Raw genomic sequence first — 72,089 nt, 5'->3', positions numbered from 1 at the left:
CTCTATGGTCAACTATGTTAGAGCTATATTAGGGTTCTCCAGAGAAACAGATCCAGTAGGACACACACACACACACACACACACACACACAGATAATCTATCTATCTATACACTAAATATATATATTTATTATGAAGAAGTGGCTCACGTGATTATGGAGCTGAGATATCTCATGATCTGCCATCGGCAGGCTAAAGACCCAGGAAAGGTGAGGATGCAATACTAGTCTGAGTCCAAAGGCCTGAGAACCAGGAGACCCAATTGTGTTAATTGCAGTCAAGGGCAGGAGAAAACTGATGTTCTAGCTCAAGAAGGCAGGCAGGAAGCAAAGAGGGGCAAATTCCTTGTTCTTCCACCTTTTGTTCTGTTAAGGCACTGGATGTTCTGGATCATGCCCACCCACATTAGGAAGAGAAATCGACTTTACTGAAATCTGCTTTAAAGAAATCTTGTTTACTGAGTCTATGGATCCAAATGTTAAACCCATTGGAAACATTCTTGCCAACACAGCCAGAAATAATGTTTAATCTGGGCACCCCTTCTCCCAGTCAAACTGACATATAGAATTAACCATCACAACAGCCATAAGATTACCAAAGCTAAAGTATTAACTTCTATCTGGAGATTACCTAAAAGATGCCAAGGCTATTCTAATTTTTTTTTTCTCTCTCTCTCTTTCTACCTGCCCTTATCATCTCCTTTAAGTCCAGAATTGGTAACACTTCTCCAGTTTGATCTGCAGTATTTCTTAATATGGGAGCACCTTTCTTCCTCTGGAATCCCCAAAGTTTGCCAGAGTTGCCAGTGCTCCTGGCCCACCTGGAAGTAATATCCTTGACTACTTGTAAACTCCTAAGTCTAGAACAGATTCCAGACTAGTTCTCAGTGAGAGATATAAAGTGGATTCTTTGTTCTTTAATAGTGGCCTTGTGCCAAATTTAATATTTGGTAGTCAGATTTTTGTTTCCCCATTGAAAATGACATAGACATGCTCAATGATCAGAATCTAAAAATAGTTTTATTGAGACATAATTCACATATCATAGAAAATACCTAAAATGTGTATACCAAAAGCAATTCAATGACTTTTAGCATATTCACATAATTATGCAGCCATCATCATAGTCAATTTTATTTTATTTTTTTAAATTTTGTTTTATTTTTTTTTTTTGAGACTGGAGTCTCGCTCTGTCACCCAGGTTGGGGTACAGTGGTGCGACCTCTGCTCACTGCAAGCTCTGCCTCCCGGGCTCAAGCGATTTTCCTGCCTCAGCCTCCCAAGTAGCTGGGACTACAGGCACCCACCACAACGCCCGGCTAATTTTTTGTATTTTTAGTAGAGACGGGGTTTCGCCGTGTTAGCCAGGATGGTCTCGATCTCCTGACCTCATGATCTGCCCGCCTCAGTCTCCCAAAGTGCTGGGATTACAGGCGTGAGCCACTGTGCCCGGCCAATTTTATTTTATTTTATTTTCAGATCTTCCAGAAAAGAGGATTTTTTTTTCTTTTTTTTTTTTTTTAAAGACAGGCTGGAATACAATGATGTGATCACAGCTCACTGCAGCTTCAACCTCCCTGGCTCAAGGGATCCTCCCACCTAAGTTTCCCAACTAACTGGGACTGTAGGAACATGCCACCATGCCCAGCTAATTTTTCATAGAGATGAAATGTCGCTGTGTTGCTCAGTCTGGTCTCAAACTCCTGAGCTCAAGTGATCCTCCCTCCTTGGCCTACGAAGTGCTGGCTTTACAGGCGTGTACCATGGTGCCTGACCTCACAGTCAATTTTAGAACATTTTCATTATCCCAAAAAGAAATTCCCTACTTTTAGCAGTCACCCCTGTTTTCCTTCTGCCCCCAGCCCTAGTCAAACACGAATCTACTTTCTATCTTTATAGATTTCCCTATTCTGTACATTGTAATATATATATAGAAAATCACTTAGGTCCATATAAATCACTTAAGACCATGTAAGTGGTCTTAGTGACTGGTTTCTTTCCCTGCTTTCAAGGTTCATTCATGTTGCAACATGTATCAGTCCTTCATTCCTTTTTTTTTTTTTTTTTTGAGATGGAGTCTCACTCTATCACCCAGGCTGGAGTGCAGTGGTGTGATCTTGGCTCACTGCAACCTCTGCCTCCTGGGTTCAAGCAATTCTCCTGCCTCAGCTTCCCGAGTAGCTGGGATTACAGGCACCTGCCACCATACCTGGCTAATTTTTGTATTTTTAGTAGAGACAGGGTTTCACCATGTTGGCCAGACTGGTCTTGAACTCCTGACCCGAGGTAATCCACCTGCCTTGGCCTCCCAAAGTGCTGGGATTACAGGCGTGAGCCACTGCGCTGAGCCTATACTTCATTCCTTTTTATTGCTAAATAATATTCCATTGTGTGGCTATACCACCTATTATTTATCCATTCATCAGTTGGTGGCTTGTTTTTATTTCTTGGCTATTGTGAATATTGCTGCTATGAACATTCATTTTCAAGTTTTTGTGTAGACACATGTTCTCATGACTCTTGGGTGCGAATTTGCTGGGTTTTATGCTGCTGTTGTTTGGATAGGGTTTGTTTGTTCCTACCAAAGCTCATGTTGAAATTGATCTCCAATATGGCAGTGTCGGGAGGTGGAACCTAGTGGGAGGTGTTTGGCTTATGGAGTGTATTCCTTGTGAATAGATTCATGTCTTCTAATGCCTCCCACTGGGGTGAACAAGTTCCTATAAGAGTGGATTATTTCCCAAGAGAACTGTGTGTTCAATGGAATCTGGCCTTCTCAGTTTCACTCTCTTGCCTCTTCTCCCACCATGTGGTCTCTTTGCACATGCCTGCTCCCCTTCTGCTGTCTGACAGGAGTTAAAACAACCTGAGACCCTCACCAAATGCAGCCACCTAATCTTGGACTTTCCAACCACCAGAATTGTGAGCCAAATACACCTCTTTTTAAAATAAATTACCCAGTCTGAGGTATTCTGTTACACGAAACAGACTAATGTATATGATAACTCTATGTTTTACATTTTGAGGAACTGCCAGACTGTATTCCAAAACAGCATACCATTTTATATTTACATAATCAATGTATGATATTCTAATTTTTCCACATCCTTGTCAACACTTGTTATTGTGTATCTTTTTGACCATAACAACCCTAGTGGGTCATGAAGTAGTAGCTCATTATAGTTTTGACTTGCATTTCCTTGATGGTTAATGATTTTGAGCATCTGCTTATGTGTTTATTGTCCATTTATATGTCTTCTTTGAAAATATTTGTATTCATATCATTTTTCCATTTTAAATTGTTTTATATGTCTTTTTATTGTTGAGTTGTAATGGTTCCACATATGTGTTAGGTAAAAGTCCTTTATCAGATATGTAATTTGCAAATCTTTTCACTTTTTTGATGGTGTCCTTTGATGCACAAATATTGTTAATTTTGATGAAGTCAAATTTATCTATTTTCTCTTCTCTTGGTTGACTTTTGGTATCATATCTAATAAGGGTTTGCCTACCTAAAATGTCACAAAAAATTTACTCCTATGTTTTCTTCTCAGTTTTATAATCTTAGCTATTACATTTAGGTCTGTGATCATTTGAAATTCATTTTTGTGTATGGTATAGAGAAGAAGTCCAAATTTATTCTTATTCACATGCATATTCAGTTGTCTCAGCTCCATTTATAGAAGAGACTATTCTTTCATTCATTAAATTGTCTTGGCACTGTTGTCAAAATTCAATTGACCATAATGTGGAGGTGTATTTCTGGACTCTCAATTCTGTACCACTCATCTATGTATTTGTCTTTATACCAATGCCACACTCTTTTGATTACTATAGCTTTGTAGTAAGATTCAAAATTGGTAATGTAGAGCTGGGTGTGGTGGATCATGCCTGTAATTCCAGCAACTTGAAAGGCTGAGGCGGGAGGATTGAGTGAGTCCAGGAGTTTGAGATCAGCCTGTGCAACATAGTGAAACGCCATTTATAAAAAACATTTAGAAATTAGCTCGGCATAGTGGCATGTACCTATAGACTCAGCTACTTGGGAGGCTGAGATGGGAAGATGGCTTGAGCCCAGGACTTTGAGGCTGCAGTGAGCTATGATTACACGACTATACTCCAGTCTAGGTGACAGAGTGAGACCCTGTCTCTAAACAAAATTAAAATAAAACAAAACAAAATTGGGAATGTGAGTTCCTCATTGATCAAACTTTGAAGCTATTGCCTTCAAACTTTGTCCATTGACTGTTTCATTTAACTTTGAGTAAGTTGCTGGATTTTTCAGTTCATCAATGTTCTTATCAATAAATAGACATTAAAATTTCAGAAAAATAGCTTGCCATTTGTATTAGTCTGTTCTCACACTGCTACAAAGAACTGCCCAAGGCTGGGTAATTTATAAAGAAAAGAGGCTTAATTGACTCATAGTTCTCCATGGCTGGGGAGGCCTCAGGAAACCAACGATTATGGTGGAAGGTGAAGGGGAAGCAAGCACCTTCTTCACAGGCAGCAGGAGAGAGAAAAGCCAGCCAGCAAGGAAGTGCCACACCTTTAAAACCATCAGATCTCATGAGACTTCCCTCACTATCACAAGCACAGCATGGGGGATACTGCCTCCATGATCCCATCACCTCTCACCAGGTCTCTCCCTCAATACCTGGAGATTACAATTTAATATGAGATTTGGGCGGGGACACAAAGCCTAACCATATCATTCTGGCCCTGGCCTCTCCCAAATCTCATGTCCCTTTCACATTTAGAAACCAATCATGCCTGCCCAAGAGGCTCCCAAAGTCTTAATTCATTCCAGCATTAACCCAAAAGTCCAAGTCCAATGTCTCATCTGAGACAAGGCAAGTCTCTTCCACCTATAAGCCTGTAAAATAAAAAACAAGTTAGTTACTGCAAATTACAATGAGGGTACAGGCATTGAGTAAATGCTCTCATTCCAAAAGGGAGAAATTGGCCAAAACAAAGGGGCCACACGTTCCATGCAAGCCCAAAATCCAACAGGGCGGTCATTCAATCTTAAAGCTCCAAAATAGTCTCCTTTGACTCCAAGTCTCACATCCAGGTCAGAATGATGCAAAGGGTGGGCTCACATGGTCTTGGGCAGCTCCACCCCTGTGGCCTTGCAGGGTACAGCCCCCTCCCAGCTGCTTTCATGGGCTGGTGCTGAGTGTTTGTTGCTTTTCCAGGCACACAGTGCAAGCTGTTGGTGGACCTACCATTCTGGGGTCTGGAGGACAGTGGTCCTCATCTCACATCTCCACTAGGCAGTGTCCCAGTGGGGACTCTGTGTGGCGGCTCCCACCCCACATTTCCCTTCTTCACTGCCATAGCAGAGGTCCTCCATGACGGCTCCACCCCTGCAGCAAACGTCTGCCTGGACATCCAGGCATTTCCATATATCCTCTGAAATCTAGGCAGAGGTTCCCAAACTTCAATTCTTGACTTCCATGCACCCGCAGGCTCAACATCACGTGGAAGCTGCCAAGGCTTGGGGCTTGCATCCTTTAATGCAATGTCCTGAGCTGTACATTGGCCACTTTAGCCACAGCTGGGATGCAGGGCACCAAGTTCTGAGACTGCACAAAGCAGCAAGGCCCTGGGCCTCATCCGCAAAACCATGTTTTTCCTCCTAGGCCTCTGGGCCTGTGATGAGAGGGGTTGCCATGAAGACCTCTGACATGCCCTGTAGACTTTTTTCCCCATTGTCTTGGCAATTAACATTCGGCTCCTCATTACTTATGCAAATTTTTGTAGCTGGCTTGAATTTCTCCCCAGAAGATGATATTTTCTTTTCTATTGCATCATCAGGCTACAAATTTTCCAAACTTTTATGCTCTGCTTCCCTTTTAAACATAAGTTCCAATTTCAGATCATTTCAATTTCAAAGTTTCACAGATCTCTAGGGCAGGGGCAAAATGCCACCAGTCTGTTTGCTAAAGCATAGCAAGAGTGACCTTTGCTCCAGCTCCCAATTAGTTCCCCATCTCCATCTGAGACCTCAGCCTAGACTTCATTGTCCATATCACTATCAGCATTTTGGTCAAAACCATTCAACAAGTCTCTAGGAAGTTCCAAGCTTTCCCACATCTTCCTGTCTTCTTCCAAGCCCTCCAAATTATTTCAACCTCTACCTGTTACCCAGTTCCAAAGTTGCTTCTGCATTTTCAGGTATCTTTATAGCAGTACTCTACTCTCTGTTGTACCAATTTACTGTATTAGTCTGTTCTCAAACTGCCGTAAATAATTGCCCAAGACTGGATAATTTATAAAGGATAGAGGTTTAATTGACTCACGGTTCTGCAAGGCTGGGGAGGCCTCAGGAAATCTACAATTATGGCAGAAGGCAAAGGGGAAGCAAGGCACCTTCTTCACAGGCAGCTGGAGACAGAAAAGCCAGTGAGCGAGGAAGTGCCACACTTTTAAAACCATCAGATCTCATGAGAACTCCCTCACTATCAGGAGAACAGCATGAGGGAAACTGCCCCCATGATCCAATCACCTCTCACCAGGTCTCTCCCTCAATACCTGGGGATTATAATTCAAGATGAGATTTGGGTGGGAACACAAAGCCTAAGTATATCACCATTCAAATAATTCGTTATGAGTACTATTTATGTTTGGGTTATAGACTGGACAATAAAACCACATTTATTGAAAATTGAGAAGGGGAGGCAAGTTGAATTTTAGTTCTCTGGGTGTGAATTATGAACATACTACAGAAAAGGGTTGAAGTCTATAAATGATGCATTCTTTTGAATAAAATTAATATTCAATTATGTAAGAAACTTGGACTTCCTCTGGGCATTTGCTCCAGGGTAATAGCAATTTTATCACTTGTTTAAACATTATTTGTGTACTTAAAAAAAAATAGTTAATAACCTCAGAGTACCCTCCAGATTAACACTGGATTGAGGCCAAATTATACTCACTCATCACTTAATAATAGAGATACATTCTGAGAAACGTGTTATTAGGCGATTCCATTGTTGTGTTAACATCATAGATTGTACTCATTCAGACCTAGAAGGTATAGCCTATTACACACTTAGGCTATATTGTATAGCCTATTGCTCCTAGGCTATTAACCTGGATAGCCTGTTACTGTCCTGAATGCTATAGGCAATTGTAACACTGTGGTAAGAATTTACATATCTAAACATAGAAAAAGTACAGTAAAAATACAGTATAAAAGATAAAAAATGGTACACTTGTATAGGACACTCACTATGAATGGGGCTTGCAGGACTGGAAGTTGCTTTGGGTGAGTCAGTGAGTGAGTAGTGAGTGAATGTGAAGGCCTGGGACATTTCTACACACTACTGTAGACTTTATAAATATACACTTTAGCTACACTATATTTATTCAAACATTTTTTCTTCAAAAATAAATTAATCTTAGCTTACTGTAACTTTTTTACTTTGTAAACTTAAAATTTTTTTTAAAGTTTTGACTCTTTTGTAATAACATTTAGCTTAAAATACAAAAACACAAAACATTGTACAGCTATACAAAAATATTTCTTTTTATTCTTAGTCAATATGCGTTTTTTTTTCTCTTTTTTTTTTTTTTTTTTGAGATAGAGTCTTGCTCTGTTGCCAAGGCTGGAGTGCAATGGGGCAATCATGGCTCACTGCAGCCTTGACCTCCCAGGCTCAAGTGATCTTCCTACTTCAGCCTCCTGAGTAGCTGGGACCACAAGTGTGGCCACCATGCCCAGCTAATTTTTAATTTTTTTGTAGAGATGAGGTCTTGCCCTGTTGCCCAGGCTGGTCTCAAACTCCTGGGCTCAAGTGATCCTCCTGTCCCTGTCTCCCAAAATCCTGCGATTATAGGCATGAACCACTGCACCAGGTTTTTTTTTTAATATACTTTTTTTTCTTTAAAAAATTTTTGTTAAAAACTAAGACACAAACACACACATTAGCCTAGGCCTACACAGAGTCAGAATCATCAATATCACTGCCTTCTACCTCCACATCTTGTCCAATAGAAGGTCTTCAGGGGCAATAACATGTACAGAGCTGTCATCTCCTATGATAACACTACCTTCTTCTAGAATACATCCTGAAGGACCTGCCTGAGGCTTTTACAGTTAATTATTTTTATAAGTAGAAGGAGTACACTCTAAAATAACAATAAAACATATAGTATAGTAAATATATAAACTAGTAATACAGTCATTTGTTATCATTATCAAGTCTTACGTGCTGTACATAATCTTACGTGCTACACTTTTATACACTGGCAGCACAGCAGGTTTGTTTCCATCAGCATCACCACAAACATGTGAGTAACACGTAGTAGCTATGTAGACAGCTGTGATGTCATGAGGTGAAAGGAATATTTCAGCCCCATTAAACTCTTCTGGGATCACTATTGTATATTCGGTCTGTCATTAACTGAATTATACAGTGCGTAACTGTATCTGCATACTTTCTTTCCTTAAAACAGTTATAGAAAAATATTTTTTGGAGCTGGGTGGAAGTGGCTCACACCTATAATCCCAGTGCTTTGGGAGGCTGAGGTGGGAGGGTCACTTGAGCACAGGAGTTCAAGTTTGAGGATGCAGTGAACTATGTTCACACCACTGAACTCCAGCCTGGGTGACAGAGGGAGAGCAAAACCCCGTCTGTAAAAAATATAAAATAGGATAAAATTTTTTTTTTTTAAACTATGGAACATATGGTAAATGTAGAGACATAAAAATAGGGGAAAATTTTCATTGCACCCGTTAATCACTGTTAATTTAATATACATTAGTTTCCTTTCAATCTTTTTCCATGTACTTAAAAAAGATATTGTATAGGGTTTGTATCCAATTTCATATTATGAGTAACATAAACATTTGGCATTAAAAAACATATAAGTGTAGTTAGTCTAATAGTATTTTTGAGTGTACATATCATTATTTACTTAATAATTCCCTTATTATTTGATATTTTGATGGTTCAAACTATTGCTAGAGATATTTTTGTATGCTATTTTTTAATATATAAAAATATCTATTTTCTATGCTTAGAATTATTTTGAAGATGCTTATTATACTGAACTAGACTCTCAGCTACTAGAGACAAGGGAGGCTTGCCAACATTAAATACTTTCATTTATTTAAAGTATTGCCTAATTAAATTGATCCAAATGGCTGTCTTTCATTTTCAACTTGCTTTTCTTTGATTACTAGAGGAGTGTTGACCATTTTTTTCACTTTTTTTTTAACGTTTTTTAATCAATTACAACGTAAATAGTGTGATCCTGTCCTTTGTCCATTCATAAACTGGGGTTTAGTGGAACTGATTTTAGTGAGCTTTCAATGTACTTAACGCTTTGTCTTTTTTTGCTGGTAATATTTCTGTTTCCCTCTTTTTTTTTTTTTTTTTTTTTTTGAGACGGAGTCTTGCTGTGTCGCCACACTGGAGTGCAGCGGCACAATCTCTGCTCACTGCAACCTCTGCCTCTCGGGTTCAAGCGATTCTCTTGCCTCAGCCTCCCGAGTAGCTGGGACTACAGGCGTGTGTCACCACGTCTGGCTAATTTTTGTATTTTTAGTAGAGATGGGGTTTCACCATGTTGGTCAGGCTTGTCTCAAACTCCTGACCTCAAGTGATCCGCCCACCTCGGCCTCCCAAAGTACTGGGATTACAGACATGAGCCACCATGCCTGGCCTCTGTTTCCTTTTTTGTTTTGGTGTTTTATGTTTATAATTTTTATGCATAGTTGAATCTGTTTGTTGGGTATCTGTTATTTTTAATTTTTGGGAGGAGGGTGTAATTTACCAATTTTTAGTTCAGAAAGTATGCCCATGCTCAGAACTCTTCTGTGTTCTGTCATTTTCTGACTAGCCTTGGATTTACCTAAGTTTATGCTATCACTAGAGAATTTACATTAATAATGTACCTCCACAAAGGTCTAACACTATTACAAATATTTTTCTCAATAATTTGGGGTGACTCCTTTAAAAAGTATACAATTCTTACATGGAATGGGGTCTTTTCTGGAATAGTTATCTTAGTATGTGGATAACGTTGTAGATTCTTGTACCTCATCTATACTTATAATGATTACAACTTTATAGAATGTGTTTCAAATCTGGTAAGGCTAGTTTCTTTTCACCTTTCCTTATTTTTAAATATTTGTTTGGTATTTTCATGTATGTATTCCTAAGGTGATCTTTAGAATAATTTTGTTCCAAATCTCTTACGGATTTTGATTACAACCATGGTAATACAGATTAATTTGAAAGAAAAATGACATCTTTATAAACTTCCACCATGGAAAATCTTTTATTTAGGCCTTTTGTTTTTCTCAATGAGGTAGTAAAATGTTTTTCACATTGATAGCACACACTCCTGTTGAAGCTTCTGGCTATTCATTTTAATCAAGCTCTTAAGATTGCCAGGAATAAAGATTCACTTGGGCAACTTTTAGTCCTGGGATTAACTATGAGATTACTCATCATAGTAAAGAGACTGAACCTAGGGGTGGCTGTACAGCCAAGCCTCATAGGAATTTGAATGTGGGGGCGGGTGCGGTAGCTCATGTCTGTAATCCCAGCACTTTGTGAGGCCAAGGAGGGTGGATCACCTGAGGTCAGGAGTTCAAGACTAGCGTGCCCAACATGGCGAAACCCTGTCTCTACTAAAAATACAAAAAATTAGCTGGGCGTGGTGGCAGGCGCCTATAATCCCAGCTACTCGGGAGGCCTGGGTGACAAGAGTGAAACTCCATCTCAAAAAAAAAAAAAAAAAAAAAGAAAGAAAGAAATGAAAAAAAATTCGAATGTGGCCTGGGAACTGGAAGCATGCAGCTCTAGTTGCAGACTCAGTTTTCTCATTTTCACTTCAGATGCAGAAGTTTGTTGATCATTTGTTATTAGAGTAATAAATCATTTCCCTGTCTAGTTCCACTATTCCTGCAGACAAATCACCTCACCCTCTACTTTGTTTAATAGTTTCTTCATCTCATTGCTTTGGCTTACTCAAAACCAACCTGCTTTCCCTTCACTCACAGTCCATTTTAGTCCTCCTGCCTCGTTGCCTCTCTTGGAATATAAATTCTCTTTAATACTTTTAGGCCTGGGTGGTAATGGCTTCTAGCTATTGGGGCCACAGTGTACCGCCCCTTATTAGTTTCCTCCTACCTTTCTCACACCCTTGCAAACGGTTCAGTGCATTGCAATGTGGTGCATGACTGGGCTGGCACCTGCCTCAGGCCTATCCTGCCTAGGATGCAGCCGGTCTTCCATAGGTAAGACTCCTTACAATGCTGGAAGTGAGAGGTGCAATCTCATCACTGTTCTTCTGGCCTGTGGGCCTGCCTCTCTGAGAAACAGAAATGGAATTAGTCTAATTGAATCAGAGGAAAACGGTTCTTCTTTTAAAATTATAACATCGTTACTTAAAAAAGTTACAAATGTTCCTAATAATAGAAGTATATAAAACTTTAATGGCCAGGCACAGTGGCTTACACATGTAATCCCAGCACTTTGGGAGGCTGAGGCAGGAGGACTGCTTGAGCCCAGGAGTTTGAGACCTGGATAACATAGCAAGACCCCATATTTACAGAACATTAAAAAATTAGCTGGGTGTGGTGGCGTGTGCCTGTAGTCCCAGCTACTTGGGAGGCTGAGGTGGGAGGATCACTTGAGCCTGAGAGATGGAGGCTGCAGTGAGCCATGATTGCACCACTGCACTCCAGCCTGGGTGACAGAGTGAGACTCAGTTTCAGAAAAAAAAAAAAAAAATTAAAAGTTTACAATTTAAAGATTAATCACAAAAGAGTGTAAAATTTAAAGATTAATGGCTGGGCACAGTGGCTCATGCCTGTAATCCCAGCACTTTGGGAGGCCGAGGCGGATGGATCATGAGGTCATGTGTTTGAGACCAGTCTGACCAACATAGTGAAACCCCGTCTCTACTAAAAATACAAAAAATCAGCCGGGTGTAGTGGCGAGTGCCTGTAGTCCCAGTTACTCAGGAGGCTGAGGCAGAAGAATCGCTTGAACTGAGGAGGTGGAGGTTGCAGTGAGCCAAGATGGCAGCACTGCAGTCCAGCCCAGGTGACAGTGCGAGACTCCGTCTCAAAAAAAAAAATTTTTTTTAAAGATTAACAAAGATAAAATATACACCCATGCATCATTATCCAACCTAATTACCACACATAGAAGCACTGAGAAGGGTTCTCAGTACCAACTGAATGGCACCTCCATGCACTAGGACATACTGTTTTACATACGCAGAGGTTTGCTCTTTTTTTTGTTTTCTGAGCCAGTTGAGGTACTAGACTCCCAAAGTCAAATTCTATGATGCTTCAGGGTCTAAAGAGGTTGGCCTAAATTGACATGAACAGAAGATGTAAGTGGCAACCAGACAGTGACATCAAACATATTTGCAAGAGTCTGAATGTTTATGTCCCCGCTCAAATTCTTATGTTGAAATCCTAAGCCCCTAAAGTGGTGGTATTAGGAGGTGGGGCCTTTGGGAAGTGATTAGGTGGTGAAGGTGGTACCCTTGTGACTGTGGTTAGTGTCCTTATGAAATAGGTTCAAGGGAGTTCATTGGCCCCTTCTACCACGTGAGGACACAGCTAGAAGGCTTTATTTATAAATAAGAAATTGGGCTCTCACCAGATACTGAATCTGCCAGCTCCCTGATCTTGGACTTCCCAGATTCCAGAACTATGAGATAACAGACTAAGGCAAGATTGAACCTTTGACTATATTGATTCCGAATAGCTTCCCACTTTTTTTTTTTTTTTTTAAAGACCGGTCTCACTCTATCACCCAGGGTGGAGTGCAGTGGCACAATCTTGGCTCACTGCAAGTTCAACCTCTTGGGCTCAAGTGATCCTCCCACTTCAGCCTCCTGACTAGCTGGGACTACAGGCGTGCATGCACCACTATGCCTGGCTAATTTTTGTATTTTTAGTAGAGACAGGGTTTTCACCCCATGTTGCCCAGGCTGGTTTGAACTCCTGGGCTCAAGTGATCCGCCTGCCTTGGCCTTCCAAAGTGCAGGGACTACAGGTGTGAGACACTATGGCCACATTCTTTTTAGGAAGGCAAGCAAGCGCCTCTTGGGGAAATGGGCTGCTTCTGCTTAAATATGGTTTTGATCTACTTATAACTTCTATTATTTAGAGTTTCAGCTTAGTCTGGGATTACGCATACTCCCGGGCTCTGTGAACGAACTGCTTTCTCTTTGAGTATCTCTCCACCTGTGGCCTTGCTCACAGTTACTGAGTGTCCTTGTATGTCTCACGTTCAAACTCCCCAAGAGACAAAGGATCTGTGTGTTCTGCTCAGGGGTGTCGTATGGCAGATGCATCTGCTGAGGCAGAGCATCACGGAGGTGGCCTCCACCACTGCTGCTGTGTCCTTTCTCCTGGGGAGCTGGTGGCTTGATTGGCAGGCCCAGACGCAGCCTGGGTCCAATCAGCTGTCACAGGATGGTGGCATGGTCGGTTTTCCTCAGAAGACACTATGAGTTTGGCAAGCCTTCATAACCTAATGAACTTCTCTTCAAGTTAGTGAATGTCTGAACATGACCTTGGATTTCTTTCTGGGTGTGGATAAATGTCTTTCTTCTAAATATACATTTGTTTCACTTAGGCTCTGAATCTCACCTCCTCCTTTTTTATCTTTGCTTTTGCATTGACGTTTTCTTTCGTCAAACATACTGAGTCTGTTTTCTTCTTAGCAGGGATTACTGACACTTTTATTTATCTGAGCTGAACACCTTTATACCTCATTGTATCCTTAAAACAACTTTATGATGTATGTGTTATTATCTTCCACATTTTTCAGAAAATGAAACCGACTTTGAGAGTCAGAGTTACTTCCCCAAGGTCACTCTAGAGTTATGAGTAGAGCAGTGATTTTTGACTCCAGTGGTGACCTTTTAACCTTCGGCAATGCTTCCCCACAGCTGGTTTCAATGTTGATGTCTGGTTCTTCCTTAATAACGAACTGGTGGTGATGACTCAACCCATGTGGCTAGGGAAACAGTTTAGGTGGTAGCTTGATTTTTCTATTTGCAGCTACTGGGGATTTTCTAGAAGGTCCTACATTGTAGTCTCATTTCCCACTTACAAGGCTGGCATTCAGAAGCTTTTATTATTCATAGAGTTTTTAGGTTTTTGATTATGTATGTGTTCAACGTTAAAATTCAGAGTCTTTATGGATCAATGTTTCTGGAAAGCTTGGCATCCATCTTAGGTGCTCTGCAAGCTGCTGGCTGCCAGCTTAACTTAAGCCCACGCTATGGTTTGAATGTGTCCCCTCCAAAATTCATGTTGAAACTTAATCCCCATTGTGGTTGTATTAGGAGCTGGGGCCTTTTGGAAAGTGATTAAGTTATAAGGGCTCTGCCTTTACTAATGGATTCATGTTTTATGAAAGGGCTGGAGGGAACTAGCTTGGGCTCTTTTTGCCCTTCTTTCTTTCCATCAGGTGAGGACACAGTGTTTCTCCCCTTCAGGGGATGCAGCAATAAGGCGCCGTCTTGGAAGGAGACAGCAGCCCTCACCAGACACCAATCCTGCTGGTGCCTGAATCTTAGACTTATCAGCTTCGAGAATTGTGAGAAATAAATTTCCGTTGTTTATAAATTATTCAGTGTAGCAGCACAAATGGACTAAGACAGCCCAGAAATTGCTGCATGATGCTGTGACGTCGAGTTTGCTAAGGTGGGTCTAGGTTCCTATGTGGGTTCAACACTCTCTGAGTCTATGGCCCCTGAAAGCTGCCCCTGGGTCTGAGATAATGTTGTTACCATAAGGATGTGCCACTGGAATGAGGGACAACACACGCTAGTCACTCGGAGGCTCTCAGGTTCTGGGTCACTGGCATTCCAGAGTCTTTTAAAAGGCTATTTGCAAAGGCTGCAATCCCTTCCTAGCTCCTCTACTTCTGAATGTGTCCTTATGGTCTATCTCTGTAGAATGATAAAACCTGGGCATGACTCTTTTCCCTGCAACCCCAATGAGCCTGACTAACCCACTCACACATCAAATGGTAAAATCTTCAATAAAGGAAATTAGAGAGCAATATGTCCCATAGAACCATTCAGTTTCTTTCAAAGATTTCAAAACTTCTTTCATTCAACAAAGAGGACATTCAGTTTACAACTTCAGGAAATCAAATGTGCAAAACTACCAAAAATAAGATTGAGTACTCCCTGGTACTTAAAAGGTGGCTAAATCATTTCTTGATCTAATTATTGGTGTTTTTCCCTTGTGTTCCTCTCTCCCTCCACACTTTGACAGTGATGAATCCCTTTAGGCTTCCTTGCCTTGAGAATTTTTGCAGGAAGGACAGATACAGGTAGCCATCTGATCAACAGCTCTTCTTGCCTCTTGTGAAAGCCCTCATTGCACTGAAGAGAATTTCCTAGGTGTCCCAGAGCAGGAGGATGGTGAGTGAAGGCTTTTGGGGGTCCTGGAGAGAGGAGAGAGCAGCTAATTTCCTAAACTGGGAAGGGATCAGAGAGAGATCTGTGAGTCCTGCAGGCAGTAAGGACCCATGCCCTGTTCTGTAGGCTGTGGGGAGGCAGTGGCATCATAAGAGAGGACAAACCAGAGTTCCCAACCTTGGCAAAGATTCTAATATTTGCCTGTTCTGCTACAATGATCACATATATTTCCAGGATACTAGTATGACTCTCAGAAGGGAGGCCACCAATAATGCCTGAGACAGAATTTTTCACTAATCCACTGGAAAGGGAATTGGAGTTGGAATAAAGCTACTTAAACATAATAAAGAATATAGCACCTTTGCCATAACCTAGCAGTTTCACTCCTATGTATCTGCCCAAGAGAAAAGTAAATACATATTCAGAAAAAAGACATGTACAAGAATGTATGTTACAGATTTGTCCATAATAGCTCTAGATTAAAAATAGCCCAGATGTCCATAAATAGGAGAACAGATAAACAAATTGTGATATATTCATACAGTGGAATGTTACAGAGCAATGAAAAAAACCCTGTGAAAACAACAAGATGGGTGAATCTCAGAAATATGCTGAATGAAAGAAGCCAGACAAGAGTACATACTATATAATTTCAGTGATATGATGGTCTAGAAAAGACCAATCTAATCTATAATGCCAGAAAGCAGATGAGTGGTTGCCTTGGGCTCTGGGTTAGGAAGCACCATGGTGGAAATTTTTTTGGGTATTGTAAATGTTGAACATTTTGATTGTTGGTGGGTGAGTGTATAATTTTCCATACACTCATTGACTGTGCCCTTAAAATGGGTAAATTTTATTTTCTGTAAATTATATCTTAATAAAGTTGATTTTTAAAAAGTGAATGAACTGCTGATACATGCAGCAATATGGATGAATACTGAAGAGAAAAACCCCAAAAGATTATGCTGAGCCAAAACAAGGCAGACACCAAGAATACATATCATATGATGCCATTTAGTGAAGCTGAAGGACCCATAAAACTCATGCATGGTGCTAGAAGGCAGAACAGTTGTTGCCTAGGGGGTAGGTCATGAGGGAACTTTGTGGGGTGATGGAAATGTTCTCTATCTTTGGGAGGGAGGTTACATGGGTGTATATGTGTATTGAAACTCCTTGAATTGTACACTTAAGATCTGTGCATTTCACCATCTTTAAACTATGCGGCTTATGAAGGACACATAAAAATTAAGAACAATAGCCCTGGCGTGGTGGCTCACGCCTGTAATCCCAGCACTTCGGGAGGCTGAGGCAGGTGGATGACCTGAGGTCAGGAGTTCGAGACCAGCCTGGCTAACATGGTGAAACCCTGTCTCTACTAAAAATACAACAAAATTAGCCAGGCCTGATGCCATGCGCCTGTAATCCCAGCTACTCGGGAGGCCGAGGCAGGAGAATTGCTTGAACCTGGGAGGCGGAGGTTGCAGTGAGCCAAGATCATGCCACCGTACTGCCTGGAGGACAGAGTGAGACTCTGTCTCAATAAATAAATAAATTAGCCAGGCACAGTGGCGGGCGCCTGAAATCCTAGCTACTCGGGAGGCTGAGGCAGGAGAATTGCTTGAACCTGGGAGGCAGAGGTTGCAGTGAGCCGAGATCGTGCCACTGCACTCCAGCCTGGAGAATAGAGCAAGACTGTCTCCAAAAACAAAAATAAAACAAAACAATAAAGTGACTTTTTTTGCACATATGAAATTGTTGACTAAGTCATTTCTGTACATTAACTTCCTTCATCATGGTTGTGTAACAGGCACTCCCAGTGCAAAGGGCAGAGTGGATGACACAGCCACCAATATTGAGAAACCACATCCTGCTGGATAGCCTGAAGCTCTCTACTTGCACGCTGCCGTAACCCAAGGTTTTGGAAATGTACATAGTGAGCAGAAAAAAACATGAACACATTGTCAGCTCTGCCACGTACAGAAAATAACTGAGAATCACACATTGTTCTGGAGGGGCAGAGCTACCTTTTCTCAAAAAAAAAAAAAAAAAAAAAAAAAAAGAGAGAAGCCTGGGAAAGGCTTCTCTTCTGAGCATGTGGCATAGGGGGCATGAAGCCTTGAACAAACTCTGAGCTCTGCCAACAAGAAAGAAGTGGGGGTGGGTTTGGGGGCAACCAATACTTTCGGTTACGCATCCCATTTTCCCCAGCTTCGTAACTATTCTTTCCAAGTCTTATGTTTGAGTCACATGTCTAGATCCATAGCCCACCCACAACTACCACTAATTACCAGGTGAAATCGCTTCTTCCCCAAATACACAAACATCTTCTGGAAGACTGGGGACTGATGACCTACAGTCTTCTGTGCCCAAGGTTCTTTCCTCTTGGAAGTGCCTCATTATTCAAGGCAAGGGCCCAGATCCTCTGAAAGCACAGTGGATTGCATATGGCATTTGTAACTGGGATGAGATGTTCTCCTATTATTCTCCCTTTGTGGGAGTCCTCACTAGTTAGTTGGTTGAGGATAAATTTACAACAATGCAGAGCTTTCCCTTTTATGTTACCACCATGTCTCTGAGCATCCTACGCCCCCACCTGCCCTGCCCTTAGCGCTGGAGGAGTGCTGGGCAGAGTGCCAAGCCTCACTCCCACCTGGATGATCAGCGGTGAAGTATGGCCTGCTGTCAATTGGCAGAAACCCTGAGCTGAGCTGCCAAGCAACGCCCTGGAGTTTGGCAAGGTGGTGCTTGTTTCCTTAGAGCTTTGCAAGTTTCTTGAGGTCACGTTCCCCTAACTGCTCAGCGCCTCCCCCTTCCCCTCCTCAATACCAGCTTTATCTAGTTGGGGGTTAGCGGGGGGGGGGGGCTGGAAAATTTCTCAGGTGTGTATCTGAACTTTTTCTGTGTATCTGAAGTTTTTCTTAGACTAGATGCTTTGTATTTGTGGGCTTTGTTTTCCAGGGCTCCAAGCAGCCGACTTGTGCCTAGCTGTCCAGATTGGGAACACGGCTAGTGGGGGCAGTGATGGTAAATTGATGGAAAGAATTTGAACAAAGGAATTTGAGGGAAGGAGGAGGGGAGAGAAGGAGGGAGAGAGAGAGAGAACAAGCATATAAATTAATCCTTCTTTGAAATATTATCCAGCCCCATTCATACACACAAGTCAAAGCAGGAACTTAATTCAGTATTTACTGCAAAAGTACTCCCATGGGCTAAAAGAATTAATGCAAATTCCAAAGAACACTAGGAGTTGTTTGAACACAGAGAGTATAGATTTCTCACTGTCTATAATGGTCCACCAAAATGTCAAGTAAACTCATTATTTTCCTCACTACCTTGTCTATGTTTGGTTGATCCAATTGGCTCTTTATCCTCTTTCAAAAGGGTGTATTCTCTAACAGATTATGGCTGCTTAATAGTGTCTAAAGTACTGCTCCCCAGTAGAACTTTCTATGTTGGAGGTATCCTATATCTATGCTGTCTAATATAGTAGCCACATGAGGCTATTGAATACTGGAAATATGAGCACTGGAAATATGGCTAGTGTAGCTGAGGAACTGAATTTTAAATTTTATTTAATTTGTTTTTATTTTTTAATTAAAAAATTTTTTTGGAGACAGGGTTTCACTCTGTCACCCAGGCTGGGGTGCAGTGGCGCAACCATGGCTCACTGCAGCCTCCAACCCCATGGCCTCAAGCAATCCTTGTGCCTCAGGTTCCTAAAGTGTTGGAATTGCAGGTGTGTTCTACCTTGCCCAGCTTAAATTAATTTAAATGTAAATAGTCACATGATTAGTGGCTCCTGTATTAGACAGCACAAGTCTAAAGTTTACCTGTGTGCTCTGGTAATATGTGAAGGGGGCTTCATCCCACTGCAGCTTATATGACTTTGTGAATCAGTCAGCACTCCACCTGGCATAGAACAGGTGCTCAATAAACCTTTGTTGAAATACCTAAAATGCTATCCTTGAAGAAAGTTGATGGGGGAACCTCGGTTTTATGTAACCGCAGTAGTAGGGGTTGAGGCAGGCAAAATTTCTCTTACAAATTTCCTCTTCCTCCTCAGGTGAAATAGGGGTAGTCCCTTCTAATTAAGGGTGGGTGCCTGGGATACAGTTTCATTCTATGAGATAAGGTGCTAGCCTAGTCAGCAGACAAGGAAAATATGCATTTCAAGTGAAGCCGGAGAAAAGCTTGCTGCCAAAAGGTAGGATTTCTTGGTATCTGGTGATGAAACATCATTTCCCAAGTTGTAGATGGGATTAATCTGGAAAAAGGGGGTTAGATCTCATGGTTTGGCTTGAGTAGTTCCCTGCAAACTCTCTTTCCTCTGAGCCCAGGAAGCTGCATCTGCCTTTTGTTAGATTGTGAGTTCTCTTGCAAAAATATTGCCTGATGTTGTGTTCTGCCGTGCCCCTGTGGCCTGAAGTACTGAATTAAATCATATTTGCCTCCTTCCTCTCTTTCACCAGGGCATCCAGTTAATCAAGTTCAGCTGAGCTTGTCTCCCAACTGTTATCAAACATGTTTACCCCTTTCCTTCCCAGCTTCCACTGCTCTAGTTCAGATCCATAGCAACTTTTGCTTGGACCATTGCTGTGGGCCCCCATTTCCAATCTAACACTCCTCTAATCAGGGTCATTGTGCACAGTTGGGCAGTTTGTGTACTGTACATAGGTGCCTGGCCAAGGAGGTTGGTGGGGCTGAAGTATAGCCTGTATTCCTACATTCTGGTGTGGGCCTCTGTCCATCTGGAGAAAGTAACTTTACAAAAAATTTTATTGATTTTATTGATTTTATTTTATTTTATTTTTTTAAAAAAGAAATAGAGGTCCCTCCCTCTCCCTCTCCCTCTCCCTCTCCCTTCTCCTTCCCCTTTCTTCGGTCTCCCTCTCCTTCTTTTTTCGGTCTCCCGCTGTTATCGAAGCTGGACTGTACTGCCACGATCTCGGCTCGCTGCAACCTCCCTGCCTCGGGCTCCTGTGACTCTCCTGCCTCGGCCTGCCGAGTGCCTGGGATTGCAGGCATGCGCCGCCATGCCTGAATGGTTTTTGTATTTTTGGTGGAGACGGGGTTTCACCGTGTTGACCGGGCTGGTCTCCAGCTCCTGGCCTCGAGTGATCTGCCTGCCTCGGCCTCCCGAGGTGCTGGGATTGCAGACGGAGTCTCGCTAACTCAATGCTCAATGGTGCTCAGGCTGGAGTGCAGTGGTGTGATCTCGGCTCGCTGCAACCTCCACCTACCAGCCTCCTGCCTTGGCCTCTTAAAGTGCTAAGATTACAGCCTCTGCCCCGCCGCCACCCCGTCTAGGAAGTGAGGAGCATCTCTGCCTGGCCGCCCATCGTCTGGGATGTAAGGAGCCCCTCTGCCCGGCCACCCTATCTGGGAAGTGAGGAGCGCCTCTGCCCGGCCGCCCATCGTCTGGGATGTGAGGAGCGCCTCTGCCCGGCTGCCACCCCGTCTGGGAGGAAGTGAGGAGCGCCTCTGCCCGGCTGCCCCGTCTGGGAGATGAGGAGCACCTCTGCCCGGCCGCCCCGTCTGGGAGGTGAGGAGCGCCTCTGCCTGGCCGCCACCCTGTCTGGGAGGAAGTGAGGAGCGCCTCTGCCCGGTTGCCCCATCTGGGAAGTGAGGAGCGCCTCTGCCTGGCCGCCACCCCATCTGGGAAGTGAGGAGCGCCTCTGCCCGGCTGCCACCCCATATGGGAAGTGAGGAGCGCCTCTGCCCAGCCGCCCCTTCTGGGAGGTGAGGAGTGCCTCTGCCCGGCCGCCCCGTCTGGGAGGTGAGGAGCGCCTCTGCCTGGCCGCCACCCCGTCTGGGAGGAAGTGGGGAGCACCTCTGCCCAGCTGCCCCATCTGGGAAGTGAGGAGCGCCTCTACCCGGCTGCCACCCCCTATGGGAAGTGAGGAGCGCCTCTGCCCGGCCGCCCACTCTGGGAAGTGAGGAGCGCCTCTGCCTGGCTGCCCACTCTGGGAGGTGAGGAGCGCCTCTGCCTGGCCACTCCGTCTGGGAAGGGAGGAGCGCCTCTGCCCGGCCACCCCGTCTGGGAGGTGAGGAGCGCCTCTGCCCGGCCACCACCCCGTCTGGGAGGAAGTGAGGAGCACCTCTGCCCGGCCGCCCCGTCTGGGAAGTGAGGAGCGCCTCTGCCTGGCCGCCACCCCGTCTGGGAGGAAGTGAGGAACGCCTCTGCCCGGCTGCCCCATCTGGGAAGTGAGGAGGGCCTCTGCCCGGCTGCCACCCAGTATGGGAAGTGAGGAGCGCCTCTGCCCGGCCACCCCGTCTGGGAGGTGAGGAGTGCCTCTGCCTGGCCACCCCGTCTGGGAAGTGAGGAGTGCCTCTGCCTGGCCGCCACCCCGTCTGGGAGGAAGTGAGGAGCGCCTCTGCCCGGCCGCCACCCCGTATGGGAAGTGAGGAGCGCCTCTGCCCAGCTGCCCCGTCTGGGAGGTGAGGAGTGCCTCTGCCCGGCTGCCACCCCGTCTGGGAGGAAGTGAGGAGCACCTATGCTCGGCTGCCCCGTCTGGGAGATGAGGAGCACCTCTGCCCGGCCGCCCCGTCTGGGAGGTGAGGAGTGCCTCTGCCTGGCCGCCACCCCGTCTGGGAGGAAGTGAGGAGCGCCTCTGCCCGGCTGCCCCATCTGGGAAGTGAGGAGCGCCTCTGCCCGGCCGCCACCCCATATGGGAAGTGAGGAGCGCCTCTGCCCGGCCGCCCTGTCTGGGAAGTGAGGAGCGCCTCTGCCTGACCACTCCGTCTGGGAGGTGAGGAGCGCCTCTGCCCGGCCGTCACCCCGTCTGGGAGGAAGTGAGGAGCACCTCTGCCCGGCCGCCCCGTCTGGGAGATGAGGAGCACCTCTGCCCGGCCGCCCCGTCTGGGAGATGAGGAGCACCTCTGCCCGGCCGCCCCGTCTGGGAGGTGAGGAGCGCCTCTGCCTGGCCGCCACCCCGTCTGGGAGGAAGTGAGGAGCGCCTCTGCCTGGCTGCCCCATCTGGGAAGTGAGAAGGGCCTCTGCCCGGCCGCCACCCCATATGGGAAGTGAGGAGCGCCTCTGCCTGGCCACTCCGTCTGGGAGGTGAGGAGCGCCTCTGCTCGGCCGCCCCGTCTGGGAGGTGTGGAGTGCCTCTGCCCGGCCGTCACCCCGTCTGGGAGGAAGTGAGGAGCACCTCTGCCCGGCTGCCCCGTCTGGGAGATGAGGAGCACCTCTGCCCGGCCGCCCCGTCTGGGAGGTGAGGAGCGCCTCTGCCCGGCCGCCACCCCGTCTGGGAGGAAGTGAGGAGCACCTCTGCCCGGCCGCCCCCTCTGGGAAGTGAGGAGCGCCTCTGCCTGGCCGCCACCCCGTCTGGGAGGAAGTGAGGAGCGCCTCTGCCTGGCTGCCCCATCTGGGAAGGGAGGAGCGCCTCTGCCCAGCCGCCACACCGTCTGGGAAGTGAGGAGCGCCTCTGCCTGGCCACCCCGTCTAGGAGGTGAGGAGCGCCTCTGCCCGGCCGCCCAGTCTGGGAAGTGAGGAGCGCCTCTGCCCGGCCGCCCTGTCTGGGAAGTGAGGAGCGCCTCTGCCTGGCCACCACCCCGTCTGGGAGGAAGTGAGGAGCGTCTCTGCCCGGCCGCCCCATCTGGGAAGTGAGGAGCGCCTCTGCCCGGCCGCCCGGTCTGGGAAGTGAGGAGCGCCTCTGCCCGGCTGCCCCCTCTGGGAAGTGAGGAGCGCCTCTGCCCGGGCGGCCCCGTCTGGGAAGCGAGGAGCGCCTCTGCCCGGGCGGCCCCGTCTGGGAAGCGAGGAGCGCCTCTGCCCGGCCGCCCCGTATGGGAGGAGAGGAGCGCCTCTGCCCGGGCGGCCCCGTCTGGGAAGCGAGGAGCGCCTCTGCCCGGCCGCCCTGTCTGGGAGGTGAGGAGCACCTCTGCCCGGCTGCCCCATCTGGGAAGTGAGGAGGACCTCTGCCCGGCCGCCCCGTCTGGGATGTGAGGAGCGCCTCTGCTCGGCCGCCCCGTCTGGGAGGTGAGGAGCGTCTCTGCCCGGCCGCCCTGTCTGGGAGGTGAGGAGCGCCTCTGCCCGGCTGCCCTGTCTGGGAGGTGTACCCAATAGCTCCGAAGAGACAGCGACCATCGGGAGCGGGCCATGAGGACGATGGCGGTTTTGTTGAAAGGAAGGTGGGGGAAGTGTGGGGAAAGGAAGGAGAGATCAGATTGTTGCTGTGTCTGTGTAGAAAGGGGTGGGCATAGGAGACTCCATTTTGTTCTGACTAGGAGAAATTCTTCTGCCTTGGGATGCTGTTGATCTATGGCCTTTCCCCCAGCCCCATGCTCTCTGAAACATGTGCTGTGTCAACTCAGGGTTAAATGGATTAAGGGCGGTGCAAGATGTGCTTTGTTAAACAGATGCTTGAAGGCAGCATGCTCTTTAAGAGTCATCACCACTCCCTAATCTCAAGTACCCAGGGGCACAAACACTGCAGAAGGCCGCAGGGTCCTTTGCTTAGGAAAACCAGAGACCTTTGTTCATGTGTTTATCTCCTGACCTTCTCTCCACTATTATCCTATGACCCTCCCATATCCCCCTCTCCGAGAGACACCCAAGAATCATCAATAAATACTTCATAAATTTAAAAAAAAAAAAAGAAAAAAATAAAATAAAAATAAAAAAATAAAAATAAATAAACCTTCAATAAAAAAAAAAAAAAAAAAAGAAATAGAGATGAGATCTCATTACCTTGCCCAGGCTGGTCTCGAACTCCTGAGCTCAAGTGATCCTCCTGCCTTGGCCTCCCAAAGTGTTAGGATTACAGGCATGAGCTGCTGTGCCTCGCCAAAAGTAACCTGATAATTTGCACATAGGTGCCACATAATCCTCGTGGTACACGTTGTACTGTCCAATACACTAGCCACATTTTACTTAAAGTGATATGAAATTTAAAGTTCAGTTCCTCAGTCATGCTAGACAATTTACAAGTGCTCAACGGCCACATGTGGCTAGTGGCTACTGTACTGGGCAATGTAGGTATCGAAAATTTTCACCATCACAGAAAGTTCTATTGCACAGCACTGGACAGACCCTGCTTCTAAACTATTCTACGCAATTTGCTAGGTGAACGATCTTTAATGCAAATCTAAACATGGTCTTCTTTTGCTCAAAGCCTTCAATGATTTTCTCTTCCATCAGCAGCAATCAGTTAATAGAGTTTTTTTCTTTTAAAAATGGTTGTAATGGAAAGTTAATCAATTTTGAATCAATTTTGTGTGTTACAACCAGCATTAAAAACAAAAAAGTAGCAAAAGAGAGAAGGGAAAGTACTTATGGATCATTAGTATAGTTTTGTGAAATTTTTGTTTTGGTTATATCTATATTTCTTTGCCTCTATATCTAGATTTCCACCTCTTCATAACTTGATGTCTGTATGATATTCCACTGGGTTGCAGTGAAAAAAATCTTTCTAGTTGTGTGTGGTGAGTAAAAAAATTGGAAAAATTTGGGCTTATGGGATAAGAAGTCTGAGCTCCGTAATGAAGCATATAAGGCCCTCTATGATCACCCTTGCTAATTCATTTCTAAGTCTCACCACTGTCTTGCACTTAGGTTCCATTAATACAGAATTGCTGCTGGTTTCACCTGAGACACGAAGCTTTATTTTTCTTTTCTTTTTTCCATCTCTGTGCATTTCCTCATTCTGAACCGTTTCCTTGGACTGCCAGTTCTACCTTCTTTTTGCCTGGAGAACTTATCACCATCTAAGGCCAACTTAGGAAACACCTACAGCAGGAATCCTGCCTAAATGCTCCAGGGCGGGCTGGCTGTCCTTCTTCGACCTTTCAGAACATCCCACACACATCCGTTTACGGGGTTATAATAACGTAATTATTTATTTAGGTGTTCATTTCCGGTACTATACTAAGTTCTTTCAGTGTAGGTACTATCTTATTCATCTTTGTATCTGAAGCGAGAAGCGCGGTACCTGTAACAAACTAGGCATTCATTCAATAAATATTTGTTGAAAGAATAAACGCAAGAAGGAAGGAAAAATCAATCAACTGTGCGGACAATGTCAGTGCAACGCAGACTCCGGCCATCAGAGGGCGCCGGGGCGGCTGGGCTAGTGCGCAGGCGCGCTGAGAGGGCTGGCGCCGCTGCGGCAGCTGCGGCGGTCGTGGCTGTGCCCGGGGGAAGTGAATGGTTTTACCCAGAGGGCCCTGCGCCGCCTTTCTCCGCTGGCAACGGCGCCGCTCCCCGCTCCTCCTCCCCAGCCATGGCGTTCACGTTCGCGGCCTTCTGCTACATGCTGGCGCTGCTGCTCACTGCCGCGCTCATCTTCTTCGCCATTTGGCACGTGAGTAGCTGGGGCTGGGGGAAGGAGGGCGAGGCGGCAACACAGCCTCTTTTCGCCCCGGGCCCGCGGTCCGGGCCACCACGGCCGCCGGGGCTTTGCGCGCCGGGGATGCGGCCCGGCTGGCACGGGCCGCGCGGCGAAGGGTCTGCGCGCCCTCCGTCCGCGGTCTGGGGGCCGCGGGTACTGGAGGAGCCGGGGCGCGCGGTCGCCAGGTGGATGCGCCGGCGGCGTCTCGGCACAGGCCGCGCGCACCGCTACTCCTCCCCGACTGGGTGGGGCGGCCGCGGTCCAGGCGGGCGCCCGCGGTTCCGCGCTGCGTTCGCACGGACCTCTGCCGGCCCAAGGCCCCGCATCCCCTGGGAGGATGTCGACGGCGCGGTGGTACGGGCGTAGTGTGAATGAAGTTTTCCGAATTTTTGTTAATATAGATTGGCTTTCTTTTAGGGTTTCCACAGAACTGTGGCCAAAATGTAACCTACTTAGGGTGAATTTCCAACTCTACTTTTCAGCACTTGTTGGGTGCTCTTCAAATCAAATCACTTTTTTTTTCTTTTTCCAGATTGTTGTTTCCTGGTGAACTTTGATGCAAGTTCGATTGATTACTTTGTTGATTGCATGTCCGCGTTTCCCCCACCAAATCATACTTGACCGCTGGACTTTCAACCGGCAGCTTTCCAAGCCACTCTTATATTCAGGATTGCTTGATTTAGTAGAGGGAGTTTTCATTTGATTTTGAGATGCTCAGAAACCTTAAGCTTTTCTGGGGCAGTATTTATTTCTGTTACACACATCATCATCACTATTGCAGAGTGGAAGCACAGCCTTACTGGTCCCTCTAAGGAAAAAGTCGTAAGTTCCCTGTGACATAGTTCTACAGAGATAAGAATTTCTGTTGCTTTAGAACAAAATTAAAAGCATTGAGAGCCTTCTGGAAATCATTCATTAAAAATTTATCTCATACTTGCTTCTCTTTTCCCCATATTCCAGTACCTTCTGGAATATTGCTTTTAATTTGAATGACCACGTTCACTCTTATGTAGATTTTAAATCAGGTTTCATCATGCCAGTAACAAGGATTTCTATGAAACATGCGGAGGGGCAGAATGATTAAACAGCATCAGCGTCTTGTGCAAAAAAGTGTCAAAAGTGGAAGCATATCACAAATCCATTCCTTTTTGCTAAGCAGTGTGATTATGCTTATAATTATTTTAGGACCTGACTGCTTATTGTAATCAGGAATACTTGTGTAGGCTATTAACTGTGTCGGAAATAACTGCTACCTCAGAATGCTTGTCAGTAGGAGCAGTAATTTGAAGAGCATCTTCAGCCCTGCTTTGATGGAAGAACAATACCTAAGATAATTTGGGATACAGACTAGCTCAGCCTTAGTAGGCCTCTGATGAAAATGTGTGGTTCCATGGCCGGGCGCAGTGGCTCACGCCTGTAATCCCAGCACTTTGGGAGGCCGAGGCGGGAGGATCACGAGGTCAGGAGTTCCAGACCAGCCTGGCCAACATGGTGAAACCCCGTCTCTACTAAAAATACAAAAAAATTAGCCGGGCATGGTGGTGGGCGCCTGTAATCCCAGCTACTCGGGAGGCTGAGGTGGAGGAGAATCACTTGAATCCGGGAGGCAGAGGTTGCAGTGAGCCGCGATGGCGCCACTGCACTCCATCCTGGGCCGAGACTCCGTCTCAAAAAAAAAAAAAAGAAAATGTGTGGTTCCATTCCATCTGTAGATGTAGCTTTAAGTCACTCTCTGCTTGATGGGTGTTCCTTTTTTCTGGGATGATGGGGATTCTTAGAGCGGTGGGGTAGGCTTTTTCACATTTTTACGTTTTGAACCAGGTTGTGTTTGGCTTAAGGAAAACCTGAACTGCACTTTCAAAAAATGGGTAATTTAATTTCAGCTTAAACGAATGCGTGTCTGGGTGAAATAAATAATTTTAAGTCGTGTTATAGAATGAAAAAAAAATTATACCACAGATTCATGGAGAGCTTTTATGCTTAGGGATTTCTTCAGAGAATTAGTATCCTTTTGGAAACAATCCTAAATAAATAGATAGTTTTAATTTTTCTATTATCCATATAACCTTATGTTTATCATCTTAGATAGTATCTTAGTCCATTCCTTTATAGTGTTTATAGTGTTGCTATAAAGGAATACGGGAGGCTGAGCAATTTACAAAGAAAAAAGAGGTTTATTTACCTCAGGATTCTGCTGGCTGTAAGACTGGGCATCTGGTGAAAGTCTCAGCCTGCTTCCACTCGTGGTTGGGGAGTAGTGTGTAGAGATCCCATAGTGAGAGGAAGCAAAGGAAAAAGAGGGGGAGGTGCCGGGCGCTGTTTACAAGCCAGTTCTCTTGGGTCCTAATAGCAGGAGAACTCATTTATTCCCTCCAAGATGACACTAAACCATTCAGGAGGTATCTGCTCCCATGACCCAAACACTTCCCGTTAGATCCCACCTCCAACATTGGGGATCAGATTTCAACCTGAGATTTGGAGGAGTTAAACCAAACTCTAGCAGGTAGTTGAAGTATCTTTCAGAAGACTCATTTTACAATTTTTAAATTACATTCCAAAAATCTTATTTATATTAATCACTGTATTAGAGAATGTTTTTTTATGCTGATGATTATATCTGTCAATTTAGTCCTAATTCATGTCATTGATGCTCTGTGGAGAATAGAGTCGGGAGCATAGATTGTTTGAAAAATTAAAAGTTTAGAAGTCATTCCTTAAAGATGTGTACCAAATTGGAAGGTATCCTGAATTGTGTACTTGGGCATCTTTAGGGATTTAGCTGTTTTATTTTTGTTATACTTCTGTGGGAAATTTTGTGGGTGTCTTTGCTCAGCCACATAGCTGCAAAAAGATTTGAAAATCATTAAAGAATCTTCTCAGAAGAGGTTCAAAAACTCTAGCCTATAGCACTCAAAGAGAAACCCATTCAACAACATACTTAAAAAATCCCTGTGACTAGGCACAGTGCCTCATTCCTGTAATCCCAGCACTTTGGGAAGCCAAGGCAGGTGGATCACCTGAGCTCAGGAGTTTGAGACCGGCCTGGGCAACATGGTAAAATCCCATCTCTACAAAAAATACAAAATTAGCCAGGCATGGTGGCTGTAGTCCATGCACCTATAGTCCCAGCTACTCCGGAGGCTGAGGCAGGAGAATCATTTGAACCGAGGAGGTGGAGGTTGCAGTGAGCCGAGATTGTGCCACTGCACTCCAGCCTGGGTGACAGAGTAAGACCCTGTCTCTAGAAAAAAAAAAAAAATTCCCTTGAAGTCACCTGAAGAAAATGTCCAATTAAATGTCAGTTTTAAAGACAAGTTTTGTATTCTGTTAAGTTGGATCTTGTTATAGACAAGTACTTAGGATTATGATCCTTGTCTTGAGCTTTATTACTAAAATGCATTGGGGTTATATACCACGGCTGACGTCAAGTAGCAGACTAATAATGTCCATAAGTAATCAGAAATTAGTATTTTCTAATTACACATTTATGTTTTTAACATTTGTGTTAGGTGTCATTAGCCAAGGGAAATCCCCCCGGTGAGTTCTGCATTTTTTTTTTTTTAATCCCTAGTGCTATTTTTTTACCCCCTCCTTCCATTTAATATTTATTGAACACTTAACTATGTGCCAGGCAGTATTTTATATTTTAGGTCCCGGGACATAATAGTAAATACAACAATCTTTGTTCTTTCAGAGATTACATTCTAATGTTTTATTATTTTCCTTCTATTGCTATTTGGTTGGAGTTTTTATTAGGGCAGGTTGGTGAATTTTATAGAACTCTAGAAATTAAAAAAACCGTCTTTTTATGAATCTAAATTTTAACAGGGAAATAGTCATGTTAAAAGATGGAAATACGCAACTTTACTGATTACTGATAATATTGAGCAACACTTTCACATATAAAGATACTATTCCTAACTCATTAGGGGAAGGGTAGCTTAGGTTGTGTGTCCCTGGGGTGAGTAGTGTTAACAACTAAAATGGCTCCCCCATCAACTTGCTGCCTTTGTCTTCTTTCTTTGTCACCTGAAATGATGCCACAAAGTGGTGCAGAGTCCCTATTTTGACTCTTAATGTACATTCTAGTGACCCTTGAGGTTGAAGCCATATTCCTCCAGAGTGTGGACAAAAGCATCCTTAGAAATGTATGTGTTTGGGCACAAATGGGAACACATTGAAGAGTTCAAGTCCATCTCTAGTGTCCCACTGAGCATTGTGCCAAAGGAAGAGGAGCATGCACAGATAAATAAAAATGGTCCTTCTCCCTGAGAGTGTAGAGGGGCAGACAGACCTGTGTGTAAATATCACACTCCAGTGTGAGAAAAGCTGTATCGATGGCATTATAGAGTCCCATGCTGTGTGGAGATGTGTACAAGGATGCAATTACTTCTGCCCAAAGGAGTTAGGAGAGCCTGCAGAAAGAAGTTGACATAGGAAGGTTTGTTTTTTTTTAGGATAAAGAAGAATTTGGATAAACAGTTGAAATGATTTTTCTACTCAGAAGATTATTTCAAGTAGAGATAAGTTGAAATAACTTGAGCAGAGGCATTGAAGAAATTGAAAATTGAAGGTATTTATTACAGTAATACCAAATTTTAGTGATACTGAGATAAGAGTGCTTTCACTTTAAATCGCATTCTGGTTCTTTTTGTCATATATGAGTTTACTGTAAATTGGTATTTGTGATCTTGGTGTACTTTTGTTCTTGTTTTATTAACTTTAATAATTATTTGAAGATGGGGCAGGTTTGTTGCTGCTTTTAATTAAAGTGAGTGATCCTAACTGTTTTAATTTTATTTTAGATTATAGCATTTGATGAGCTGAAGACTGATTACAAGAATCCTATAGACCAGTGTAATACCCTGAATCCCGTAAGTTATAATATAGGATTTATCTTTAGATTTTAAAAATGTTTGTTTTTAACTTGATGTAATTTGAAAATGGCCAGTATTCTGAGTAGCATAATATATTTGTACTTTTTGAAATAGGCAGAATTTAAAAAATCTTCTTTCTCCTGTCATGCTTGACTATTCTATTATTAATCTGCTGGTGATCTTGTCAGCTGTCATACTAACATTCTTCCAATCTGCTTTTTACATTGTCGGCCAAAGACAGTTGAAAAGGTCAAAAAGATTAAAAGAGTCAAAATTGCATTAAAGGTGTGTACTGCTTTTTAGTTAAATGTTTTAATGCTATATTCATTTCATGGGGAGGGTTAGGGCATTTGTATTTGTAACGTTTTGTTCAGTGTGCTCGTTCATATGCCTGTTGAGGTTTATGATTTCATGAAATTTCATATTTTATGCAAATATATGCTTGCTGTCCCAGTCAAGTAGGGAAAGCTGTTAAATGCGTATGCGTTTTTTTATGTTATAGCCATAGGCACTTCTATATGAAATTATTTGGTGCAGTACTTGAAAGTTGGTTAACATAAAATGACTAATAGATGGTGACATGATTCTCGGGTTGTGACTTATTGTGAGGTAGTATGTGAGTGAAATCTTTAGTGTGGACTTATCTGCCATATCTAGTTTTATCTTTGGTTTGCATATTCTGGAATAAATGAGTCATTCTTTCAGCTGATGTTTTTTCAGAGCCTGTTAGGTGGATAGCTCTGTTCTGGGGGCTCTGGGATCTCGCAGCAATGCCATTCTTTGGACTTAGAGTGCCATAATTTTGCAGATAACAATTTGTATACAAATGTCTGTGTAGTTATTTCTAGTGTGTATCTACTTTCTGTTTCTAAAACAGGCCTGAATTACACTAAGTTTTGAGTCATCATGAATTTAGTGCTAATGTAGCTCCATTGTGCTTAGGGTTTTTGAAAAAAAAAATATGTATGTATTTTTAAATTTTCTTTTGAGATAGGGGTCTCTCTATATTGCCCAGGCTCGTATCAAACTCCTGGGTCAAGTGATCCTCCTGCCTCAATCTCCTGGGTAGCTGGGATGACAGGCGCACACCAGGGTACTCAGTTTGTTTTTTGTATTTTTGACTGCATTTAGGAAGATACTCCTTTAGCCTGTGTATTTGATTTTGCCTGACTGGTCAGTAATTGAAAGGTTGGTTGTTTATAAGAAAGCAGTGGGTATGTCTTCAAGAAATAAAATACAGTAATTCAACTTTAAAAATTACTTAACGAAGGGGAGAGTTTGTGTAGATTTTAATTGTCTAGCATACTAGTGTACTAGCACTAGTGTGCTAGAGGGATTTTATTTGGAAAAGCATCTAGAAAGTTAGTTTGGTACTTTATTATTGTTTCCCAGATAAATGTGGGTGGTGGAAGAGATTTCTAGTTTGTCTTTAGAGAACTGTTACAATAAGAGTTGATGTAGGTACAATTAAAAGTATTAATTTATTAGCTGTTTCTTTGCTTTTATGAAACAAGACATAAGAAGATGAATTTGCCTTCTGTTGGAAAGTATTAAGTGTTAATTGTAAAACATCTTAACCTAAGTAGTTGAAGTTGTTACCAGGAAATGAAGAAACTGAAATTTCCCCTTTTGATAGCTGTTTATTAATAGTATTCTATGCTATTTGTCTTTTCATTACTTCAAATAACCAAATGATGATGAAGGTAAAAATATCTGAAATCAGATGAGGATTTTACTGGGTGCTAGGCTCTGTGCTAAGCACTTTGCCTGAATTTTTAAATTTAATTCTCATGACAATCCTGAGGTAGGTATATTGTTATCTCATGAATAGGAGAGTAAACTGAAGCTTTGCCAGGTTAAAGCACTTTGCCGAATGTTACACAGCTAAGATAGAGTCAGAATTTGAATTCAAGACAGCCTAATTTTTGAAGCTCAAGTTCTTGTATTTTCCTAACGTATTGTAAATTTAGGAGGGACAGGTTTCATTTTAACAGGTAATGTGCGATTCCTGGCTTTCCTTAATGGAAAGAAATTCTCACTGAGAAGAGACATGTGCTTGGGACATCCTAATGCTGCAGGAGGTTGAAGGACGTTTTTATAGCAGCACAGGTTGCCTTTTGGATAGGGTGCCGATAATTGGCTGAATAGCAGTGCATCTGACAGTTTTCCCTATTTAAATTTGTTTTGACAGTTCTGCCAAAGTATGGGGGAAGACAAATATCACTATTTTTTAAATTGTGAACTTTAACAAGAGAATATTATATTTTGCATGTTTAAATGCTATCATTTCAGCCATATTTGCATGAGGTATTTTTTCTGGATACTAGTTTCTGTTTGAACCTTGGTTCCTAAATTGAATAATTTTTGTGTCTCTTATTGGGAAATTTTGTCATTAAAGAATGCTCGGAGAAGGTTGGTTTTTAAGAGAGTTGGGTGGTAAATGTTTCTGGACTCCTTTTGAGGAGAAGGGAGAGAATGACATTGTTTCATATTAGAACTGGTAGAGTTGTAGATTATCTTAATTAACACTTTTATTAAAATAATATTAAGAGCGGGAGGGGGTCATGCTTTCAAAATCATTCTTTCCATACTTCAGTCTGTAAGTGTAGGATAAAACCTTTCATGAGGATTTGTTTGTTAGATATCAGTTGGCTTTTTAGGGCTGAAATAGGCTTATATTTTAAAGACAACGTCTGTAATTTAAAGAAGTATTATAAAAGCAACTCTAGTGGAATTCTTAATAGAATGTATATTTTTCTTGGTTTGTTCTGGTTATAGTCCTTGAGTTTCAGAGTCCTATGGCCCTTTTCTTGTTTAGAGAACTTTGATCTTAAATAGATGCTGGCTTAAATGTTATTTAGAAGTTTGGGTACATATGCAGAGTTTATCTTTTGTTATTGTATTGCTTAAGTTTGTAGAAAATATTTGGTTAGTGGTGTGGATGAGTTGTTTACCTGGATTTTTTTTTTTTTTAAAATAGTATTTATTAAAAAGTTCCCTCTACAGCTTTAAATTGGAAAGAGTAATTTGGGAGTATGAGAAAATGGGCCTGAGTATGTAGTATGATTACAATATCTACAGCCATGATTTCCCCTCAGGAGTGATCTGATGATAAGTATTCATATGATTTCCATTTGGTATGAAGTAAACATTGAGAAACTGGCTTTGTAGCTGTGACTTACAGGAGATACTTTGGCTGAAACTTGCAATGAGAGGTTTTGGTATTTTTATTTAACAAAGTCCTCAGGCTGAAATCCTAAGGATGAGAAAGATAATTTAACATAAAGCATTAACTCCTGGTCATTTTATAAAAAGCATTTTGCTTGAATTAATTTTTCTTCACTTAATACTACCTACTACCAAAAGGTTTATTTTGTTTTTGGGTTCTGAGCTTCTACTGGTCTTCTGTTGTGTCTGTAGCATTTTGTTGGCAAGCAGGGGTAAAGAAATGGAAAGGCCACCTAAGAATGAGAACTTGGGAACCTGGAAAATCCTAATTTCATGGTTAAGAACTCAGTCTTTTCCCTCCTACATTGCAGAAAGCAAATCTTTTACATTTGTGCATATTAGTGTTCTTCCCCTCACTGTGCTGAGATTATTGGCTGATTGGCTTTCCATTAAAAAATTACTTCTGTGGGAATGCAATGTGGTTTGCTAAATATTGTGTATGTAGCATTTCTGGTTTCTGTTAAAGGCTTAAAAACACTGATATGTAAAATTCTAAAGGGGAGTTTTGTTTCTGTGGAATTTTTAATATGTTGCATGTGATCAGATATCTCATTTTTGTACTTCTATCATTGTTGAATGGTGAAAAGAAAAAGTATTCTAGTTGACTAGCAAATTGTTTAACAATCTGGGTGGTAACTTCATGTAGTTTGATCTATTACTCCAAGAATTTGAGCTTTGAATTTTAAGTCATGTATCTTACTATGTTAGTGCAAGCTATATGCTCTGGTCAGTTTGCCTGTAATCCTATTTGGTAAAAAGTTAAACATGGAAATAAAACTCAGTAGCATCTTTTATTTCTGAGTCTAAGAAAACAGTGATTTTTCATTATGGAAACTTGGTTGCCACCTGCTTTTCAGATTAGCAGTTGACTTAATGGCGAGGCATTTTGATAACTGGCTTGTGTTTTCCTTCCAGCTTGTACTCCCAGAGTACCTCATCCATGCTTTCTTCTGTGTCATGTTTCTTTGTGCAGCAGAGTGGCTTACACTGGGTCTCAATATGCCCCTCTTGGCATATCATATTTGGAGGTAATATTTAGATACACTTTTAATATTTTTTTAAATTAAAACTTAAATATACTGTGGTTGATATGGTTATCTTACATGCTAGTCATCTACATAAAAATGGAAGGTTAGCTGGCATTTATTTTTCTAAAAATCAAGTGGATGAACAAAAACTATTTCAATACCTCTTATAGAGCTTACTTTATTTTTAAAGGAATTTTTTTAAAAAAGTGAAGTATAACTTAGTGTTGTGCACAAGTCTGAAGTATATAGCTCAATGAATTTTTACATATGTATACACCTGTTAAACCACCACCCAGATCAAGATACACAACAGTTGTAGCCTCCAGAGCATTTACTTGTGCCCCATCTTAGTCAGTTACCCTCCACACCTCCCAAGACCACTGACCTCTATCAACTTAGATTAGCTTTGCTTGTCCTTGAACTTCAGATAAGTCAAAATGTACAGTATGTGTCTAATTTCTTTCTGTGTTTATGACTAATTTTGGTTATTTGTAAAAGATAATATTTTATAACTTCCATAGTAATATCTGCCGTATATAGAGTTAGAAGTTTTTGTTTTGGCTGGGTGCGGTGGCTCACGCCTGTAATCCCAGCACTTCAGGAGGCCAAGGTGGGTGGATCACAAGGTCAGGAGATCAAGACCATCCTGGCTAACACGGTGAAACCCCGTCTCTACTAAAAATACAAAAAATTAGCTGGGCGAGGTGGCGGTCGCCTGTAGTCCCAGCTACTTGGGAGGCTGAGGCAAGAGAATGGCGTGAACCCCTGGGGGCGGAGCCTGTAGTGAGCCAAGATCACGCCACTGCACTCCAACCTGGGCGACCACGAGACTCCGTCTCAAAAAAAAAAAAAAAAAAAAAGAAGTTTTTGTTTTAAATAGGCATGTCAAACCTTATTGCCCTTGATTTTAGGAGACATATACTGAAGAAATATTTAGAAGTAAACTGGTATCAGGTCTACAGTGGACTCTGAAATGATTCAGAAAAAAATGTACTTGGCCGGGCGCAGTGGCTCACGCCTGTAATCCCAGCACTTTGGGAGGCTGAAGTGGGTGGATCACAAGGTCAGGAGTTCAAGACCAGCCTGGCCAAGATGGTGAAACCCTGTCTCAACTAAAAATACAAAAATTAACCAGTAGTGGTGGTGGGCGCCTGTAAACCCAGCTACTTGGGAGGCTGAGGCAGAGAAGTGCTTCAGGCTGGGAGGTGGAGTTTGCAGTGAGCCAAGATCGTGTCACTGCACTCCAGCCTGGGCAACAGAGTGAGACTCTGTCTCAAAAAAAGAAAAATTTACTCAGGGCCAGGTACAATGGCTCATGCCAGTAATCCCAGCACTTTGAGAGGCTGAGGCAGGTGGATCACTTGAGCTCAGGAGTTGGAGAACAGACTGGGCAACATGGCGAAACCCCCTCTCTACAAAAAAATACAAAAAAATTAGCTAAGCATGGTGGCGTGTGCCTGTAGTCCCCGCTACTTGGGAGGCTGAGGCAGAAGGATTGCTTGAGCCCAGGAATCTGAGATTGTGGTGAGCCAAGATTGCACCACTATATTGCAGCCTGGGTGACAGGGTAAGACCCTGTCTCAAAACAACAACAACAAAAAAACAAAACAAAAAAAACAGTACTCAGAATGAGAAAGAGAAGGAGACAGCAAATATAGTAAAAATGGACATTTGGAATATCTGGGTGAAAGGTTCTTATATCTTTTCTGTAAGTCTAAAATTATGTCAAGATAAGTAAAAACAAAACACGTATTTTCTTTTTACAGTTCTTCCTATTTTTCTTGGATTTCTGAAAAGGCAGAGACTAGATGAAACTTGTTTAGCTATCTCATTCTGCTCATTTAGGGGCTCTACTTTTAAAATTAAGATGGTAAAAGGAAAGCATTTTACCCATAAGTAAAAGAATGCTTCCCTGTATGGACCACCTCTCGTAACAGATGTTTTAGAAGAAAGACCTGCTTTCTTATCTGAACGTTTGCTGCCCTTTCTGAATGCCTAATAGACTGTGTTTATTCCAGGTATATGAGTAGACCAGTGATGAGTGGCCCAGGACTCTATGACCCTACAACCATCATGAATGCAGATATTCTAGCATATTGTCAGAAGGAAGGATGGTGCAAATTAGCTTTTTATCTTCTAGCATTTTTTTACTACCTATACGGGTAAGTTGAAAAGGTAAAATGAAATATGCTTTCACTTTGCTGCTTTAAAAGTTTGCAGGCATTATGGTTTTCACACCTTAAAATCCATTCGAAGAATAACTTAGTGTCTTAAGTGTGCATGGTGCACACCAGCAAATTCACACACATTCAGCGTGGCCCACACTGGTGCTTGTCAAGGCAGTAAACCAGCCTGCCATCAGAGGCAGAAGGTTTGGTCAGGGATGCTGCTTCATAAGTTTTCAGACACATTCAGTCAGTAAAGGATGGTCCTCATTCTCCATGGCAAAGTGATGTCGTTGAAGGATGGGGATGTTTGAGTTTGCAGAAGTTTCTGCTTGTCTTCAGGGTCTCTCCAGACATTATGTTTCATTTTTTCCTTATCATTCTTCGTAAGTGGTGTGCTCTGCCCTTTATTTTCTGATTTGCTTGATTTGAGTGGTATGAATGAAAGAAGTAGTTCTACCTTACAGGGTGGTGCAGTGTCGGATTTTTTTTCTTTTTTTTTTGAGTCGGAGTCTCTGTTGCCCAGGCTAGAGTGCAGTGGTGCGATCTCCACTCACTGCAACCTCCGTCCCACCAGGTTCAAGTGATTCTCCTGCCTCAGCCTCCTGAGTAGCTGGGATTACAGGCATGCACCACCACGCCCAGCTAATTTTTGTATTTTTAGTAGAGACAGAGTTTCACCATGTTGGCCAGGTTGGTCTTGAACTCCCGACCTCAGGTGATCCACCCACCTTGGCCTCCCAAAGTACTGGGATTACAGGCGTGAGCCATCGCGCCCAGCCTGATTTTTTTCGTTTTATACTCTGATGGACTCATTGTTTTTCTAGGTCAGGGTGTCTCAACTTCAGCACTGTTGATGGTTCTGGGCTGTGTGGGAATTTCTGTGGGAAGCTGTCCTGTATATCATAGGACATTTAGCAGCATCCCTGGCCTTTACCCACTACATGCCATTAGCACCCTCCTGCCCCCCTCATGACAATCAAAAATGTCTCTGGACATTGCCAGATGTCCTGAGGGGCAAAATTGTCCTGGTTGAGAACCACTGCTGTAGGTGTGTTGTAGGTGCAGTGAAATGACTGCTTATTAAAACTAGAAAAGGACACTGTTAAATGTAGAATTATATATTCTTTAAGCTGTGTGAATATACTTTTACAAATCACTTATATAAAATACTTTCTCTTTTTTTATTAATACATACTCAACTAGAGAGGGCTTTCTCCTTGATTTTCAGAATATTTCCAAAAAAGCTGTAAGCTTTAAAAAAACAGCATAAGCTTCCATTCTCTTTTTAATTATTTGAAAACTTGCTAAGATAGGCTTATATTCATATTCATATTTCTCTTCGTACATAAGTTTCCATCATAGAAAAAGATGAATGGTTAGACTGAAATTTAGGAAAAAGGTATTTTTGGTATTTTTATGCTTTTAGAAGCTATTACTGTGAAAATGAGTATCCTTTAGTGCATATGCAGATATTACTCATCTATGAAACAAAGAAATGCTCTGAAAAGTGAAATTCTACGTGTCATTTTAATTTCCTGTTAATTTTCATTTCGTAAGTTTCCATAGCAAATGTCTGGAATGGGCTGGTATATGATAGGCACTTCAAACATATTTGTTGAATGAAAGAAATGACATGAATGATTGAATAAATGATAAAGTTGGAGATGTGCAGTTGTGGGAAAATGTTCACCAGGATATGGTAGCACCAGGACATTTGTTCTGTTTTAAGATTGTCTATCGAGCTTGTTCAACTCCTTTGTATTTCTGTTTAGAGATACGTGCTTTTTGAACCATGCCCCTATGTGGTTCCCATATCACTCTATGTAGAATTGCCCTTGGCAGTTCTTAAACCTAAATCAAAAGGTCATTGCCTTTTATTTTGCTGTTTTCCCCCCTTTTCTTTTTTAACTGCTTCCTAAAAGTTGCTATTGCTTAGATCCTTTCTGTAATGGGAAAGATCCTTGATTGATCATTCCTTTCTATACAGTGGGGATACACATGGTACCTGCCTTCTAGGACTGCTTGGAGGATTAAGGGAGGTAATGTATATAAAAGACCTAACAGGGCCTGGCGTAAAGTGAGCCCTCCAGAGATGCTCATTCTATTATTAGACACGACTCCAGAGTGTGTGATGTTTGGATGGCTTCTCTAAGCTCTGATCCCCCATTAAGCTTTCAGCTGTGCTGTTCTACTTGCTAAAATTGGAAGGGAGTAGGGGACAACTACAGCACATGCACTGAGCCAAGTCCTATGTTAGGCAACAGTCCATAAATGCAAATTAAAATCACTGTGAACTTGTCATTAGTCTTGTCATTTTCTGTGATACTAGTTTGCTATATAAAGCATACTCTCTCATGCTCTGAGTTTTTTTTAATAATTAGGAATGTTCAAATTAACATCTTTTTTCTTCTTTTCAGCATGATCTATGTTTTGGTGAGCTCTTAGAACAACACACAGAAGAATTGGTCCAGTTAAGTGCATGCAAAAAGCCACCAAATGAAGGGATTCTATCCAGCAAGATCCTGTCCAAGAGTAGCCTGTGGAATCTGATCAGTTACTTTAAAAAATGACTCCTTATTTTTTAAATGTTTCCACATTTTTTGCTTGTGGAAAGACTGTTTTCATATGTTATACTCGGATAAAGATTTTAAATGGTATTATGTATAAATTAATATAAAATGATTACCTCTGGTGTTGACAGGTTTGAACTTGCACTTCTTAAGGAACAGCCATAATCCTCTGAATGATGCATTAATTACTGACTGTCCTAGTACATTGGAAGCTTTTGTTTATAGGAACTTGTAGGGCTCATTTTGGTCTCATTGAAAAAGTATCTAATTATAAATTAGCTGTAGATATCAGGTGCTTCTGATGAACTGAAAATGTATATCTGACTAGTGGGAAACTTCATGGGTTTCCTCATCTGTCATGTAGATGATTATGTATGGATACATTTACAAAAATAAAAAGCGGGAATTTTCCCTTCGCTTGAATATTATCCCTGTATATTGCATGAATGAGAGATTTCCCATATTTCCATCAGAGTAATAAATATACTTGCTTTAATTCTTAAGCATAAGTAAACATGATATAAAAATATATGCTGAATTACTTGTGAAGAATGCATTTAAAGCTATTTTAAATGTGTTTTTATTTGTAAGACATTACTTATTAAGAAATTGGTTATTATGCTTACTGTTCTAATCTGGTGGTAAAGGTATTCTTAAGAATTTGCAGGTACTTCAGATTTTCAAAACTGAATGAGAGAAAATTGTATAACCATCCTGCTGTTCCTTTAGTGCAATACAATAAAACTCTGAAATTAAGACTCACTTTCAGTGCATTGTTTGAGATTAAAAATAGTATTTCTTAAACTTGCTTAATCCATGATAAAGACATGTTGCTGTCATTTTTTAAAAAGTGAAGTACTACATTATGATTTTTCTGAAAAATACCATGCCTAGATCTAAAAAGGAAAATTTTTAAATGCCGAGCACATTAACCTCTTTTGTCATTTGACAAGATTCATAAATGTGGATGGCATAACATCATCATTTCTCTTACCGAGTAAGAAAAATTATGGTGGCACTTAAAATATTTTACTTTTATTTTTCCTTTTTGGAACAGTCAGTTTTGAGGTAAAATGGCTTGTAAATTTGAGTTTTTGCTGCTGCTTGTAAGGCAGGTAAATTATGGCTTGCATGTTTTCATAAGCATAAATAAATCTTGTGCTTTATTTGGGATGAGGAAGTTAAGGCAGTTGAAAATAAAATAAGTGGTTCGGAAGTTTCTTGAGAAGAGGATCAAAAGAAAGAGAACCAATATATAGAAATTTCACATGATCAAGGAAGTTTATGGATGTGTTTGTGGAAATCTTACTCTATGAACTTGTTGGATTAGATGCTGTTTTATTCTCTACTAGTGAAAAATGCTTTATTTCAGTGCTTTCCCATGGTTGGGAGAGAGTAGCTGTTAACTATTCTGGGTAATGGGGGTGAGTATGTTGAAGAAGAGATGTAGAACCAGAAGACTGAAGAGACTCAAACTGTTCCATAACAAGGAAAGCTTTAAAGACCTTGTATTTTACAGTCTGGAGAGCTAGAGGGATCTGACTCTTCGTAAGTTCATGTAACAAATTATTTATTGAGTACTTGCTGGGCTCTCAAGATTCATGCTTTGAGCACAGGCAGTCATTCAGTTTCCAGTCCACCTGATTACATCAGCATGCACTTATTTTTCTTTCTTGTTCACAAGGACTTTCTGATCATGCAAGACCTGGCCAAGTCTTCTATAATCCAGATGGGTTTCCTGGGGCTGTTACTTGAGTATTCCTGTCAAAATATTTTCGTGAACCCTGCCTCTCTTAGCAAACACTACTCCTTCGTAAGTGTTAACAAACATCCTTTTAATAATCTATTCCAGAATATTCTCCAGGAGTAAGTTTACTGGTTGGAATTTGTGGAAGCCATTTTCTCATGTTTCCCAAATAAGATATGTAGTCCTCAGCTGATTCCTCAAAGATGATTGACAGTGAGTTTCACCCATCTTTGTGGTAGTTTGTTAGTTCCTAGGCATGTAAGTGATTAAAAGATTGAGTACCTGCTCTCCTAATGTCTACCCACTTTTACCATGTCAGTGTTTTATGAATTAGATCACTTACCAAGAGAAAGCAGAAACAAAATACTTGAATCTGACAATATCCGACTTGTTCTTTTCATTGCTCTGGATTTATTTTCCACATCAATCTCTTTGGGGTGGCCCTAGCCTATTATTCCTGTGGGTTCAGCTGAGGCATGGTTAGCCTGGGTTTATAATTCAGTTTGTGTTAAACATTCCCTGTGCAGCAACAGCTGTTCATTTAGGTACTCTTTTTTTTTTTTTCCTTATTACAGTTACTTTTGGTATTATGTGCTTTATTTTTAAAAGCTTTCTAGCTCTAGGAAATTGTTTTCCCCGTTTGTGTCTATTTTATTGCATCTAGTGTAACACTGTGGTTATATCTATACCAACAACTTTTTGTTGCTATGGATACCACAGATTGTCCTGAATTAAAACCCTAACATAATAAATGTCTGTTTAGCAGTTACTTTACTGAGTAATAATACTATATCGTGGCAATATGGCCCTTTAATACTAAGGAGGTATGGGGTAGAAATTATTTGAACACTCATATCCAAATATTATTAATGATGTTTGACAGTTTTCTCAATGCTTAATGATATTCCTCACTCCTTATTCCAGGGTAGAGGAGGGTTTGGTCCCAGGCTACGGACAAACTGCTAATTTGTTTGAAGTTTGAATTATTTTTCGTGGGAAAGGGAAGTGATAGGAAATGACCAAGACCATCCACTTTTGACTTAAGTATGGATCGAGTATTAGTAATAGTTTCCTAGCCTCATTGATTGTACCATGAACTGACAGACCTACCAGTGAAGTTCATGTACCCAGATAATGGTCTCTCACATGGCAACAAAGTACACAGCAGTTTGCAGTATGTGTCTTTTTTAAAGCCAGTTCAGTGTTTTCACCTTGATGACCACTCCTGCAAACAGTTCTCATAGAGCTCTTCTCTGCTCCCCAAATCAATATATTTTTAAGCTATGTCAAATATTTACATAGAAAGGAAATAAAGTTGTATGTGCTTTGAAACCAGCAAAATACTTTCCTTTGTACAACACCTCTCTTTTCCTTCTATGTTTATGAATAGAGTTCATGGAATATTGCCATGGTGCAAATAATGACTTCTGTGTATCACTTATACCCTGTAGGGGTGAGCTTTCACTTTAGGTGTGGTTATATCCTAGCAGTGTATCAAGCCCACTCAAATAATGATCTATATTTAAAAGTATGTGTCTAGTTTACTTATTTATATCATTTAACATCCATAAATATGCATCTCTCAATCAGTTGTATATTATGATTGTAAATCAGAAATTTTGATGGCAAAAATATTCTAAAACAACATTCTTTAGGGGAAAGAAAAACATGGATACCTTATCTAGCATTGCTCGTAAAAGTACTCTTGTTCATCCTTTTTGGAAACTATTAATCATGCTAGCCTTAGATCATTTTAAGCTCCTTTGCTCAAACCAATCATTGATCTGCAGTATGACTAGCAGCTAGTAAGTCTGTGGTGCTACCAGTATAGCTTGGAAGATGGTTCTGAATTAATACCTCAGAATGATGTCAAAAGTAAAAGAGTGGTTCTATTGTTAAATATATTGACTAGCTTTCTTATAACAATTTTACTTTGAAATTCAAAGTTCTAAAGCTAAATATCTAAAAGAAGTAACTGCAGCTTGTTCTCCTGATTTTGGAAAATAGTATTAACCATGTAAGATCTTTGGGGTTGGAGTGAAGGTCTTATCTGCATTAATTTTGTTAATGCACATTGTAGAAGATGTAGAGAACATCTTGACATGCATAAGAATTGCATCTCATAATTTTATTGTGTAGTGCTTTTTCTAAATATTTACATTTCTTTGGTTACCATGTTCATGTATTCTGGAGAAGTAAAATTTCTTGATTACTAGGCAGACCCTAAAACTACTAAGAGAAACATAACATGTAGTTAGCTGTCTCTGCTCATGATTTGTTAAAATCTAAGCTAACCTTAATGGTGCTGTACCCGCTGTCCACAGAAAATGCCCTTAAGTAGCCCTACCTTACTCCTTAGAGCTTATTTTGCTTTTGTATTTAATAAAAACTGTCTTAAATGTTTCCTTGTGTAGTTTATGCATAATGGTTGAGTCTGTGTGTTAAATCAATTTCAAATGCCACTAGTTTGTGTATGACCAGGACTCTGATTCTCTCTCCGCCCTCTTTCCTCATTGTTTTGGGGAATATCACACAGGTTAGGTAGAGAAAATACTTTTCCCTGGAATGCTGGAATATTTAACTGGACAATTATATTTTAGTAATTGACATCGCATGTTTCTCTGTTATAGAATAGTTGATGTTTTCCCTTATACTTAATATTAAAGTAGTTTAGTCGAGCATTTAAAAAAATTTTTTAATTTTTTTTGAGACAGGGTCTGACTGTCGTCCAGGCTGGAGTGCATTGGTGTTATCATGGCTCACTATAGCCTCTGGGCTCAAGTGATCCTCCAACCTTAGCCTCCCAAGTAGCTGGGACCACAGATGCATACCACCACACCCGGCTAATTTTTGTATTTTTAGTAGAGACAGGGTTTCATCATGTTGCCTAGGCTGGTCTCGAACTTCTGAGATCAAGCTATTTGCCTGCCTTAGCCTCCCATAAGTGCTGGGATTACAGGCATGAGCCACTGCGCCTGGCCTACTGAAGCTTTTTAAATGTAGAGGCTTAAATAGCACTTGCCGTGGAAATTGAGAGATGCAAATACTTTCAAAATTCAGTTGATTATTAAAGTATTTGATTAATCCATGCCAATATTTTCTCTCAATTTTCTAAGTATTCGTGAATAAGTTACGTATTTATGTTAGGAGAATGATAATATATATGCTTCTCAACTTGCAATGGAATTATCTCCGGACATCGTAAGTTGAAAATCTAAGTTGCAAATGCATTTAATGCACCTAACCTACCAAGCATCATAGCTTAGCCAACCTTAAACGTACTCATAACATTTACATCAGCCTACAGTTTGGCAAAATAATCTAACACAAAGCCTATTTTATAATAAGGTGTTGAATATCTCAAACATTATACTGTACTTAAAGTGAAAACAGAATGGTTGTGTGAATACTTGAACTATAGTTTCTACTGAATACATATTTCTTTCATACCATTGTAAAGTTGAGAAATCCCTAGTTGAACCATTGTAGATTGGGGACTGTCTGTAAAAGATTGGCTAATGTAAATATCAATGACTGTCTAAGGTTTAATAGAAATTGTGATTTTTAAATTGTATATGGTTATAATACAAAAATCATGAAGAAGGCCAATCTGTTATTACAGTGTGTACTTAAAAAACATGCCTTTCTTGGGCCGGGCACGGGGGCCCATGCCTGTAATCCCAGCACTTTGGGAGGCCTAGGCGGGCAGATCACAACCTCAGGAGATTGAGACCATCCTGGCTAACACGGTGAAACTCCGCCTCTACTAAAAATACAAAAAATTAGCCGGGCATGGTGGTGCGCAGCTGTAGTCCCAGTACTCGGGAGACAGGAAGGAGAATCGCTTGAACCCAGGAGGCGGAGGTTACAGTGAGCCAAGATCGCACCACTGCACTCCAGCCTGGGCAACAGAGCGAGACTCCGTCTCAAAAAAAAAAAAAAGCCTTTTTTGCTATAACTTTTGGTATTAATTATATGAGAAAATGAAATCCCTAGGTTAACCATTTAGATACTGCTGGGATATGTGATCCTCCTACCTTCCTTAGTATCCTCATAAAATGTTAAAAGTTCTAGAAGCAGCGTTATGTATAAAAGTACAGTCAGCCGTCTGTATCTATGGGTTCTAAATCCGCTGACTCAACCGCAGATTAAGACTATTTGTAAAATAAATATACGAATAAAACCAATACAGTATAATAACTACACATCATTTACATTGTATTAGGTATTATAAGTAACTAGAGATGATTTAAAGTATACAAATACTATGCCATTTTATATCAGGGACTTGAGCATCCATGGATTTTGCTGTTGGGGGTGGGGTGGGGGGGTCCTGTAACCAATCCTCTGAGGATACCAAGGGATGATTCTATTAATATATTGATTTTATATTACAATATATAATAGTGCTCTGAAATTCCCAAACAGGGCTGGTCATTGTTTTGCAGTATTTTGTAATGAAATTCAAGCAGTTCAGCAGCAGCAAGAAGAGTAGTGTGAGACAAAATAAGATGTTTAGTCATTGCATGATTTTTTTTTTTTTTTTTTGAGACGGAGTCTCTCTGTCCTCCAGGCTGGAGTGCAGTGGTGTGATCTCGGCTCACTGCAACCTCTGTACCCTGGGTTCGGCTGACTGCAGCCTCTGCCCCGCCAGGTTCCAGCGATTCTCCTGCTTCAGCCTCCCAAGTAGCTGGGATTACAGGCGTGCACCACCACACCTGGCTAATTTTTGTATTTTTAGTAGAGATGGGGTTTCGTCATGTTGGCCAGGCTGGTCTCAAACCCCTGACCTAAAGCGATTTGCTCACCTTGGTCTCCCAACGTGCTGGGATTACAGACGTGAGCCACCATGCCCAGCCAGTCATTGAATAATTATTTAAAAATGAAATTTTGATGTGGTGAAACTTTGTCTTTTGTGGAAGTGCCTATGAGTCTGCAACCTGGTGGTCATTGCCAAATGGCCATTGGTTCACACTTGTAATTACCAGTAGCCAAGAGAGCCATGTGACTACTGTACGCCCTGCTGAAACCACTGACTGTTAAAACAAGTGTGTCTGTTTGACACATTGTGTGTGATCCTTGTCTACAGCCCAAATGACTGTTTTGGGTAACTCAAAGTTGAATTTAAAGATGAAAAAAGATAGGTTTCATAGTATGGGGGAAGTGAAAGAGTGAGAGAGTTGGAAATTGTTAATCTGTAGCTAAATTCTTTATGAAATAAATGTGAAAGGATTAAGCTCATTCTGTGTAGTTCCTAGGGCGGAAAAAAGGTGGAGCAGCTGTCTGAACCTGTGAATTCCTCGTCTCTGAAAATGTTCCAGCAGATAGTGAATAAACACCCTTGGGGCTGATCCAGTACTGGGAGGGGGCGAGTGGAAGACTCACAGGATCCTTTTCAATTCCGTAGGTCTATGAAGTCAAAAGTGGAAGAAGTTTTGGGAGGAATAGATGGGGAGGGAGACATTTAAAAGTAAGTTTGGGCACTCATACCAATTCTCATACTTATTACTTTGTCATATGCTACCCAGTGGTTACAGTAAAATGAAGTAAAAGTGCAGTACTAAGTATTAAAAATAGGCAGTCAAATATTTTTCCAAATGCATGTTTTCAGCATTACCTCCAGGTAAAATATACCAGAACAACCAGTTCATTTCTAAAAGGAAAATTGCATACCAATTTTCCTATTCCTATAAGAAATGAAAGAGACACAGTGAGTTTTGTCAATAAAACTTTAGGAATATCTGCACATGTACATTTACATTCAAGTTGATAACACTGGTGGTTTCATTTCAGTACAATACAAATTATGCTAGAGAACTGACATTTCAGACATGGTCATATATATGCTATTTGAATTCCTTTATCTTGATACAGATCTTGATTGTGAATCTCTTGATGATAGATGTGCAGCTAATTTGTCCCGAAACTCATGAAGATAATTGTATTGCTGAAAAAAGTAAAGATACATTGGAATACACTGTAGAAAACTAGTTTTCAGTGTGGGCACAATATTAGCAGGTATCAGGAATAAAAAAAAAATACTTGGCTAAGCACAATTCTACATCTTTTTGGGTAAGGAAGCATTTGCATCATGGGGGAGTTTTATCTTTTAGTAAAGCCATATAGTAGTGTGAAAAACTATTGTTCTATAAGTCTCTAAAAATCAGAAGGTGAAATGAAATATAGGTGGATATGTTTTAAGTCTAAAATCCTTTCTCTCTTTACTTACAGGACCAAATAAGATTAAAACAGTATATAATGGCATTATTTTTGCTAACATTTTTCCCCTCTGGTAAGAAGGACAGAGCACTTTCTGTAGCAAGTAACTGGTATATTTGACAAAATCCATTTCTCAATTTACAGAAGCCCTAGTCTTCTGCTTTTTGTGATGACATAATGCACTAGGGATAATTCTCATAGACAATATTTTTTAAAAACAAACCGTATTGCTAATCTCAGCAGATAAGCAAAATAAAAGCTTTAAATAATTTATTTGGAGTTTTAATAGCTTCCCAGAAGATATTCTTACTCTGCCAATCATCTCATTTCATATCCTTATTGAGATGTGGAAACTGCATTGCTAACACCAGCAAGCCTGTTTGCCACAGAATGCTGAGGTGATAAACTGACAGTCTGTAGTAATATAGGCTTAATTATCTGCAATGTTAAAGATGTAAAACATATGGATATTCATATATACATCTGGCCATGGCCATGTATTTTGTTTTCAAGAGAAGAGAGGCGAACTTTTTGGATTTGAAGCATCATTTGATTTTTTTTTTTTTTTTTTTTTGAGACAGGGTCTCGCTTTGTCGCCCAGGCTGGAGTGCAGTGGTGTGATCTCGGCTCACTGCAACCTCTGCCTCCCAGGTTCAAGCGATTCTTGTGCCTCAGGCTCCCAAGTAGCTGGGACTACAGGCACACAAAACCACCCTGGCTAATTTTTGTATTTTTAGTAGGGACAAGGTTTCGTTATGTTGGCCAGGCTGGTCTCCAACTCCTGGCCTTAAGTGATCCACCCAGCTCAGCCTCTCAAAGTGCTAGGATATAGGCATGAGCCACCGCTCCTGGCCGCATCGTTTGATTTTAACATAAGGAGAGTTGTCTGTTTCAGACGTGTACAGTGGAGTGGATCCTGTATGGATTGTACCGTTAATGACCTTATTTAAGCCCTAAGAATCAGGTTGCTTGGTGAATTTGTCAGTAATTATGATAATCCACTGTTAATGACACTGGATTAGACCTCCAACCCTGGGAAGATGGGCTCTCAAGTCTAGGGAGCTGCCTAACGGCCAGGATTCTTTGGTGCCCACGCCTCTGATGAGCGGATTTTAATGCTGAGAGGGCACGCTTCTGAAAGGAAGGCACATTAGCTTTACAGATCTACAAAGTGAAGTGAAATCTGCAGAATCTTTTCAGTAACATGATTAATACAATATCCTTGGCATTGCTAGTGCAGTGTTTTGAAGTGTTAGGGGAATGTACCTGTGGAAGATGTCCCCAGTTATCCACTGCAAAGGATAATTAGCACTGCTTTCCATTTTTTGTATTATAGTCATTCATCTGTCTTTATTAAATGTTTTGGTGATATAATAGGATCTTCCATAGATTTTTTTTGGCCAAGAATCTACCCAAGAACCTACCAAGTTTATATTAATAATAACCCTCTCATTGTTCTAGGTGAGAGGATCCATTCCCAAAACTGACTGGGGCAAAAACTGAGCAGTAGGTAGATCCTGGAAAAGTAAACCAGGAAGTTCAAATTTTCATTATTTTGTTTGAAATACTGTGTGCTTTTTTAGACTACCTGGATTATATTTACGTGTAAATTTTTAAAAACTAAAAGCATAAGCAAGTGGTATTTGAATAACAGAGTGCTTTGGATTTTCATTTCACTGCCCTTTTGCTTACATATGAATCTGTATTTGTAACAGCGACCCCAACCACAACCAAGCAAGCACCGCCCACCTCCTCACCTTGATGGTCTGTATTGCCCCGGATCCTCTTAAGTCTCGCAGGCTGTCTATGGCTTGCTCTGGTGATATTGTGTCAGACAGGTATAGTAGGAGACAAGCAGCTACTAATGGAACATGACAGAAAAATAATATGTTATTAAATAACTAGTGACAGGGTAGAGGATTTTACATTTAATAAGACTTCTGTTGATACAGAAGACTGGTGTAATTGTTCCAAATGAATTAAAAGACTGAGACTTTTAGTGTGTGTTTCTGACAGTTAAATTATGATCTTAAATCACCATATGGTTGAATTAAAGTTTAACACTGGCTTCATTCTTTCATCCATTTAAAGTGTTCATCCATTCAGTGATTTTAGTATATTCACAGATATGTGCAACCATCACCACAGTCAATTTTAAAGCACTCCATCACCTCAGAAAGAAGTGTACCCTTTTGCTATCATCCTCTATTCCCCATCAACCCCTGCCATAGGCAACCACTAGTGTACTTTGTCTCTGTAGATCTGCCTGTTCTAAGCAATGACATAAATGGAAACATACAATATTTTTGTGTGTGTGTCTGCCTTCTCTTATAATGTGTTCAGGGTTCATACATATTGTAGCATATGTCTGTATTTAATTCCTTTTTATGATCAAATAATATTCCATTGTATGGATATGCCACATTGTGTTTATCCGTTCATCAACTGATGTACATTTAGGCTGTTTCCATTTTTTGGCTATTATGATTAATGCTGCTATAAACATTTGTATACAAGTTTTTGGGTATATACTTTGGAGTGAAATTGCTGAGTCATATGTTAATGTTTACCTGTTTGAGGAACTACTGCCAGACTATTTTCCAAAGCAGCTGCACCATTTTACATTCCCACCAACAGTGCATGAGGGTTCGAATTTCTCTATATCCTTGCCAATACTTGTTATTTCTCATGTTTTTTATAATACCCTTCCTAATTGGTGTCAAGTGGTATCCACTGTGGTTCTGATTTGCATTTCCTGATGATTAATGATGTTGAGCATCTTTTCGTGTGCTTATTGACTATATGCGTATCTTGCCTGTAGAAAGGTTTATTCGGATACTTTGCCCATTTTTCAATTGTGTTGTTTATTATTATTATTATTATTTTTTTTTGAGAGAGAGAGGATCTCACTTTGTCATCTAGGCTGGAGTGCAGTGGCGTAAACGTGGTTCACTGGTGCCTTGACCTCCTGGGCCCAGGCAGTCCTCCAGCCTCAGTCCCACAAGGAGCTGGGACTACAGGCATGCACCACTATGCCTGGCTAATTTTTGTATTTCTTGTAGAGATAGGGTTTCACCATGTTGCTCATGCTGTTCTCAAACTCCTAAACTCAGGTGATCTTTCTGCCTTGGCCTCCCAAAGTGCTGAAATTACAGGCATAAGCCACGACGCCCGGCCTATCTTTATTGCTGAGTTGTAAGAGTTCTTTTTATATTCTGGATACAAATCCCTTATCAAATATATAGATTGCAAATATTTTTTCCTATTCTATGGGTTGTCTTGTCATTTTGATAGTATTCTTTGAACACAAAAGCTTTCAATTTTGATATCATCCAACACTAAAAAAATAACTACTACTCCAGTGTGGCATTTCATGAACTCTTTTTGTTTTTCCTAGTACATTTAAAACATTTTTAAATTAATATATAGTAATTAACTTTGGTATTCATAAATAGTTACTTATGGAAACTATTTGGAAGTTACTGTATTATAACACCTACATAGGAAGAACATCAAAAAATGTTAAAAAATAAGAATGCAGGTGTTAAGACTTGTAAATGATGTTTTGCCAGAATCCTCCAGAACAATGCTGATAATACCTCCCACTCCCACCCAAGCTTTCCAGGGAACACCATGTTTAGGGCCTTAAGTAATCTTTTGAGTCTTAGCAAACTTATATTTTGGTTGGTTCCATTTTAATACAAAATGAACATACAGTCTGGAAACAGAAGTTTGTCTATTTTGCGGTTAAAAAAATAATAGAAATATATTTCTTACCAAGACAAGATCTCCCAAGTCCTCCATAGCAGCTGAAAGGGAAATACAGTTTTGAAGTTTGTACATTTCATTCCATCCCTAGTTACAACTAAAGACTTGCTCTTTCTGCCTTCTATTTACAACTCTAATGCCTAGCACAGTGCCTTGCACACGAAGATTAATAAATATTTTTGGTTTAATCAACTGAGAGCAAGGTGTGCTTATTTCTTTGTTGGGAGGAATTCTGAACGCCTCTAAGCATCAAGATAGGCAGAGTCTTTTTAATGACCTCTTTAGGCTCCAAGATCCACATCTGAGAAATGGAGCATGTTACCAATAGATAGAAATCAGACTTTTACCAACTGTCACTTTGATTATTCCTCTGTCTAAACAAAATCTGAGTGGTTACCGGACAAATGCCATGTAGATAATAACCATTCATGTATCTAAAGGAGTCCAGTGATAGGGTATCACCGAAGTCTGTAGCATGGGCTCTGGAGCACCACTGCCTGGGCTTGAGTCCTGGCTCTGCCACTTATTAGATGTGTAAAGCTAAGCAAGTTATTTAATCTCTCTGGGACTCAGCCTTTTCACCTTTAAAATGGTGACAGCAATAGTATGTACACCAGAGTGAGGATTAAATGAGGCTCACAAATGAGTGAGCATTTGCCAAGGACTTAGAACACAGCTTTGCGCAGAGTAAGAAGTAAATGAACATTAGCTGCTGTTATCTAGCACTGTAAAGAAATTAGCAGTTTTGTATAACTGGATTTTCCAGAAAAATGGAGATTAACCCTCAGTAGCAAAACTATTCATTTAAATCATTTTCAAAGATCCTAAAAAATGTATTACATGCTTCCTAATGTACTTAGAGGGTATACTGAGCCTAATTTAGTGTAGATGACTTATCATTATGGACATCAATTACTGTATTGTATTGTATTATAGGTAAAGCTGTAGATATATATTTTGCCTTAGGATGTGAAATAGAGGACCGAATAGGTACTGACCCCTAGTCTTACTCATGAACTTGCTTTCCACAAAGTGTTCCAGACATGGGCCTGTTTCAGAGATCTGGATCTGCCATATAAAGGTAGAGGCTGGGCATGATGGCTCAGGCCTATAATCCCAGTACTTTGGGAGGCCAAGGTAGGAGGACTGCTTGAGTCCAGTAGTTTAAGACCAGCTTTGGCAATAAAGTGAGACCCTGTCTCTCCAAAAAAAAAAAAAAGCCTGGCACAGTGGCGCACACCTGAAGTCCTAGCTACTCGGGAGCCTGAGGTGGGAGGATCGCTCGAGCCTGGGAGTTCAAGGCTACAGTGAGCTATGACAGTGCCACTGCACTCCAGCCTGGGTGACAGAGAGAGACAACTGCCTTATTAAAAAAAAAAAAAAAAGATCAAGATAGAACACTTCAGTGTCTTTTTGCAAGATTAATACTATTTTATACCTTTTGCTATTTTCATCTTTTCTCTTATATTTAATGAACTCCTACTCATCTTTTAAAACCTCAAATTTCATTTCCTAAAATGCCTTTGTGCTCCTACAGAAAGGATCATTTTCCTGTGTGCTGCCTCTCCTGTCTTATTGCACTTAAATGGTAGTGTTAGTTATAGGTTCCTCGAAGGTGGGGACTGTGCCTCCTTTGGTAGTCTCAGCATGTGGTACATGGTAGGTGTTACTGGTTGAATTATGTCCCCCTTAAAAGACATGCTGAAGTCCTTATCCTGTACCTGTGAGTGGGACCTTATTCAGAATTTGAGTCTTTGCAGGTATATTCAAGTTAAGACGAAGTAGAGCGGGCCCTCATCCTAGATGACTAGTGTCCTTACACGAGGACAACACCATGCCAAGACACAGACACACAAGGAAGCGTGTGATGACAGAGGCAGACTGGAGGGATTTGGCTGCAAGCCAAGGCCTGCCACTGATTGACAGCCACCACCAGAAGCTAGGAAGAGGCACAGAAGGACTCTCCTCAGTCTCAGGGGGCATGACTCTGCTCTCAACTTAATTTTGGACTTACATCCTCTAGAAATGGGAAAGAAGAAATTTCTGCTGTTTTCAGCTACCTGGTTTGTGGTACTTTGTTACAATAGCCCCAAGAAACTACAAAATACAGTAGGCAAGCAGTGTTGTTCACTGATTTTATAAAGGGCTGCAAATGTCCAGGCAGAACCAGTGAGACAGCACTGGTAGACAACAGGACAGTGAAAAAGGTTTACCAGATCCTGTTGCTGAAGGATAAGCTCTATAGCTGTCTAGAAGTGTGGGTCCTCAAAGATGGCAGAATGGATAGAAAATAAACTAGTTACTGTAGGACACCTTCGAAAGCTCTAGGACAATGAAAAATTCCAGTTGTCAGATGCTTTATTTTATGGGAGACTGAAACATTCAGCATATGCAAAGTCACCCATCTACTGTCTATCCTGTTTGTACTCTGCACAAACATCAGAGCATTTGGGTTGCCAGAACCAGCTAGAGTAGAATTTGTTAAGCTTCACTTCACTGAACAGAGCTAGTTTGATTTCTGGAAACTTTTCAGTAGAGGCTGCTTTCAAAAATTTATTTGAAAAAAGAAAAAAAGATCTCAAAATGGTTTGAAAAATAGGGCCCTATGTTGGAAAATATTTTTCCCCAGCTACATTTAACTATCTAATACTATTTTACCTATATGTATCAGAAACTTTCACATCAACAACTGGATCTATTTGAAATTTAGCTTTTATAATTAGTACTGGTTAAGTGACTATGCTTTTCCATAGAGGAAGATGGGAAACAATACGATGTAGAATGGCTTCTAGTTCTTTACTGCATATTCTGCAAACTATATTTCTCTGTATGTCAGAGTTCAGTTTGGCCACAAACAGGTGTGTGTCCCCAAAGACCCTAGTACTAGTTGGTTTGCCTTCAGAACTGGCACTGTTGGCATGAGGCCCCTGGGCTATAGGTTTAAGGGGAGAAGTTGGCTGGGCTTGTCCTATCACTAGGTGCCCTGAGAACCTCATGGCTATTTGATATAATTTCTATACTTCTAGCTCAAAGCAATGCCCTTAAGGAACTTGGGGCTTTTGAGGTCATAAACTATTTAATACCCTACCTTATTCCAGAAAGGATTAAGCAGGTTATTAGAATATGAAATGTATATTATGCACAGCAAAGGCCAGTTTCCTGCCCATGGCTGGCTCTCTGTTGCTTTGTGTGTTTCACTTCCGGCAGAGCATCTCTTGTTTATTATCCACATCGCCCCTTTGAATCTTTGCCATGCTACTATCTACTGCCCACTGCCACTCTCTCCGGCCTTCCTCCAAGCTGCTTTTCTTTCCTCCTTATTTTGTCCCCTTTCCTTACCCATCTTATTTTGTTTTAAACTTTCACACCAGCAGCTTGTGTTTTTATAGCCACTGACACACAATGAGAGGCCCTCTTTCAATCTGTTAGCAGAGTCATATCATCAAATGTAATTTTCAAGTCATATTTTTAGGATTGCTTATTATTTAGAGGTCACTTTTTTGGTAGCTAATTTTGAAAAAGTCGACTTTCTTTATTTTTTTTTTTTAAGATGGAGTCTCCCTGTCACCCAGGCTGGAGTGCAGTACTGTCACCTTGGCTCACTGCAACCTCTGTCTCCCAGGCTCAAGCAGTCCCCCCACCTCAGCCTCCTGGGTAGCTGGGACTACAGGCACGTACCACCATGCCTGGCATGTTCTTTTGTATATTTTTTGCAGAGATGGGGTTTTGCCATGTTGCCCAGGCTGGTTTCGAACTCCTGAGCTCAAGTGAGCCACCCACGACAGCCTCCCAAAATGCTGGGATGACAGGCGTGAGCCACTGCACCTGGCCAAAAAATAGATTTTCTTGCTATTGAAAGCAACTAAGCAATTGAAAAGCTAATAAGTGAGGTGGTGATGGTTAGGAGGAGAAAGGTGGGTCCCAAAATTGCAACTAAAGGTCTAAGACTAAAGGAAAGAAATAAAAAAAAAAGCTTGTAACCTTGTTCTAATAATTTCCAAATCTACTCATTTATTGTCCCTACTCTTGAAAAGTAATAACAGCACATATTTGACTACTTACCCTGTACCAGACATTGTGCCAGTGCTTTTCTAGTGCATTATTACCTTTTAATCCTTACAACAAACTATGAAGTAGGTAATAACTGAATAGGGCTACCATAATTCCAGAAATCATTTTGACTGAGACATTTCTCACATAGTGTATGGAGAAAAGAAGAACGTACTGTATTAAGGTTTTTCGGTAATTTTTAAGGCAGATTGTAAGCTCTTCCATTATTTCACAGCAGCTGGCTATGTCAGGAGTCCCTCCATCTGCGATTGGATGATGATGGGTGATAATTCCACATTGCTGGTAGAGATCCAGAAGGTTTGGGACTCTATATTTTGACAGTTCCCCTCTGGTGCAGAAAACAAATATGTCTTGTATACCACAGCTCTTTAGTTCTTCTGCCAATAGACCAGGATACACAGACACACACACATAGAAAACATCACACATTTAAATACCATCAAGAGGGAGAATATGAAGTTAAGTTTCTTAAGCCAAACTAATACCAAATGACAATTTATAAATCTGAAGTGCCTATTGATATGTCTGAATCAAAAGGTGTCTAGAATTAAACCTCATATTACAAGTCAAAATGCCTTTTACTGAATTTCAAAATAAGTCAATTGCTGTTCTTGCAAAAAAAATTTTTTTTGCAATAAATACTGCTTTAAAATAACTTTTTTTTTTTTAAATTTTTTTTTGAGATGGAGTCTTGCTCTGTCGCCAGGCCGGAGTGCAATGGCACGATCTCGGCTCACTGCAACCTCTGCCTCCCAGGTTCAAGTGATTCTCCTGCCTCAGCCTCCCAAGTAGCTGGGATTACAAGCATGTGCCACCACACCCCGCTAATTTTGTATTTTTAGTAGAGACGGGTTTCACCATGTTGGTCAGGCTGGTCTTGAACTCCCGACCTCAGGTGATCTGCCCGCCTCAGCCTCCCAAAGTGCTGGGATTACAGGCATAAGCCACCATGCCTGGCATAAAATAACTCTTAAAACACTTAAAAGTGAGTAGCAAATATGGTTGATTTTGTGAGAAAAAGAAGAAAAGTGCTATCAATTAAGGTATGATAGATCTATGTTCAATTAAGGATGATAGCACTTTTTTTCTTTTTCTCACAAAATCAACCATGTCTGCTACTTCATCACTTAGCTGTTTGCTTGACTCTGAGTATTGTATATAAAATCTCCAGCATGGCCATGGTGTCAGAGTGCTAGTATTCTCCCTCATATCTGCACTGTAATGCATCCTTGTGTATTTAATTTTATAGACTAGGTCGCCAGTAAATAAAACATTACCTGTATTAAACTTATATGACCTAGCTATTCTCATTATAATGATATGAATACTATAGGCATTCTATACACTGGGACTTCTTTATGGCAATATTAACTATTGAGCATTTGGTTTAAAATAAACAACTCTGGATGATCTAAGTGCTCCCAACTCCAGCCCTCTCCCTGCCCCTTAAATCCAAGGACATTTACCTATTTAAGTACAAAGTACCTTCTCATGAACTAATCCCTGAGATGTACGGTACTGTACATCTATTTGCCTCTTGTACACATTTGGTAATTTTTATTATCCAGTGATTTTCCAACTTTCTGAGAAAGGGCTAAGAAAGTATCTCAGGAACTGCTGCAGGGAGAGTCTAGGTCTCCAATCAAACATATTGACCTGTTTTATGTACTGGATTCCATTTAAGATTTCATTGCAGAAAAAAAAAATTTTTTGAAAAAAATTGGAAATCGTTTTTATAGAAAATGCTAAATGAATATGACATTCCAAAATGTACAAGACTGACTTTGAACCAATGATTTAAATTACATATATTTTGCTTATGATCTAAATGTTCTCCAAATAGAAATTTCCTAGCATGGTGGGTGTGTCTAAAGCAGAAAATTTTTATAAATACTACAAGGGTCAACTATCTATTAGCGTCTTTAAGTCTTTTTTTGGTAGGTAAGGAATACTTTTTTTTTTTTTTTGAGGCAGGGTCTTGCTCTGCCACCAGGTTGGAGTGCAGTAATGCAATCTCAGCTCATTGCACTCCAGCCTGGGTGACAGAGCAAGACCTTGTGGTCTCGGCACCATCTCAGCTCACTGCAGCTTTGACCTCCTGGGCTCAAGCGATCCTCCCACCTCAGCCTCCCAAGTTGCTGGGACTACAAGCACGTGCCATCATGCCCAGTTAATTTTTGTATTTTTTGCAGAGACAGGGTTTTGCCTTGTTGCCCAGGCTGGTCTCGAACTCCTGAGCTCAAGCGATCAACCTGCTTCGGCCTACCAAAGTGCTGGGATTACAGGTGTGAACCACTGCACCTGACCAGGAATAAATTTTTAAAAGTACATTAGCAAACTGATGTTCCAGAATAACCACGAAAAGTTTTTAAGATTCAGAAAATCTATACTGGTTAGAATCAAGCAATATATACGTTTTAATTTGCCATACTATAAGGATATTGGTAGGACTAGTAGGTTTGAGACATTCCAGGCCAATCAGAATAAAATCTTTTGAAAATCCACATTTGTTAGTGTCATGCAATATGTAAATTCCAAATTGGGGCAGATTATGAGGATTATTAGACTAGTGGCTATAATGGTATGAAGATCCTTGAGCATGCAACAACCAGTTCCCATTCTGTCTTTTCCATCTAGATGCTGGCTCTCAAAATTTTCCATCCAGGATTCACAATTCACTGCTAACTTGGAGTTCCCAGCTCATGTTTAATTTCTACTACCACAGTCAAGTCTGCAAGGAATAGTAAAGACTTGGGGGGAGCAATATGTCAGTTTTCTATTTACATACTTTTTTCCTGCCAACTTCTACATTCTAACCTCAAATGTAGTTTATATGTATAATATAACTACACAACAATCAGTGAAAAGCAACTCCATGGTTAGGTAAATGATGGTCTTCACAAATACCTCTTTACATATCAGAATAAGTCTATAGTTTGAAACTTCATAAAATATTGAAAATTTATTGCTATATTAAAAATAAACTATGATTTGTTCTTTTTGACAGAGAGATTTTCAGTGCTATTTATTTAAAAAACCCATGAGTGTGGTTGTGTGATATTACACCTACCTGTATCTTTTTGGACATTTCTTCTAACATCTTTAAATTTACAACCTATAAGTAATAATAAAGCAAGTAAAAAAGTCAGTTTTTCGTCATATGTAACAGGTATGTTTAAACACTTATATAGCTACTTTATAAAGTCATTTCACATAATCATTTATATGTTTCAATTATATTTTGAATATGAATTTCAGTTTCTTATATTTCTAGGAATATAATTACAGGGATTCATCCTAATCAAGGATTCTGTATTCTGTGTTTCTTCTGTAACAAGTACCTGGTTGTAGTCCTCAGCCTCATTTGTACTCCAGGATTTAAGCTTTATTAAGATTGGCAAAGCACAAGTGTAGGGCTGTGACTGCAGATCTGGAAGGGCTGAAAGGTAGATCTATGTTCCTTTAACTATAGTCCACCATGAGGGCTTCGCAAAGTGTGTTCCCCAGTGCTGATGGTCTGTGAAATTTACTTATTGCCAAGTATAGAGAATGATGTGTTAGTTGACCAAATACTTGTTCTAAATATATTGTTGGCATGGATGTGGTGAAAAGGGAACACTTTTACACTGCTGGTGGAAATGTAAACTAGTACAACCACTATGGAAAACAGTGTGGAGATGCCTTAAAGAACTAAAAGTAGAACTGCCATTTGACCAGCAATCCTACTACTAGGTATATACCCAGAGGAAAAGAAGTCATTATATGAAAAAGATAACTTGCACACACATGTTTATAGCAACATAATTTCCAACTGCAAAAATGTAAAACCAGCCCAAATGCCCATCAGTTAATGAGTAGATAAAGAAAATGTGGGATTCCCGGGCAAGATGGCCAAATAGGAACAGCTCTGGTCTGCAGCTCCCAGCGAGACCAAGGCAGAAAGAAGACGGGTGATTTCTGCATTTCCAACTGAATGGTACTTGGAATGCCAGCAAGACAGAACCATTCACTCCCCTGGAAAGGGGGCTGAAGCCAGGGAGCTGAGTGGTCTTGCTCTGTGGATCCCACCCCCAATGGAGCCCAACAAGCTAAGATCCACTGGCTGGAAATTCTCACTGCCAGCACAGCAGTCTGAAGTCAACCTGGGATGTTCCAGCTTGGTGGGGGGAGGGGTGTCCACCATTATTGAGGCTTGAGTGGGCAGTTTTCCCCTCACAGTGTAAACAAAGCCAGCCGGAAGTTTGAACTGGGTACGGAACCCACCACAGTGTGGAAAAGCCACAGTAGCCAGACTGCCTCTCTAGATTCCTCCACTCTGGGCAGGGCATTTCTGAAAGAAAGGCAGCAGCTTCAGTCAGGGGTTTATAGATAAACTCCCTTCTCCCTAGGAGAGAGCACCTGGTGGAAGGGATGGCTGTGGGCACAGCTTCAGCAGACTTAAACATTCCTGCCTGCTGGCTCTGAAGAGAGCAACAGATCTCCCAGCACAGTGCTCGAGATTTGCTAAGGGACAGACTGCCTCCTCAAGTGGGTCCCTGAACCCCGTGCCTCCTAATGGGGAGACACCTCCCAGCAGGGGTCGACAGACACTTTGTACAGGAGAGCTCCAGCTGGCATCTGGCAGGTGCCCCTCTGGAACGAAACTTCCAGAGGAAGGAGCAGGCAGCAATCTTTGCTGTTCTGCAGCCTCCACTGGTGATACCCAGGAAAACAGAGTCTGGAGTGGACCTCGAGCAAACTCCAGCAGACCTGCAGAAGAGGGGCCTGACTGTTACAAGGAAAACTAACAAACAGAAAGCAACAGCATCAACATCAACAAAAAGGACGCCCACACAGAAACCCCCATTCAAAAGTCACCAACATCAAAGACCAAACGTAGATAAATCCGCGAAGATGAGGAAAAACCAGAGCAAAAAGGCTGAGAATTCCAAAAACCAGAACACCTCTTCTTCTCCAAAGGATCACAACTCCTCGCCAGCAAGGGAACAAAACTGGACAGAGAATGAGTTTGATGAACTGACAGAAGTAGGTTTCAGAAGGTGGGTAATAACAAACTCCTCCAAGTTAAAGGAGCATGTTCTAACCCAATGCAAGGAAACTAAGAAACTTGATAAAAGGTTAGAGGAACTGCTAACTATAATAACCAGTTTAGAGAAGAACATAAATGACCTGATGGAGCTGAAAAACACAGCAGGAGAACTTCATGATGCATACACAAGTATCAATAGCTGAACCGATCAAGCAGAAGAAAGGATATCAGAGATTGGAGACCAGCTTAATGAAATAAAGTGTGAAGACAAAATTAGAGAAAAAAGAATTAAAAGGAATGAACAAGGCCTCCAAAAATATGGGACTATGTGAGTCAACCAAACCTATGTTTGACTGGTGTACCTGAAAGTGATGGGGAGAATGGAACCAAGTTGGAAAACACACTTCAGGATATCATCCAGGAGAACTTCCCCAACCTAGAAAGACAGGCCAACATTCAAATTCAGGAAATATAGAGGACACCACAAAGATACTCCACGAGAAGAGCAACCCCAACACACATAATCATCAGAGTCACCAAGGTTGAAATGAAGGAAAAAAATGTTAAGGGCAGCCAGAGAGAAAGGTTGGGTTACCCACAAAAGGAAGCCCATCAGATTAACAGCAGATCTCTCTGCAGAAACCCTACAAGCCAGAAGAGAGTGGGGGCCAATATTCAACATTCTTAAAGAAAATAATTTTCAACCCAGAATTTCATATCCAGCCAAACTAAGCTTCCTAAGTGAAGGAGAAATAAAATCCTTTACAGACAAGCACATGCTGAGGGATTTTGTCCCCACCAGGCCTGCCTTACAAGAGCTCCTGAAGGAAGCACTGAACCTGGAAAGGAACAACTGGTATGAACCACTGCAAAAACATACCAAAGTGCAAAGACCATCGGCGCTATGAAGAAACTGCATCAACTAATGGGCAAAATAACCAGCTAGCATCATAATGACAGGATCAAATTCACACATAACAATATTGACCTTAAATGTAAATGGGCTAAATGCCCCAGTTAAAAGACACAGACTGGCAAATTGGATAAAGAGTCAAGACCCATTCGTGTGCTGTATTCAGGAGACCCATCTCACGTGCAAAGACACACATAGGCTCAAAATAAAGGGATGGAGAAATATTTACCAAACAAATGGAAAGCAAAAAAAAGCAAGGGTTGCAATTCTAGTTTCTGATAAAACAGACTTTAAACCAACAAAGATAAAAAAAGAAAAAGAAGGGGATTACATAATGGTAAAGGGATCAATGCAAAAGAAGAGCTAACTATCCTAAATACATATGCACCCAATATAAAAGCACCCAGGTTCATAAAGCAAGTTCTTAGAGACCTACAGAGAGACTTAGATTCCCACACAATAATAGTGGGAGACTTTAACACCCCACTGTCAATATTAGACAGATCAGCGAGACAGAAAATTAACAAGGATATCCAGAACTTGAACTCAGCTCTGGACCAAGCAGACCTAACTGACATCTACAGAACTCTCCACCCCAAATCATCAGAATATACATTCTTCTCAGCACCACATCACACTTATTCTAAAATTGACCACATAATTGGAAGTAAAACACTACTCAGCAAATGCAAAAGAACAGAAATCATAACAAACAGTCCCTCAGACCACAGTGCAATCAAATTAGAATTCAGGATTAAGAAACTCACTCAAAACTGCACAACTACATGGAAACTGAACAACCTGCTCCTGAATACTGGGTAAATTAAGGCAGAAAAAAAGAAGTTATTTGAAACCAATGAGAACAGAGACACAATGTACCAGAATCTGCAGTGTTTAGAGGGAAATTTATAGCACTAAATGCCCACATGAGAAAGCGGGAAAGATCTAAAATCGACACCCTAACATCACAATTGAAAGAACTAGAGAAGCAAGAGCAAACAAATTCAAAAGCTAGCAGAAGACAAGAAATAACTAAGATCAAGCCGGGTGCGGTGGCTCATGCCTATAATCCCAGCACCTTGGGAGGCCAAGGCGGGTGGATCACGAGGTCAGGAGATTGAGACCATCCTGGCTAACATGGTGAAACCCCGTCTCTACTAAAAATACAAAAAACATTAGCTGGGTGTGGTGGCAGGTACCTGTAGTCCCAGCTACTAGGGAGGCTGAAGCAGGAGAATGGCATGAACCCGGGAGGTGGAGCTTGCAGTGAGCCGAGATTGTGCCATTGCACTGTAGCCTGGGTGACAGAGCGAGACTCTGTCTCAAGAAAAAAAAAAAAAAGAACTAACTAAGATCAGAGCAGAACTGAAGGAGATAGAGACATAAAAAGCCCTTCAAAAAATCAATGAATCTAGGAGCTGGTTTTTTTGAAATGATTAACGAAATAGATAGACCACTAGCCAGAGAGAAGAATCAAATAGACACAATAAAAAATGATAAAGGGGATATCACCACTGAACCCACAGAAATACGAACTACCATCAGAGAATACTATAAACACCTCTAGACAAAAAAACTAGAAATCTAGAAGAAATGGATAAATTCCTGGACACATACACCCTCCCAAGACTAAACCAGGAAGAAGTCGAATCCGTGAATAGACCAATAACAAGTTCTGAAATTGAGGCAGTAATTAATAGCCTACCAACCAAAAAAAGCCCAGGACCAGATGGATTCACAGCTGAATTCTACCAGAGGTGCAAAGAGGAGCTGGTACCATTCCTTCTGAAACTATTCCAAACAATAGAAAAAGAGGGAATCCTCCCTAACGCATTTTATGAGGCCAGCATCATCCTGATACCAAAACCTGGCAGAGACACAACAAAAAGGAAAATTTCAGGTCAATATCCTTGATGAACATCGATGCGAAAATCCTCAATAAAATACTGGCAAACTGAATCCAGCAGCACATTAAAAAGCTTATCCACCACGATCAAGTCAGCTTCATCCCTGGGATGCAAGGTTGGTTCAACATATGTAAATCATTAAATGTAATCCATCACATAAACAGAATCAGTGACAAAAACCACATGATTATCTCAGTAGATCTGGAAAAGGCCTTTGATAAAATTCAACACCGCTTCATGCTAAAAACACTCAATAAACTAGGTATTGATGGAACGTATCTGAAAACAGTAAGAGTTATTTATGACAAACCCACAGCCAATATCATACTGAATGGGCAAAAGCTGGAAGCATTCCCTTTGAAAACCGTCACAAGACAAGAATGCCCTCTCACACCCCTCCTATTTAACAGAGTATTGGAAGTTCTGGCCAGGGGAATCAGGCAAGAGAAAGAAATAAAGAGTATTCAAATAGGAAGAGAGGAAGTCAAATTGTCTCTTTTTACAGATGACATGATTGTATATTTAGAAACCTCATTGTCTCATCCCAAAGCTGATAAGCAACTTCAGCAAAGTGTCAGAATACAAAATCAATGTGCAAAAATCACAAGCATTCCTATACACCAATAACAGACAAACGGAGAGCCAAATCATGAGTGAACTCCCATTCACAATTGCTACAAAGAGAATAAAATACCTAGGAGTAAAACTTACAAGGTATGTGAAGGACTTCTTTAAGGAGAACTACAAACCACTGCTCAAGGAAATATGAGAGGACACAAATGGAAAAACATTCCATGCTCATGGATAGGAAGAATCAATATCATGAAAATGGCCATACTGCCCAAAGTAATTTATAGATTCAATGCTATCCCCATCAAGCTACCATTGACTGTCTTCACAGAATTAGAAAAAACTACTTTAAATTTCGTATGGAACAAAAAAAGAGCCCATATAGTCAAGACAATCCTAAGTAAAAAGAACAACGCTGGAGGCATCACGCTACCTGACTTCAAACTATACTACAAGGCTATAGTAACAAAAACAGCATGGTACACATACCAAAATAGGTCTATAGACCAATGGAACAGAACAGAGGCCTCAGAAATAACACCATACATCTATAACCATCTGATATTTGACAAAACTGACAAAAACAAGCAATTAGGAAAGGATTCCCTATTTAATAAATGGTGTTGGGAAAACTGGCTAGCCATATGTAGAAAACTGAAACTGGACCCCTTCCTTACACCTTATACACAAATTAATTTAGGATGGATTAAAGACTTAAACCTAAGACCTAAAACTCTAAAAACCATAGAAGAAAACCTAGGCAATACCATTCAGGACATAGGCATAGGCAAAGACTTCATGACTAAAACACCAAAGGCAATTGCAACAAAAGCCAAAATTGACACATGGGATTTAATTAAACTAAAGAGCTTCTGCACAGCAAAAGAAACTATCATCAGAGTGAATAGGCAGCCTACGGAATGGTAGAAAATTTTTGCCATCTATCCATCTGACAAAGGTCTAATATCCAGAATCTACAAGGAACTTAAACAAATTTACAAGAAAAAAACAAACATCCCCATCAAAAAGTGGGGTTGTAAAGTATAATAAAAAAAGAAAATGTGAGATATACATACACACACACACACACACACACACACACACACACACACACACACATGCACAGACATGCCATGGAATACTACTCAGCCATGAAAAGGAACAAAATGGCACTCACAGCAACCTGGGTGGAACTGGAGACTATTATTCTTTTTTTTTTTTTTTTTTTTTTTTTTGAGACAGTCTCACTCTGTTGCCAGGCTGGAGTGCAGTGGTGCGATCTCGGCTCACCGCAACCTCTGCCTCCTGTCAAAGCAATTCTCCTACCTCAGCCTCCCAAGTAGCTGGGAATATAGGCACGTGCCACCATGCCCAACTAATTTTTGTATTTTTAGTAGAGACGGGGTTTCACCATGTTGTCCAGGATGGTCTCGATCTTCTGACCTCATGATCTGCCCACCTCAGCCTCCCAAAGTTCTGGGATTACGGGTGTGAGTGACTGCACCCGGTCACTGGAGACTATTATTGTAAGTGAAGTAACTCAGGATCGGAAAACCAAACATCATATGTTCTCACTCATAAACAGGAGGTAAACTTTGAGGACACAAAGGCATAAGAATGATACATTGGACTTCAGGGGCTGGTGGGGAACAGGTGGGAGGGGGATGAAGGATAAAAGACTTCACATTGGGTACACTGTATACTGCTCTGGTGATGGGTGCAACCAAAATTTCAGAAATTGCCACCAAAGAACTTATTCATGTAACCAAACACCACCTGTTCCCCCAAAAGCTACTGCAATAAAAATATATTAAAAAATATATACATATTGATAGGAAGCCCATTATTGTGTTACCCACCTGGAAGAGCACATAAACCGAGAAACTGAGAACAATTCACTCGTGACAAAGATAGCCTGAAAAGAAGAAAAATTTATCATGTTTGGTTAAGTTTTTAAAAAAGTTATAAATGGAAATTCAGTTTAATCAATATGGGTGCTTGCCACCAAATAAAGTTGTGTTAAAGTTTTACAGTAGTCACAAAGTAAGAATTCACAGTTAAATATCAATATGTTGGTCACAAAAAAAAAACAGACAAAGTTTTAAAACAGGGACTTATTTGCTTTGTTATTATTTAAGTCTTAAAAATGACAAGTTAGGCTGGGTGCAGTGGCTCATGCCTATGATCCCAGCACTTAGAGAGGCCAAGGCAGGCAGGCTGTTTGAGTCCAGGAGTTCAAGACCAGCCTGGGCAACATGGTGAAATCCTGTCTCTACAAAAAACAAGAAAACAAAAAACCAAGTTAATTTAAATTTACCTTAAAGATAATAATGCCTAGATTGCCAACAGGTAGTATATGGTGTACTTATGTTATCCTGTGGTATATTACCCGAGATAATTTGTATTAGTGATTTAGGAAAATGAATTGGAAAATGACTATCTGACAATTTTCTCCCCAGCATTTATTCTACATTAGTATTTTAAGATTTTTTTTATAGAACTTCCTTAACAGATATAATTTCATATGATGAAAACCACAGGTTTTTGGTTAAAAAGAAATAATGTGAAGAAATCATATTCCCAGTTTGCAGTACTCAGGGACAGAGGCTCACCTTGTCTGCATGTCAGAAGATGATTTAAAGGAAAACAGGAGGCATCATCTAAATACCACCTGACTTTGAAAATTAGATGAATTTTTGTGTTTAAATGGGAGTTTTAAGTGGAAATGGAAGGTAATGCTATTTGATGGCAGGACAAAAGACCTTTAGGACTCTCTTTCTCTTCTGACAGTAGGGATAGTGCTTTCTTAAGAAGACAATTATATTTGCAGTGATGAGAGAAAGCATTTGATTGCTCATTGTAAAGAATCCGGTATAACCATAAGTCACTTGCCAAGATTAAAAGGCTGATTTTATGTAGAAACTTTTTGTTATTGCATTGATGTGGCTTCTATCTTAAACAGAGTCTGTTGATAGACGCATTACTGTGACATTACTTCTAAGTATTACCTAGGATTTGATTTAATGAGAAATGATTAAATATCTCATCTCATATTTGGTATACTATTCTTTTGTCATAAAAGAATAAGTAGATTTTGATACTAAACGGGAGATTATTTCAATCCTACCTCTATTTCCTACTTACTTGCTTCTACTAAGTTAGTAGAAGGGCCAAAAAAAAAAAGAGTCTTATTCTATATTATAGATAATAAATGAATCATGGAGTTAGAAGATCCCTTAATGATTAGAATTATATAATTAGAGGGGGATAATCCCTTAACATTTTCAATATGTGAACTACATTCTACTAAGATTATGATGTAACTAAATTTACATTTATGATGTAGATTGTGATTTTAGCTCATCATTGATCAGAAATGCTAACATACCATGATATCTGAATTGGAGTCTGTTCATCTTCAATAGGCTCTTCATCTGATGAGTCAAACTCACTTGTTTGTATTGAACTGGGCTTCAAAAGAAATGTTATGTTAAATAACTGTAAAGAATTTTTTTGTAGTTTTAGGATAGCTAATCCTTGTCTAAACACACACTGAATTCATATTTGCAATGTATTCAGCCATCAATCCAGAATGAGATCAGCAATATTAATAATAAATGACTGCTATTTACCTTCCTATTAATAATTATAGCACTGCATAGTGGAAAGAGAGTTGGATTGGGAACCAAGAAATCTGGCTTCTGATCTTGGTTCTGCCACTTACTGCATACTCTCTTACAAGCCACTTCAGTTGATTCTGGATCTCAATTTTCCTCAATTATAATGTGAGGAGATTTATTCATTCACAAATATTTCTTGGTCACCTTCATTTGCCAAACACTGGAGATGCAAAAGATCTATTGCCTGCCTTCAGTATGGCTGGAGAGACAGATGTGTGCACAGATTACAGAAGAAAGGTATTATGTAAGTGCTGAAATGGAAGCAGAACTATACACTGTGGAACAGAGAAGAGAGTGACCATGTAGGGAGCTGGAGAAGGCTTCACAGAGGAAATGCTTTAGCTGGGTTTTGAAGGAAGAGCAGGTTTTTAAGAAGATAGGAAAGGGAGGGTGCGGTGGCTCATGCCTGTAAATCTCAGCACTCTGGGAGGTGAAGGTGGGCAGATCACCTGAGGTCAGGAGTTTGAGACCAGCCTGGCTAACATGGCAAAACCTGGCTCTACCAAAAATACAAAAATTAACCGGGCATGGTGGCACATGCCTGTAATCCCAGCTACTCGGGAGGCTGAGGCAGGAGAATCCCTTGAACCCAGGAGGCAGAGGTTGCAGTGAGCCAGGAACACACCACTGCACTCCAGCCTGGCTGACAGGGCGAACTCTGCCAAAAAAAAAAAAAAAAAAAAAGAAGAAGAAAAAAGAAAGGAAAGAAGTTAAGCCAAGGGCTTGTGTATTGAGGAACTGTGATATCAAAATAGAGATGGAGTAGAGGAGATGAAGAAGTAGTTTTGCCCACCCCTTTTCTCAAAAAACATCCCCACATGGCCTAGTAGTTTGGTGGGGGTGGTGTAGGTGAAATAACCTGCCTGCAACTTTATGAATCACTAGACTAGAGAGATTGAGATAGACTTTGTATGCTGATCTAAGCAGTTGGAACTTAATCCTGCAGCATTTTGACATGGAAGACTTCTACACTCCTTGTTGAAATTTTAAGGAATCAAAAGAAAAAGAAAAAAAACAGAATAAAACCCATACCCTTTTCTCACTCCCTAGTTGAAACCAACTGAAAGATAAGGAAATGGAGTTTTATTATTGAATATCAAATGGAGTATGCAGCTTAAAGCTGTTGCCATGTGGGCTTGCCCCTTGTTCACCCCAGAATTAGACAAATGTATCCACCCAGTCACAGGTGGCCATGGACAGTCTGGGGCTCCTGTGTGCCACAGAGTGGACCAGAAAGCACCTTCTGCAGGCAGGCAGGTAGGTAGATCCCAAGAAAGAAGGAAAGAAGAAGTTGAGATACTGGTGTTCAGTTCCTTCCAAACTCGGGGATCAGATAACTCAATGGGGACAGGTGGAGAAAGAGGCCAGGAGTGAAGGACAGCTGATGTCCCTCCACATGGCAACATAGGGATTAGCAAGTGTAACCACCTAATGCCCTTTCTAGCTCTGAAGCTATATTCTATAACGGTCTTGGTACTAGAAGATCACAGGACGGCTAATTTAGGCTATGGATTTTTTTTTCTTTCTTTCTTTTATCTTGAGACAGGGTTTTGCTCTGTCGCCCAGGCTGGAGGGCAGTGGTGTGATATCAGCTCACTGCAACCTCTGCCTCTTGGGTTCAAGATATTCGCGTGGCTCAGCCTCCCGAGTAGCTGGGATTACAGGCGTGCACTACCACGCTCAGCTAATGTTTGTATTTTTAGTAGAGATGGGGTTTCACCTTGTTGGCTAGGCTTGTCTCCAACTCCTGGCCTCAAGTGATCCGCCTGCCTTGGCCTCCCAAAGTGTTGGGATTACAGGCGTGAGCCACCACCCGGCGCTAGGCTATGGATTTCTGTTGCTTTGGCTCTATCTGAAGTATTATAATCAACTGCACCCAAAGGAAAGGCTTCCAGTAGGTTGTCAAGCCGGGCAGTAGGAAATATGGGTTAGTTGGGGGATCTTCAGCTCCTTGCCTGCATCTGTTTTTTCTTTAAAGCAGCTTTGATGATTCATATTTCAAATTCGTGTGGCACATTCACCAGGTTTATTAATCCTAACAGAGCCGGACGTTTCTGCTTCCCCAGGCCCTGTGATTCTGAACGTCACGGGAAAACAGCAGCATTGCCAGGTGGCCCTGGGGCATGGTGACAGCGGTGGTGTCGCCCACAAGCTGCGGCGTGGCATTCGTACTCAAGGTTTCCCCAGGCCCTGTGGGCGCAGGCAGCGCCTGGGCACCCTTCGGGGCTGGGGTATCGCGCCCACTCATCGCTGACACTCAAGCTCCTCGGCTCGGTTTCCTCGGTACAACGAGGCTCGGCCCTCTTTGGCTGGGAGGTTGGGAGGCTTATGAGACCCCGCAGGGGACAGGTGACAGCCCACAGCAGGTGCACAGCGAATGTCCGTCTTTCCTTCGTCGGCCACCGACCCTGCTCCTTCGTCTCTCGTGCCCGTGCGGGGCAGAGTCACCTCCCTGACCCGCAGGACGGTTACGGCGCAAGTCGCACTGCTACCAGGCTAGGGCTGCCCTCCGGCCCAGGATCGGGTCCCCGGGACCGCCTGCGTCCCTGCCGCCTCGCTCCTCCAAGCCCCAGCACGTCCGACTCACCGGCTTCATCGCTGGCCGCCCCACGTCGAGACCAGTGCCGCCTCCCTCTGCAGCGGCGGCGACTCACCGGTGCCCCGGCCGAGCCCGCGCCCCGCAGCTTAGCTCACTGGTTCGTCCTTCTGTGAGGTGGGCGCGGCGTCTTCCAGCAACCAATCAGATCCGCTCCTGGTTTCTTACTCCGCCTTTGGGTGGCCGAAGACTGGGCCTGTAATCGCTGATTGGTTCCTAGAAGACCTTTGAAAGACGCGCGGGAGGCGGGCCCTGTGGGACGTTGATTGGCTGGGAGGGCGCCCGCCTCCCGCCAGTTAGGAGAGTGCAGGGGGCGGAGGCGGGGCGGAAGAGTAAGAAGGCGGCCCTAGGCCTTGGGGGACGCTGGACAGCTTTGCTTTCTGATGGCAGGATGTCAGCGTGGTCCATAGGGTTGGGAGGTGATTTTTTTTTTTTTTTTTGAGACGGAGTTCGCTCTTGTTGCCCAGGCTGGAGTGCAATGGCGCGATTTCGGCTCACCGCCACTTCCGCCTCCCGGATTCAAGCGAGTCTCCTGCCTCACCCTCCCGGGTAGCTGGGATTACAAGGATGTGCCACCAAGCCTGGCTAATTTTTTTATTTTTTGTAGAGACGGGGTTTCTCCATGTTGGTCAGGCTGGTCTGGAACCCGGGTTGGGAGTTTTTGTGTTTGTGACGGAGGTCTTACTATGTTGCCCAGGCTGGCCTCGAACTCCTGGCCTCAAGCAATCCTCCCACCTTAGCCTCCCTTGTAGTGGCTACGGTAGAGAGTTTTTGTTTCAAGTTGTATTTTTTTTTTTATTTTTTAAGGGCTCAGGGAAGCACTGTATTGGATCGTCACATGAAAAACACATCACATAGACTTTGTAATTATATCTAGACATACAAATACTAGGGAAAAAACTAAAAAATTAGAGTATAAACATATTTTATATGCTTGAAGTTTTATCATTCCAGAAACTAGACAAGTTACAGTGTAGATCAATATCCCTGTCCCCCAAATATGAATTAAATTATATTGTGTGAAAGGGAAACTATAAAATGCCAGGTAAGATAGGTCTAAGGGCCAGTGTGTCTACATAATTAGCTGTCATCTTTTAAAAATGTGTTTGAGTATTTCTCCCCCTTCTCCAGTCCCCATTTAACTAGCCATGGGAAAGGAAGTCGCCTGGAGCAGATCTGAGAAAATATGCAGAAATTTCAGCCCCTGATTCATGTTGTGAAAGCCAATGGGTATAGAGCTATTAGAACGAATTCCTTAGTAAAGAAGGTACCACAGTTTGACTTAGAGACTGTATTAGTTAGTCATGGTTGCCCAGAGATAAAGAATGAATAAGATGTGTATATATGGATATAGAAACAGATTTTAAGGAACTGGCTCCTATGCTTGTGGAGTCCTATGCTTGGCGAGTCCAAAATCTGATGGGGGGAGGCCAGTGCACTGGAGACTCAGGAAAGGCTGTAATTCGAGTCCAAAAGCTGTTGTAGAACAAAGAAGAGCCAATGTTGCATGTAAAGTCTGAAGGCTGTCTACTGGCGGAATTACCCCTTGCACAGGGCAGGGTCAGCCTTTTGTTGTATTCAGATCGTCAACTGATTGGATGAGGCCCATCCATATTATAGATGGCAGTCTGCTTTACTCAACGTTTCACAATTTAATGCAAATCTCATCCAAAAACACTTTCACAGAAACATCCAGAATAATGTTTGTCCAAGTAACTGGGCACCATGGCCCAGCCAAGTTGATGCACAAAATTAACCATCCTAGACACCCACAGAGATTTTCCATACTCGGGAAATCCTTTTAGATCTGTGCTGTTCAATATGGTGACCATATTGGCTGATTATCTCAGGCCAAATTAGAAAACAAAATCAAATCAAAAGCCAAATTAAAAAACAAAATTTTTGTGTGAACTCAAGCGCTACTTAGGAAATAGTGCTCTCTTTTAATATAGATCTGCTTCCTCAGATGAAG

The 72,089-nt window shown here is 41.5% G+C and overlaps 2 protein-coding genes across 2 annotated transcripts; one reads left to right on the top strand and one right to left on the bottom strand.

Annotated features, from left to right (window-relative positions):
* Positions 1–25,584: 25,584 nt before the first annotated feature.
* On the top strand, positions 25,585–40,379 carry CNIH1 (cornichon family member 1). Its single transcript, NM_001131632.2, is given in 5 exon segments — positions 25,585–25,719; positions 30,552–30,620; positions 34,767–34,879; positions 36,898–37,041; positions 39,465–40,379. Coding segments are annotated over 5 exon segments (435 nt in total). The 5' UTR covers positions 25,585–25,638; the 3' UTR covers positions 39,493–40,379.
* Positions 40,380–47,079: 6,700 nt separating this feature from the next.
* On the bottom strand, positions 47,080–70,753 carry CDKN3 (cyclin dependent kinase inhibitor 3). The gene is made up of 8 exons (XM_002824755.5): positions 70,109–70,753; positions 67,230–67,312; positions 65,701–65,756; positions 58,493–58,537; positions 55,577–55,799; positions 51,361–51,392; positions 49,341–49,444; positions 47,080–47,311 (listed from the first exon to the last, which is right to left on the bottom strand). The coding sequence occupies exons 1-8, from the start codon at positions 70,115–70,117 to the stop codon at positions 47,225–47,227; spliced, it is 639 nt and encodes a 212-aa protein (XP_002824801.1). The 5' UTR covers positions 70,118–70,753; the 3' UTR covers positions 47,080–47,224.
* Between the last annotated feature and the right edge of the window lie 1,336 nt (positions 70,754–72,089).

Source organism: Pongo abelii, chromosome 15, assembly GCF_028885655.2.
Source record: "Pongo abelii isolate AG06213 chromosome 15, NHGRI_mPonAbe1-v2.0_pri, whole genome shotgun sequence".
Lineage (NCBI taxonomy): Eukaryota > Metazoa > Chordata > Mammalia > Primates > Hominidae > Pongo > Pongo abelii.
The sequence above is the reverse complement of the archived record's forward strand: the minus strand, read 5'-3'. Positions and strand labels throughout refer to the sequence as shown.

What these genes read in the sequence shown, in the direction of transcription:
- CDKN3 (XM_002824755.5), bottom strand. An exon ending in TACCGAAAAACCTTAATACA is followed by an intron (nt 51,393 to 55,576) that starts GTACGTTCTTCT and finishes TTTCCCTTTCAG; the next exon opens with CTGCTATGGAGGACTTGGGA. An exon ending in ACTTGGGAGATCTTGTCTTG is followed by an intron (nt 49,445 to 51,360) that starts GTAAGAAATATA and finishes ATGTTCCATTAG; the next exon opens with TAGCTGCTTGTCTCCTACTA.